The sequence below is a fragment of the Larimichthys crocea genome, chromosome III (genome assembly GCF_000972845.2).
Source record: "Larimichthys crocea isolate SSNF chromosome III, L_crocea_2.0, whole genome shotgun sequence".
NCBI lineage: Eukaryota > Metazoa > Chordata > Actinopteri > Sciaenidae > Larimichthys > Larimichthys crocea.
Genome location: NC_040013.1, coordinates 50,145,346 through 50,217,434, shown reverse-complemented (window position 1 = coordinate 50,217,434; position 72,089 = coordinate 50,145,346). Strand labels below are relative to the sequence as shown.

The following is a 72,089-nucleotide window of genomic DNA, read 5'->3' as shown; positions in this document are numbered from 1 at the left end:
TGCATGTTGCATAGTGCCAAATGGTACACAGCAGCACTTTGTCTGTGAAGGTTTTGAGCATACTTATTTTATTTATAGTCAGTAATTGGAACAGCAGAGTTTAAGTCTTGAAGTAGACTGAGGAGTGCAGTCCAGTGATTGAAAAAGTACTTAATAAAAAGATGAAATAATAGATGTAAAGAGAATTCCAGTGGAGGGGAATTGTTATTTAATTTTTTTTCATTGTCTTTCTGGAAATACACACAAACTTTACAAATCACTATAAATGTTGGAAAAGGTGTAACGTGTCCTACCCAACAAAACCACTGCAAGCAAGACTTTACATGCCCACATGTTCCTGAGAATGAGGCTGGTTAGACATGTTATGTGTGCACCATGGCTGTATAGAATCTAAAACGAACCTTAACTTGTGTGAACATGAAGCTTATTGGCAGCTAACTGGACAACCTGAATTGACGCTAACAAGTGATGGAGAGAAAAAAAGTTGTTCATTTGAAACACAACCAGTCTGCATGCTTGTATGTTAGTTGTTTCAAATAAGTCTGGAGAATTGTTTTGCCCATATTTTTCTAGATACTAACTGCTAAATGTCAAAAAGAAGTGTCCTTCACACACATCCACATGACCTGCACCATGATACGCTTTTAGTCATTATGTAGTCTGTTCAGTCATATTTGGGGTCATATTCTGAATACTTCTGTTTTCTGAAGGCCCCACTCTACTTCTGACCAGTGACAGCATCAAACAGCGCCTCGGCTCTGCTGCTCTGGACAGGTAGGCGTCTGATCAAGTGATTAAACTGTAAATGTAGAGGTCAAAGTCTTACGAGGCATTGCTGGTGATGTGTGGTTCTTCCAGAAAACAAGACATTCATTTTCAAAGTAATACAACTGTTCCTTAATTTTTACAAAGTTATTTACAGGCATGATTTGTTTAGTCATTTTCTGTGGACAGTTATTAACATACTGTAACAGGTGATATGTTGCAAAATGGTTAATATCTGTACCTCATCTTTCAAAGTGTCCATGAGTACCGTCTGTCCAGCTGGCTCGGGCAGCAGGAGGACATCCATCGCATCGTCCTCTATCAGTCTGACTCTGGGCTCACACCATGGACCCAGCGCTGCATCCGCCAAGCTGACTGCATCATCATTGTGGGACTTGGTGAGCAGGAGCCCACTGTGGGTGAGGTCAGTGTAAATACACTCGCACCTGTTCGACTGCTGTATCTTTTCTTTAAAGCACACAGGCTGTAGCTTTATGACTCAAAGCTGCGCTGCTCACACACCTCAGCCCAAATTCAGTAGACAGGACTGGAGTAGGAACGAGTATCCCACACTGCAACAATGCAACATTCAAATCAATCTCTCTAATCAAAACTTTAAAATCCTAAAGGTTCTTTGAAGGTCTGAAGAGTGAACAAACCAGAAAATGTATTACATGAAAGAGACTTCATAAAAATGATGAGCTGAGCGGAAGCCTGTGTTTCCTCTGTAGCTGGAGCGGATGTTGGAAGGCAGTGCAGTTCGTGCTCAGAAGCAGCTGGTGTTGCTGCACAGAGAGGATGGCCCACCACCCAAAGGGACGGCCGAGTGGCTGAACATGCGGAGTTGGATCTCCAGACACCATCACCTCTCTTGCCCCCGCAGAGTGTTCTCTAAGAGGAGTTTACCAAAGCTGGTACTAATCACCAAATTACAAGTCTTTTTCTGGTCACAATTCTGGTCCAGTGAATACCAGCAAATACTTCATTTCCATTTGTGTGTGTGTGTGTTTGGTTTTCAGAGAGAGTTGTACCAGCGTGTGTTTGAAAAGTGTCCAGATCGTCATTCCGACTTCTCCCGTCTAGCCAGGATCCTGACAGGAAACAGCATTGCCCTTGTGTTGGGTGGAGGTGGTGCCAGGTACTGTGGCTTTATATACAAATACATATATGTCCACAACTGAGCTATATTTATGTCCAGTTAACTGATGGAGATCTTATAATGTGACATCAGCAGTCACTTTAATTTCAATTCATTATTTCCTTTGGAAAATAAAACCACTCTATGGTAACAGATTTTTTTAACATTAACGTTTTTTCTGTACATGATAACAGCATACAGACAGGTCAAATTAAAGGAAAAAACAAAAAGTGCATTGACTCGTATAGTCTCTGAACTCTTCTGGAGGGATGAACACAGTTCATCCAAAAGATATTCCCTCATTTGGTCTCAGATGATGGTGGTGAACGCTGTTCAGTGACTCCCTCACAGCATAACAGAGACACTGTAGACCCTCTGTAGGGGTCCAACATTCAGGCCTGTACTGTTCTCCTGGTGTGGACTGTTGGTGCACTGTTCTTACTGACAGTCTGATCACGTCCTTCAGTGAATATCTCAGTCACCTGGGGAAGAGTCGCTCTTCTGTTTTTCCTCACATGTCGTACAAATGCATGAGCATCGCAGCCATGAAATGTTTACTGTTGACCACAGATCTAAATGCAGATTTAGTGACTTCAGTCACTGTTCCTCCTGAAGCTCGAGTCAGTCGAGCTGTTTGTTTGTGACTGAAACAACTGTCGTCCATCCATGAACTCTCCTTCAAACTAAATTAGATCTTTCTTTCATCTTTAAGTTTGACAAAGCCGAGAAATGGTTTTGATATTTCTCGTGGATCATAAAATGTATTACTGATCTGATCTGTTTCTTTCTCTCACTGCTCTGGCTTGTCCTGAAGCTCTGACAAGGTAGACACTGTGTTCCTCTCAGCTATGACCCGAAACACCTGTAAGACTTATACCTGCAGCAGTTTTATTGTTTTATATATGCCAGTTTATCAATTTTAACAAGCCACTTTACACAGCTGAAACCTTTGCACAAACGTTCATACTGTTCATATTATATCTCAAAGTAAATCACAAAAAAATCAAATCGTCTAATTGGAAATAATTTCACTACAGACACAATTTACAGTATCCTTAAAAAATCTGTAGTGATGAGACTGTAAAATTCAGATAGTTGATAGTGTTTAAACAAAATGTGATATTATATACAGTATATGTGTGTCTCTATATATGATATATTGTATGTTATGTTATTTGATAGAGGACTGTCTCTTTTCAGGGGTTGCTCTCAGGTTGGCATCCTGCGGTCGTTGAATGAGGCAGGGATTCCTATTGACATGGTGGGCGGCACCTCCATTGGCTCCTTAATGGGAGCGCTGTACGCCGAGGAGAAAAGCAACAGTCGCATGAGGGTCCGGGCTCGTGAGTGGGCCATGGTGTGTTAACGTGCTCTGTTTTTTTGTTTTTTTTGTTTTTTTCAATTTGAAAAAATGTTGTCTTATTATTGTGACATCTACTCTCAAATTCATCAACTCCTCTGACGATACACACTTTGTTCACTTCCCTCTGTGACTTCCATTCACAGGATATGACCTCTTACTTTAAGAAGATCTTGGATCTGACATACCCTGTTACCTCCATGTTTTCTGGAGCTTCCTTTAACTCCAGCATCAGCTCCGTCTTCAAGGGCAGACAAATAGAGGTATTGTTAGAGGTTACTTTCTTCAAATAGACAAAGTACAGAGCTGAGCAGCGAGGCAGAAGGAATTATTAGACATTGCATAACATAACTGGCATCAAATATAGATGACAACACGTGTGACATTGTGTCTTTCAGTTATAATGGTCTGATACTTATATGTTCATTCATCCTCTGCTTGGCTAGGACCTGTGGCTGCCGTACTTCAACATTACAACAGATATCACAGCGTCCTCTATGAGAGTTCACACTTATGGTCTGTGCCGTTTGTTTGTTTGTTCTTTTTTCTTCTTTCTGTTCTTTCTAAAATTATCCTCTTTTTTTAAAGATTTAAGAATATGAATAAATGTATATTTTATAAATTTTCTATTCTATCTGTCATCCTGTTAACCACAGACTTATCTCTCCTCTTCAGGTTCGTTGTGGCGTTATGTCCGGGCCAGCATGTCACTGTCTGGTTACTTGCCACCTCTCTGTGATCCCAAAGATGGACATTTACTCATGGATGGAGGGTACATCAACAACCTGCCTGGTGAGAAAATCTGGTAGTGGGGGTGGTAGAGGACTTAACTGTCTGTACATCAAATGAGTGGTAATCATGTAGTATATTTGAAACATAATTATTGGATCATCTATATCTGTCCTAGAGAAACAAATATACACTGTAAGAAGTGACAACAATGTCCTTACCACTTAATCATTTACCAAAGATTACAGTAAACAAACATGACCATGTGATAAATGACATTCTACCTGGTCCATGTGTCCTCCATCCAAAGCTGTGTTTAACTCATATAATAAACACATATACAATCAGTTTTTCCTGTGAATTAAAATAATCCATGTGCCTTTCTGTTCATGTCCTCAATGCTGCAATTGGAATAGAAGTTAAACCACAAACACATAAACACACACTATTATCTACCCCTGCTGTACAAAAACATTGACATAGGCTATGCTTGCTACAGCCTGGATGCATGGAGTGTTGCTGGTAAAAGAGACAATAGCAGGTTACACCAAAGCATTCATAATGGACAAAACAAAAGGAACCAGAGACATTTTTTATTCCATACACTAAAACTCTGGTGCCTACAGTACATGTTGCTAGTAGTGTAGTATAGTGATTATAACCTGATCAGGGTGCCTTCAGTAACTGTCTTCCTGCTTTCTGACATTGTGTCAGACTTCATCACTCACACTAAGGAGCTGATGGAGAAAATCAGAGCCTTTAAGAGCTTCATTTACTGTTTTTTATTTACATTTACTGTGTTTTTTTTTTGTTATCTAGCCGATGTGGCTCGCTCCATGGGGGCCAAAGTTGTAATTGCGATTGATGTTGGAAGTCGGGATGAAACCAACCTGACCAACTATGGTGACTCTCTGAATGGCTGGTGGCTGCTATGGAAACGCTTCAACCCTCTGTCTGAGAAAGTCAAGGTAAACCGAGGAGAAATAATGTATAAATGTATGGTTAAGATCTTAGCTTAACTTATTTTAGAGGAAGGGTATGGGAAATCAATATGAGAATAGTCAAATCTGGGGATACTGAATATCAGCAATGGCCTTCACAGCATGTTAAACTCATTTCACATTCCAGGTCCTGAACATGGCAGAGATCCAAACCCGGCTTGCATACGTCTGCTGTGTGCGGCAGTTGGAACTGGTCAAAGACAGTGAATACTGTGAATACATCCGGCCACCCATTGACCACTACGGCACGCTTGAGTTCGGCAAGTTTGATGAGATCGCTGTGAGTTTCCCCTCTGTTTCTCTACCATGTTTCTTCCATCTGCTGGCTTTGAATGTCACTCAGACCCTCCTTCACTGTGACTCTAGGAGGTGGGATACCAGCATGGAAAGACATTGTTCGATGTGTGGCAGCGCAGTGGTGTGGTGGACAGCATGCTTAAGGACAGACATCAGGAGGAGTTCCACAAGACCAAAACTGGCCATGTGAGTGCAAACTACAGACTGACCTGGGTTTAAACTTTAAAGCCATGATCATGTTTTATTTTGCCTCAGGCCAGTATGAGTTTTAAATAACATGACAAGCCACCATGAAACAAACAAATAGGTGAAGGCTTTGTCAGCACAAAGTCACAGACATGAAAATAGAGTTATTAGATGAATTCTTGGTATTGTTTTAATGATGTCTGCATTAAATGTACAATCAAAGAGAGTGAGAATAAAGTGAAATTGAAACTGATTTAAAGTCTTCATGAGAGTGATGCAGTTTGTGTCTTTCAGGTGGTCACCTGTCCCAACGCCTCCTTCACTGACCTGGCAGAGATAGTGTCAAGGATCGAACCTGTGAAGAATGCCGTAGTCAATGGTTAGTCTTCATTAAATTCTTGAAATTATGAATTTATGTTCATCCTGAAATGTTACCAGAAGTTTTAAGTTTTACAGTCTGTGTAAAGGCAATTATGTTGGAAAATCGCTGAAAGTCGCTGAAAACACATGAAAAGACTTTGAACAAATATATTAGTGAAATGTGGAGTTAGGGGTTCAAACTGTTTTTCCCCAGTTTTCAGTCCGGGATTTTGTGGGCGGTCCTTAAAGGGTGGCTCGATGACACACTGAGGCCACCCTGAGCAGAGAGATAGAGATGAATTCATCTCACTCAGAGTGTTTTAAAGTTAGTCATGTCAGTTTCTGAACTCATCTGACACGTTTCATTCACTTCACAATGGCTTCTCGACTGCTCCCACGAGTGGGCGTGGCTTCAGCACATTCAGAGGACACGCTCCCACAGTCCTGGAGCTGAGAATTCATTTTTACCGGATTTTAACACCTAATTTCATAAATATGTTTATACTTTTAATCATTCAAATTTGGCTGAGTGAATAACACCTTCTTCGGTCTGACTAACTCAGAACATATATTTATTCTTACTTTATACAGACTTTGAAGTGTTTTGTTTTTTTGTTTTTTTTGGTCAAAAAGGGCTACAATTATCTGCTATCCTTGTGGAAAGCTACATGATTAATGCAGTTTTATGATTTTAAATTAGAAAAATAATTGGAAAACATTTTTCAAGCATTTAAAGTAAAAAAGATCAAAATAAAGTGGTGCTTATGTTGTGGCCCCATTGGACCACTTTCAGAGGAACTGTCTGATGAATACCAGACTGACTATGATGAGGAGGCGGTGGAAAGCGCCCTATCTGACTTTGAGGCGTTCACCCCAGGCAGTGAATACACTGAGGGAGAGGAGACGGCAGACACTGCTGAAACAGTACGTAAAAAAATTTAATAATTTTAAATCAATGTATTCATCATGCTCTCTGATCATCCCAAAATAGAGTGATGACCGTAATTACTTTTCTCTCTCTTTGTCACAGGATGAGGAAATTCAAATCCGGGTTCGCCGTCGAACAACAAATGCTACACAAAGTCCTCTGCCATGATATTCATCAAATCCATGGCTGTTTATTGGAACTGTTGACTACGGTCTACAACACACATACTACACTACAATACAGTATTTCTGGTAACCTCTGAGATATTAACTGAGTTTGCAATACAAACGTGCATATAATACTCTTATCCAATGTGCAGTTAAACAACAACAACCTGGGCATTGTATACCTGGGAGATGTGTATTCTATAAATTCTGCCTTTTTTTTAGCTAATTTGACAGCTTCATGGAACGCATGGAACTGTATCACCTGAGCGCCTTGAAGCATCTTCATTCAAGCACATCACACACAACGTAAAAATGCACTACAATCTTTCAACATAATATTCTGGGACAGTTCTACGCATGGCTGCTTCCTTTCATAATAACCTCACATCCATAAAGCACTATAGTGCGTTTCATAATGTTTATATATTTCAGAGTAGGGGTATCTGTGTAATGTGAACAGATAAGCTTTGTCATACATACTGTACATCACTCACTTCAGATGTACTATATCATGAATGTATTTAATACCTTTAAGCCTGTTTTTTTTTTTTTTTTCAAATAGTCTCCAAGCAGCAGTGCAATATTATGGCATTTTCTTGACAGCTTAGGCTGTGACTGTCCCACTGAGATGTTCAGACTAAGCATAGCAGTACAGGAGAAAGATAATGCATAGAAGAACTGATGGTAGATGTCTTTGTTCTAAGACATTTTAGTTGTCTTTCAATTTTATATTGGATTTCAAACTACATACTAACCTCATTTTGAGTCTGTATACTCAAAAAAGCGTCCCACAATGCAATGCAGAAAGGAAATGAAGGAGCTGCTCTCTGAAAGAAATGAAAATGATAGTGGGTGGCAGCAAATCAGCTCAAGAAGCACCTCAGAAAACAAAAACAAGTGAGAAATCTCTGAGAAATGTGCTGTCTTTGGGGGATTTGAAGTTAAATCGACAGCAGCGTTCTAAAGTCCTCAATAATTTAACATGATAACATTGGTTGATTTTGTTGTATACTAAGAGAAACAGTTTAGGTAGTCCAGGAACTAGTCATTGTTTTGTTAACTTTGTTAAACTTTTAGTGTCTTCACAAACCAAGACACATCATACATGCAGTATTATCGTATTACAAGTCTCCATTTTGTGAGTCTTTTTGTGATAATTAATATGAGTAATGCCACTGAATGAATCTTTTTGCACTATCTGTGCCTGAACCAAAGCTACTGTGTTTGGATACACCCTCACTGCCTTTGCAAACATGGCCGACCACTTAATGCTGGTCTTTGCAACTGTGCCATTAAAATAGAGTATGCAGGTGCCACAGTAGCTTTACCAGCAGAGTGCGTACTCTGTATCAAGACTGAATCCTTACAGCAATAAATAAGAAACAATCTCTAAAAGAATTATATACATGTGAACAAGGCTTCTTTCAGTTTTCCTCTTATTGTTCCAGTTATAATTATTCGACCAACTTTTTAACTTTTTAAGCTAAGGTAAATATTACAGAGTTAGTTAGCTGACACTGTCCTTGTTCCTATTACCTAGGAACAGAGTGTTGGGACTCATGTGATATTAATGAAACCACTCATTTCTTCATGCATCGTCATGTGACTAGTACCGGATAACAGTGGGAGAAACAGACAACCTAACAACGTCCTGTCATTCAGTGTTGAATGTTAAGCTGGACAATAAATTGAGATGAAAGAACATGATCTCTATTATACACTCAACAAAACTAACTAAACAAAAGTGTTGCATTTCTTTTTATGTCGATGATGGGATCATGATTTAGACCCAGAGCTGCCTGACATTGGTGCTATACTAATACTAGTACCTGCCACTCAATGCAATGAACACTATGCTATTCATGGTTGCCATTTGTCCTTTTAATCTCTGTAACAGAGCTCATGTGTTATTGACTTGTAGTGATTGATTGTTTTATGTTTTATCAATGGAAGGGAAAAAAGATCAGGTGCTACGAGCACAGTGGTTTTCATAAAAATACCGTGTTTTTAGTGTTGGATGCTGCTGATGTTAGTGATTTAGTGTTAGGAAGTGGTGACCACTATGTTAGAATATTTTTTGTTAGACGTTGCCTTTGAAAAATGAAGAACTTTCTGTTTGCTGTGATTTAACATTAGTTCTTAAATAGACTATGTAATGTAGAATCAGTTTGAAAACTGAATTATGAAAGTTTAGTGAATAGTAACGTGCACTACTTGATAGAATTTTTTTTTCTTTAAACCGTGCTGTTGAGATGACATTGTATTCTGAAGAATCTGAAATGACTGTTTGCTGTCATGGTCAAATAAAATAATTTCTGACTTTCTGTTAAGCTGTTGTAGATTGAACTGTTACAAGCAATGTTTTTAAGTGGTCTCACGTGACAAGGTGATCAATGCTCAATAGATGCACAATAATAATGGCAGTTTTATAGTATAATATTTTACACTGTGCAATACTGTGTATTCTTTTTCCCTACATCCTGAAACCAGTTAATGTATTATAATATCTTACCCCTTGTGCCCTCCTTAAATGTACTATCCTCTGGACACCTCCATTGGTGATTGATTCTTACTTTCAGGTGATTATACACTCATGAAAACAGAGTTATTAATATTATATTCCATCTCTGCCAATGGATCCTCCTTAATGATACAGACTATATTTTCAATGAAAGAAAGTTTGAATGTAGTTTCATATGTATGTATCTCACATGGCAGATAGTTTAATGTGTGTGGAGAAGTGATGATGAGAGTGATGATTATTTGAAAGCATCTCTGTGCTGGCAGCCCTGATAAGCTGCTGGTGGCTGTATTGAGGATTTATCAGTCTGGCCCAGCAAGGAGGTCTTCTTGTGTGGTGATTGGGCCTGATTGATGTCTCCGCTGATTTCTCCTGAGATGTTTTCATAATCCTGTCTCCTGTTACTTCAGGCCATTCTCAGTGTGTTGTTACACACTGACATATTCAATAACTGATCAGCTGGTTGCATCACTTAATCTTTTTAAACAGCTGGGACAGGGACAGTTTGTACTGACAGACAGACTGTGAGACGCCTTGAAATGGGGCCATTTAAAGTTCATATCATCATATGCTGCACAGTGAGACATTTTACTGCCGTGTTTTACTTTTATTAAGCAAGGAGACAGGCCGTCTCAGAAATAATCTCCATCTGTTTATTTTAAGGTTTGACAAGCTGAAGGAACAAATGCAGACAAGGGTGAAACAGGACTTTTACTCATGTCAGTAAAGGACAGAGTCAGTCTTGTTCGTCTATTGGGAAAACCTGTAACAAGTCCATCCATCCATGATTTCCTCATCAGGGTCACAGTGGGGCTGGAGCCTATCCCAGCGGACTCTGGGCGAGAGGTGGGGTGTTCCAAATCTACAACTCACTTCAATAACTATGATGGTAATAACTTAATGTATACAGTCAATGCCCCTGTATGTATATATGTCTATGCTGTAATCAAAGCACAAGGACAATGTTGGGTGTGAACTTAGAAGCTCAAAACTGCAGAGCTTCTATTGAACCACTAGACGGGAGCATTGTGCAAGTAATTTCAACAGACCTGCATGGGGCTTTGTAGAAGAAGAAGTTATGACAAGGATGTGGAACATTTCATTATTAATTACATTAATTATTAAATTACAGTATTTTATGATTGATTGGTGAGACTAATTCCCATCAGAATATTAGAATACTTCAAGATTATCGAAATAGCACAAAGAAAGAAATGTCAAATGTATGCAGAAGTTAGTATTTGAAATCATGTAAATGTAATAATTACTGGTTAACTGGTTACTCAACACTGAGTTCACTCAAAACTTACACACTCACACCCACAGCAGTGAATTCATGGTTAGACATGACTTGATAAGATAAGACTTAATACAGTCATGGACGGAGTATATTGGCACCCCTGGAATATTTCCAGAAAATGCACAGTTCCTCCCAGAAAAGTGTTGGAATTACAAAATAGCAGAAGAAAAGTTAAATTTGACATCATTTTACAGAAAACTCAAAAATTGGGTCGGAAAAGATTGTTGGCACCCTCAACTTAATAATTGGTTGCACACCCTTTGGAGAACATCAAAAAGCTTCCTGCACCTCTCAACTGGAATTTTGGACCACTGTTCTTTTGTAAACTGCTCCAGGTCTCTTAGATTTGAAGGGTGCCTTCTCGCAACAGCAATTTTGAGATCTCTCCATAGGTGTTCTATGGGATTTAGATCCAGGACTCATTGCTAGCCACTTCAGAATTCTCCAAAGCTTTGTCTCCAATCATTTCTGTGTGCTTTTTGAGGTATGTTTTGGGTCATTGTCCTGCTGGAACACCCAAGACCTCTGACGCAGACCCAGCTTTCTGACACTAGGCCCTGTACAGGCCAAAATCTTTTGATAGTCTCCAGATTTCATGATTCCTTGCAAACAGTCAATGCACCCAGTGTCAGAGGCAGCAAAACAACCCCAAAACATCTTTGAACCTCCCCCATGTTTGACTGTAGGTACCGTGTTTTTTTTCTTTGTAGGGCTCATTCCGTTTTCTGTAAACAGTAGAATGACGTGCTTTCCTAAAAATCTCTACCTTAGTCTCATCTGTCCACAAAACATTCTCCCAGAAGGATTGAGGCTTACTCAGGTACATTTTAGCAAACTGCAGTCTGGCTTTTTTATGTCTCTGTGTCAGAAGTGGGGTTCTCCTCGGGTCTCCGGCCATAGCACTTCATCTCATTCAGATGATGACGTATGGTTCGAGCTGACACCATTGCACCCTGAGTCTGCAGGACAGCCTGAATTTATGTGGAAGTTAACTGAGGTTGTTTATCCACCATTCAAACTATCTTGCGTTGCATTCTTGCATCAATTTTTCTCTTCTCCATGCATGGTGTGGCACACACAGGCACACAACACAAAGGTTAAGTCAACTTTTATACACTCTAAGTGGCTTCAGATTTGATTTCTATATTGCCAGCACCTGTTACTTGCCACAGGTGAGTTTAAACAAAAATCACATGCTTGAAATTAAATTATTTAGCCACAGTTTTAATAGGGTGCAAATGATTTTGTCCAGTTTACAGTCCAAAATCCCAGTTGAGATGTGTAGGAAGCTTGTTGATGGTTATAGGAAGTGATTGGTTTCAGTTATTTTCTCCAAAGGGTGTGCAACCAGATATTAAGTTGAGGGTGCCAACAATTTTGTCTGACCCAATTTTTGACTTTTGACTTTTGACTTTTTTGTGTTGTTCCAATGCACTTAAAGGAAATAAGCATGTAAAAATAAATAAAACTGGAAAAGGTTAACAGTCTGTAACAGATAACTATTACTACTGCGGTGTAGCATATTGTCCATAAATAGAAAAATGTCCCACTTGAGATGTAAACATACTGGTTTGAATGTCTGAGGTAAGAAAGATGAGGCATTCCACTACATTTCATTCAAGAGGCACCTTTCTGGACTCCAGACATAAATCAGTATTTTAAAATACAAATATCATCTTTAAAATCACATTTTAAGGCTGATAACAGATTGGATAACCCTTTTTGTAGTGTACACCTTGGTCACCAGTGTGGATCTAGGGCATGATCCAACTCAATGACATGACTTATTGTCTGCAGAGACTGCAAAAGAAACGCAGAATCAAAATGTTTTATTTTACACTGAAATAACACTAAAATAGTCCATTGACAACAATAGTTCTTTAGTTAGTTTATATCCCATTCATGAACAAAAATATAGTTGAATTAGACCTAACACCGTTATCTGACGATGAACATAATATAAACCTGAATTATGCATATTGTACACCTAATGCCAAATACACTGCTGATGTGCTGATCACAATTATAACCATGCAGACACACCTGAATACTTGTTACATACTTGTTAAAGTAACTTCATCATTGTTGGTCAAAAGTGTCTTCAGTATTTTCACCTTCTTCATCGACCCTAATCAGCCGCATTGCACTGCCTTTTTGAATCACGAGTCCTGAGCCTAGCCTGATTTTGCTGCAAAGTAAACTCACTTATCTGTACCTGTTTATTTTGGCTAGCTAGAAGTAGTTCACCTGTCAGTAGTCTTACTTTTTTAAAGCAGCATGTTCGGCAAAGAATACATGCCCTTCTGGCACCCTGGTGGTTCACCTGGTGGAGTGTGTGCCCCATGTATAAAGTCCTCAGTCCTCAGTCCTTGCCACAGTGGCCCAGGGTTTGATTCCAACCTGTGGCTATTTGCTGCATGTTGTCCCCTCTCCCTGTCTTCTGAATTTCCTGTCATTATTAAGCTGTCAGTACACAATAAAGATTCAAACAGGTTCTGAATAAAAGTTCTGAACAAAAAAAGAACACTGACATGTGACAAGTCTTGCATACTGTCACTTATTGTTGGCCACATAAAGTGTGTGTGTGTGTGTGTGTGTGTGTGTGTGTGTGTGTGTGTGTGTGTGTGTGTGTGTGTGTGTGTGTGTTTGATCTGGGTGATACAGAGATTGACATATTTTACTTGGATGATACTCATGCTTGTAAAAAGTACAATGTCTGTACTGATACTCAACCTTATACACCACACTGCACATCGTGACTAAATTTGACTAAATCTTATGAAATGAAAATAATTGGTTGGTTTACAGCCAGTGTTTGACTCTTTTACTCCAAATGAAAAAAGATGAAGTATTGCAGCCATTCCTCCATACGCCATCTCCCTTGGGGGAAATTGATTTGATCTGTGTTAGTAGCCTTCCTCCTTCCATTTGCAAATGACTGTTTTTTCATATCCATGAGCACCCCTCCTTCTCTCAGGGCTTCTGTGTCATCCATTTTTAACATAAGAACAAAGCAGGTCACACAGGTAAGTAGGTCATTGCACAGCTGAAGTTTGCAAGTCCATCTGGCTTCTGCACACGGTTATGTACGTCTCGTGTTTTCACTCTGCCAATTGCTTCCCTCAGACATCAGACATGTGCAGACAAGGCACGTTTCCCTGCAGGAAACAATTAGTGTGCCAACTTACATGTTTGTTCTCCAACACCGCCACATCCTGCTTTCACTGAATCATCCCTAGAAAAAATGATTATGGGGGAATCCTGGTAGCCCTGCGAATAAACCAACCAGCAGAAAACACTTTCCAGACTGAACACTAAAATTTACATATTTACAAGAAATATGGAGAAACTACTCCTATTTATAATGCTGTGCAAATCACCTTATTATGACAATGGCTAATATAAAGAAGTAAAAGAATCAGTAGGATAAAATACCCATGTGCATCCATCACTTTCAGTGCTCTGCATACATATTAAGAAAGCAGAAAGATAATATACTCCACGGCAGCAGAGGAATTTTAAGGACTGTTGTTGGAACAGGTTCCAGCACTGATGAGAATGTATGGCAATTTGGCAGGATTTACATAGTAATAGGCCAGCTCAGTCTGTAGACCAAGGTACAGTTTAGCCAAGTTATAACTTTACTGGCAGATGGACATGGATGCTTAATTAGCTGATTTTACATATCTAATATTTCTGCTAATTACAAATAGATTCTAGATCATCAAAGTTCATTCATTTGTCATTTTATAAAACAGGATTGCACAATAAAAACCAAATAGTGGTCCCTTTATGCTACCCCAGAAAAAGCTCTTTCATTGTGCAGTGTTGAGGATGGGTTGAGGAGTACAGCAGATGATGTTCAGTACAGTTTTTTTCATAAATGTTTTTATTCATTTGACAGGCAAAAAATAAATATAATGAGAAATAAGAACTTTTTCCTTTTCCAAAAACATCAACCACCACTTATCTCCCTCCCCCATAAACAACTAAATAAGTACACAGAAGATAACAACATGCAGAGAGGTAGAGAGATGAAATATGGTGATAAGTTCATTATCAGAGGCGAGCATTTTATTTGTCCTGTAGTGTCTTTAATTTAGCTATGTAATTAATCATACAGCCCCAAACAGAATCAAAATTTCCAGGTGCCCCCCTCAGATTATACTTAATTTGCTCAGTACAGTTTTAACCACCTGCTGTACTGGGCCATACACAAACATGCCAATTTGTTGGCTGTGAGCATAAAGGCATTCTCTGTGAGCTGCTCTGCAAGATTGTTATTTTCCTTCTCATATGCATTCTCATCATTCTTTGTAATCGGGCAACGATGATGATGATGTCATGTGCAAAGTTCAATGGGTGTACAGTGTGAACAGGAAGGGGTTGAACACAGCCCTGAGGGACTCCGATGGTCAACATGAAAGTGGAGGAGGTGTGCCAGGCCTAAATAGCTGGGGTCTGTTTCTGATTCTAATTAATGTCAGAGTAAATCAGCATGGCTCTGCAGATTTGCAATGCGCTTAAGGGTTCCATTTCTGCACCATTTATAGTTTATAGTTTTTATAATCAGGGCGATGTTAGATTCATCTTAAAAATGACATACTTAGAGAGAGAGAGAGAAACCCCTCAGGTAAATCTTCAGGACTTCAGCCACTATATACAGGTGTATACAGTATAAAGTCTGTGTAGGTGCGTATGCATATTCAAAAGCCTGTGAGGAACAACATTATGTAGTCACTGGTTTTAATATTTCAGGGAACATGTCCACAAGAAGCCCGAACTTAATCGATCTTTATTTTTGTCACAGAACTTTTATGGAATTTTCTATCCTTAGGTTACACAAGGTCACATGTGGGCCTTGAGGTCCTCAGCAGTGTTAGTTGTTTGGGTTTGGCTGAGTAGGTGCCAGTCTATCTCAGCACTGTGGTAGCCAAGGTTGAAGACCTATTGCTGCCTTCTTAAACATAATAGATAGCTTGCCATTGACGTTCCGATCTGCATAAACAGACATCTCTGTCTCCAAACTAGAATATGTTGACAATAAAACCTGCATGGGTAAAAACATGCTCTTTGGCTAATTCTGGGCGTATAGTAGGTATATAGGTTTAAAGTCTATCCACCAGGATGAGTTGGGCAGAATGTGAGACCGACTCAGGCACTTCTGATGAACTTTGAGAGTGTCTCTAATTCTCCTTGGCTAAGCGTCAATAAATAATACAGCATAAGACCTCAGAGGCTCCTGAACACTTTCTGAACTCCTGAGCTCACCTTTGACCTTTGAATTCAGCAATTTCTCCACAACAAGAACAACTTCACACTGGTTCTTTGCAGGTTAATCAATGGTACTCTCAGAAATGCAGGAGCCAGCTCAAGGATACACCATCAAAAGCATAAATTGTAACACTTTATCACTAAGTAATTCCTGGCATGCATTCAAAATCATGGATTGATGATATATGCATGCATTAGCAATAAGAGAATCCACGGCTGGAATTTCTCTTTTAAATCAATGAAGGGCACACAGATTTTAGTAGATAAATCATGATAGTTAACATTATCCAATGTCAAAAAATACTAGGTAACACTGGTTATTCAGTCTCCAACAGAATTCCCTGGTGACACACAGAAAGGCTCTGCACTTATTCACTGTTCAGCATGACCAGGAAATGTGCAAAACAATGAAACTAGAAAAAATGGAATAAGAAATCTGCATCTGCTGTGCGTGACCTTCCCCTCAAGACATCCTGACACTCCCCTCAGTGTGGTGCATTCTATTCTGCATGCTTGAATGGTGCTTTCAATTGATGTCTGTAATGAAATGAAAATCAATTATTGTGAAAATAATAATTAAATAATAACTAAAATGTTGTTTCATCTGTATCTTTTACCCAACTTGTTCTTGTGGATATTTCATGATGTCTTTATAGTTTTATTTATTTAACACTGAAGACTTTGGCCAAACTCAAGTAACAGTATTGTGACGGGGTGATGGTTTTATTTATTCTACTTATATTTGTGCATGATTGTGTGAGACTGGTGTGTGAGTGAGGTTAACATGGAAGAAAATATGGTAAATGTTGCAGAGCTGTTGCTGTGCCTAAACTGATGTGGACTTTGTAAAGACTCAAATATATATATACCCGATTTATCGGTCACTACCCACATTCAGCCTGTGGCATAAGAGACAGAGTGAGTGGAGCTTTGTATATGAGAAATGTGAAACTGTGTGTGTGTGAGAGTGTGTGGGCATGGAAGACAGAGTAAAGAGGGGCAAGGAAAAGACAATGGGAGAAAGAGACAGTGAGAGAAAATGTGTGCTTGAAAAAGAGAGGGAAAGAAAAGATGAGTGAGAGTGATACTAAAAACTAATGGGCAGGAGAGGGAGAGTTATTGGTGGATTTGATTGGTGCATTGACATTGATGCTTCATTGACTTCAAATGCTGCCAGAAGGCTTATACAATTATCCAGACTATACACTACATGACCCACTGGTATGGTAGCATCCTGCATTTCAATTTTATTAGTCTGTACACGTGTCTTTCTTCCACACTCATGATTCCTCTCCTATCACCTCCTCCCCGCCCGGCCCCCCAATCTCACCATTCCTATCCTCCAATCCCATCGCTCGCTGTGGCTGTTAAATAACAACAAACTATCTGTTGGAAGCATCAGGAAAGTCAGTGGGGCCCAATCCATCACTAGGAGCTGTTGGCTTGACTGGAAGAAGAGGAGAGGTGTTGGAGGAGGAGGGGCTTGCTGTGGAAGGGGACGGGGCTGCTCATAATGTTCTCCTCCAAGCAGCTGACTTATGGAGATTGGATTGGACATTGTATCCTTGAGCTAGGTCAGAATCGTAATGAGCCCGGATATGAAAGTGCCTTTAATGTGCAGATCCAAGACAGCGGGGGGTTAACTTGGATCCCTCAGCATGACATGGAGACATTCTCTTCCCTCTCTTTGTACAACATAAAAGTAAAGTAAATAAAAATACAGCGGTGGGATCTAATGGGTAGAAATGCAACCACTGGATAGAAAAATATGGTACAAGATAATTCACACTGTTAGCAATCTAGTTTGCATCTTAGGGAGCGTGTAGAGAGTCTCTTAAATGATTAGAAAATATTTCTGACATTGACATTAAAGAGTTGAATGTGGCCATTAAAGAGTTTTTGAGTGCGGATAGAGAGGAAAACTTGTTGCCCGCTAACACTATCTCACTATCAGACTAAACCCTCACAACAGATTAGTTTATTAGCTTTATGCCACTAATCCTAGCTTTTATTAGCATGCAGACCTGCTTGCTAAAGTCAAGCCTCCACAGGCTGAAATGAGAAACATTCTACCTTTAAGTGTTTGTCATATTAGAAACTTGTAAAATGATCCTCAGTCATTCACAATGTGATGCAAACTGTTGTAAGAAGTGTCTATCTAACTATCTAATTTTCCATCATTCAGTGTTCATTTCAGCGTTGAGCGATCTGCCAAAGATGATGCTCATTCACACATAGTGAGCAACAGGATGGTGATTGCAGTTCACCTGTTGCCCAAAGCAAGGGTTTTCTGAATATTACAGGGAGAACCTTTAAGATATATAAAGTCAATATAACATTTTAGGGGATGAAAACATGTTCTGTAAAGGTTTCTAATAAACCCTAATAATTTTGTGGGGGTTGCAAAATGACATTTACAGCAACATAAGTATTGTCAGTGTGATTTTTTTTGTAATCAACTTTTTATTGATTTTAAACAGAAACATTAACACACAAGAATCAAACACACGTAGAACACATAGGACAAAAATCTTTAACCTGGAGTCATCGTTTAAGAGAAGAATAGCCGGTTCCAGCGGGAGTTTTCTATCAGAACAGACACCTTATCCACTACTTTAACCCAGAACCTTTGCACATCTTGACACTCCCACAGGACATGCAACACTGTACCCATAACGACTGTACATTCTGATTACAGAATGTACAGTCAGGATTGGTAAAACACACATCATATATCTTTTACGTGGTGTTAAGTAGGTCCATGTGACAAATTTTGTAGTGGATTTATTGGTGATTTGGGTTTTTAGATTACCGGAAGACATTTTCCCACACAGTATCCCAATCAATGGACTCTGTTCCTGGATATATATCTGCCTCCCGAGATCTGCATTCAGGGGATTCTACAGGAGTGTGACAGGAGATTGTTATAAATATAAGAGACTGTTTTCTTTCGGGGAGCCCTTATAATTGTGAAATGAATGGTTCGCCACCTGTCAATACATTGGCGTTATACCAAATCGGGGAGAGTTTGTGCCATTTTGATTTAAAACCCATATATTTCTCTACATTCACCATAGTTTGTATTATATATAAAACTATTGGACCAAATTAAGAATAACATTTCTTATGTTTGAATCCAGTCTTAAATGATGAACCAGCCCCTGTTCTAGTGTCTTCCAGGGTGAAGCCTCAAACCATTGTTTCAAGGAACACAGCACGAACGCCCAGTGATATAACTTAAAGTTTGGGCAAGCCCATCCACCCTGGGGATTGTCTCGTTATAATGTTGACCATTTAATGCAAGGCTTCTTTCCATTCCAAATGAACATTCTAAGCTCTGAGTTAAGTTTCTGCCAAAACCCAGCAGGGGTTGGCAAAGGGAGCACAGAGCTTATAAAATGTATGCGCGGGAGCACATTCATTTTTATTGTGGTTACCCGGGCTGGCATTGATGAAGGGAGTGCTGCCCATTTCTCAAGGTGATCCTCAACTTTTTTTCAAAATGGACGAGTAATTATTTTTCGCTATTGCCTGGACACAGGGACTGATTTCCATACCTAAATATACTGCCTTTTGTGCTACCAGTATGCAGGATTGGATTTAATTTATACAATTCTGGGCATCCTTGCCAGGCTTAAGAAGCACTGAAATAAGCACTGTTTTAAGATCTTTATGAAAATAGCCCTTACTTATAGCGGAATTAATAGTGTCTAACCAAATCGGATCTATAATATTTCATAGTTCTAAATATAGTTTGTCAGGGATCCCATCAATTCCAGGGAAGCACCCCCTATTGGTTAATTTAACTGCTGTGTGTAGTTCATCTAAAGTTATCGGGGCATCCAGTTCCTTAGATCCGTTGTCAGATAGCGTGGGTAAATTCAGCTTGTCAAAGAATAAGTTGAATAATTCCAGTGAAAATCTGTCCTCTGGAAAGTACAGAGTCTCAAAAAATGACTTAAATGTATTTTTAATATGATATGCTATCTATTTACTGCTATATGTAATATCTGTGTTTGGTGGTGTGCATCAAAAATTCAACCCACTGCCTAAGTATATCATCTAGTTCTGCTTTCACTGACTTCAGCTTTGTTTCCACCTCATTACTATAGTTGTCCTTAAGTTCACTCTCTAAGTTACTGCAAGTCTGTTCTAGTTGGGAAATCTTTTTAAATCTACATTTTTGAAGATACGATGAAAAACCAATCGCAGTAGCATAGAAAGCTTTTGATCGCTGACCATACCATTGCATTATCTGAGACTGAATCTTTGTTAATATTACTAAATTCTACTAATGTGGTTTTAACTTGTGAGAAGGGTTGTGTTGAATATCCACCTGGACAAAGTACCTTGTAAGAAATCCAGATTAAACTAGGTTATTATTGCATTATGATCAGAAATAATACGAGGTAGAAATACAACCTAGTCTACAAATGGGATCAGTATTCTCAGTGTGGTTTAAGTTATTTTATCTTCTACAGGTTGGCAGTGAAGAATTGCTCTAACCCGATTTGAAATGCTATGGGGAGAACAGCCAGAGAGAACAGGATCCCACAGAGTCTTCCACCATTGTTAATGTGTACAGTGAGTATGGTAAATAAGCTGAGCAGACTTGTAATGGAGAGGCTTATCAGGTGTACACACACATCACTGCTCTGGAAATCCCCACTACATGGGGCTTGTAAGGGAGGGCTTGAGGATAAATATGATGTATTTTTATTTGAAAAATAAAAAAAAGTTATAATGCTATTAAAAAAGCAGTTCCTAATTGGTCAGTTCAAAGCTTTAAAGCTGCTATATGTAATGTGATTGCAGAGCAAGCATCTTGGCTTTATGACTGCTACATTGCTCTTTTGAGATCTGTGGTTTCAGCCCATGTGTGGCACTTCACCCATTATTTATCATCCTCCAGGACTAGAACAGTCTGAAGTATGTCTAGTGTATGCAATGCTGCCAATCAATAAAAAGATGTCAACAAAAGAGACAAAGAGAGCCTGCAGGAATTTACTGTTGTGTCTCGTCAATTATGTTAATGTTAGTCATGTTCATGTTTAGTGTTTCACTGTTTTATTTTGTACTCTGTACTCTGTTTTACTTTTCCCTCTCATTTTAGACCCTTACTTTAAAGGTAGTACCTTTAATAAACATGCGCAAGACTACTACTAAACAGGCTAACAACTCTAAATAAATAATATATAATTGTATTGTAATGTCTTAAACCAGCTCAATGGCCAGTGAAGTATATGCGAAGTATGAATTTTTTGTAAATTTGAATTTGTAATGCATATTTATATTCATCATATTATGGCTCTACAGTGTGTGAGTGATTTCAAAAGAAGGCATAAATTTATTTTGGTGTGAGCAACTTCACAAGTTCACAGAGGGGTAGATGCTACGTGAAGACACTGATGGAGCCTCAGGCTATGCTGTTTGGAACAGGGACTTTTTTGCCCCATGAACTGAGCCCACCTGGCAGGACCTCCTCCAGGCTGTTGACTACCCACAGCAACCTTTCCACTCTATGTTGCAGAGTGTGTATGGTTTGAATGAGAGTCTGCCAATCAAGGCTAAATGTATGCAACCTTCCTGGGGGAGTTCAGCCTCGGGCAATGATGTGCTTGCGGCACTGTTTTCCTGTCTCCATCCCTAGATATCTTTGTTACACTCTACATAAGGTGTCTCCTGAGCCCGTTTGTCTTCTTCAGATCACTCTCCTCATTACTTTGCCTGCACGTGGGTGGTATGGACTACAACATACATCTGTCACTGCTGATCAGCAGTATTACACTATCATTAAATCAACCTTTGAAAACTGCACTCCACAGCTAAATCATGATTGCAACTCATTAGCATCCTCACAGATGGAACATCATCCCGCTATGATTGAGGCTTCTTCTTTTGCATGCCATGGACATGTGTTGTGTAATCACATGCCTTAGGTTAAATTGAATTAGATTTAAATGGTACTTGTTTCTGCAGTGTGTAGATTTCAGCTGCAGCTACCTGAGCTAAATCATTCAGTCTCGAGGCACACTCCTGCTGTACGTGTACATAATAGATTCCTTGTGTGTGTTTGTAAGCATGCATACAAATGCTTGTGTGTTGGTATGTGATTATTTGCGCTTGGGTAGAGAAGAACTGTCACTGTGGATGGATGCGGGAGCCACACACAAGCAGGCAAAAACAGATTGCTGCTTAAAAATTCATATAGTCAATTTGTTAACATGCTCACTGTTGCCCAATTGGTGTCATGCTGGAGAAGAGGTGGCGCGAGAGGGAAGAGTGAAGAGGAGAAAGAAGGTGAGATGGAGGAGATTGAGGGTTGTGGTCGCTCGCATGAATGTTTCCAGGAGGAGTTGAGATGAGCTTGCTTCGTGAAGGTCAGGTTGGCTACTTCCACTCGGCTAATTCCTCCGTCTGGACTGGTTCTGTGTGCTACTCTGGGTTCATTAAAACATCCAAGCCAGCACAAGGAACACCATGCATCTTTGAAAATGCTGAGTGTTCATCAGTGAGCATTATTATCATTATTTATAGGGGTAGAAGACCTCTATCCCAAACTGACTTTGCTAAAATCTGATGAAGAAAACTCAAATCTACGGCACTGCACTTTAGTGATTTATTACTTAAATATGGCAAACATGGCAAATAGGTTTGTATGCAGACATTATTCAAGGCTTTGACAAAAAATATAAATATTATATAAATAAATATTTTCAATGGTTTCACATATGTAAAGCCTTAATTTTTTACTTATTTGTTGTAGTCCTGACTTTTATAAAAACAACTTAAGGTTACAATGATTTACCATGGACCCTGTGTCTCAACAGCAGTCACCAACTGCAGTTTGGAAATGGAGTGAAAGAAACAGAATACGATAAGATTATACAGTATGTAGTGTAAACCCTCTGACTGAACTCTTCCTCACTATTCACCTCCCCTCTCCTGTGTGTCTGGCATAATGAAGCCTCTAAAGTCTAATCCAGTGAGACAGATATAGCATAGTACCCTCCCCAGTTTTATTACCATACTGTCACTGGACCTCGCTGCTGGTAAAATCAGTAGAGGTTGTGAGCGTTGGTGAATGTATTGGAATGTATAGGAAGTGAGTGTAGGTCTACTTGTAGATAAAATATACGGGTCAGCTGGCAGGCGCAGCACTGAGAAGAAGAGAGAAATGTGTTTTTTTTACTGTGCAATAGAAATGTCCTGTAGCCCAAGTGAAGAGGCTACGGAAAAAAGAACGGCACAGATAAAAAAAAAGTAACCTGATGTTTCCATAATGTAGGCTAGTTGTCAACAATTGATGAGGGTAGATGCTTTACCTTGCCACTTTCATTTTTGTTGTTGTTATCGTTGTTGCAATGTGATTTTTACACTGTTTTGATCTATCAATAAAGCTATATTTCACTCACTCACCTCAGTTTCAATGATTTTATCAAGATTAGAAAATAAATGCAGAACAGAATGTAGAAAATTTAACATCATATTAGATAGCAATCATATAACATATAATGAGAAATCAGTAAGTGCAATCAGAGGTGGGTAATAACGAGTTACATTTACTTCATTACATTTACTTAAGTAACTTTTTGGATAACTTGTAACTGTAACTGTAACGGATTGCCTTCACATTCTGCATAACATTCCCTGTGTTTGCCAGATGCATGCACAGTGAATTTGGTCAATATCGCTCCTTGCGATAAAGAGTTATAGGGTGCAGTCACCCTGTAACTGTGGATTGAAAGGGGTTACATTCTTATATAGTTTTTTTAGCATGAATAGTAGAGGAAACCAGGTGCATGTACAGTGAATTTGGTTAATATCACTCCTTGTAATCAGGGTGCAGTCACTTTCAATTTCACTTCCATTTCACTTTCATTCCATTTTCACTCTGCTGGCATATTGTGACCTCTGTTACTTATGTGTAAAGTTATTTGTAACTAGTGAGAGTCAGAAGTTATATTCTGATGGTTACATTCAGCAAATATAGACACAGCCCCAGCAGCCCACCTCAGCCCCCCTCACTCCCCACTACCACAGTGCCTGATCCAGTCTGAATCAATGGTTAACAGTTGTATTTGATTTAGATTTGACTAATGAAACATCCTACTAGTTTTTAAAACTAATTCATATTTGCTGGTATGCTTAAAGTCAATGTCATTCTGATGGTATAATGTTTTTTTCTAATTAAGCTATCCATTTTGGTGCTTTATTACATAATGCACCAAGTTATTACACGTTCTTGATGTGCAACACTCGCATTTTGTAGTTACTGATGCAATATGCAACAACTTAATACAAAATGCGGCACAGTTTATTACATATTGCGTTCAAGAATTTTATTGCAAAATGTGGCAGATTATTAAATAATGCGGTGTTATTACATAATGAAGTGAAAATTTACATCATTATTATATAATGGGGCGCTACAATCCTTAAGTCCTGTTCACTTTTGTGAGGTGAGGTTTGTGATCACACCCCACTCCAGTTTTCAGATCCCATTTGTGCATTTGTTTCTTTTTTGTTTTTTGTTCTTTTGTTTTTCAGAAGAAGTGCCAGTCTCTTGTGTTATGCTGACTTGACTGACCCTGTCATTATGTGCTGAATTGGTGCATGTTCAAGCAGAAAAATCTAATATGAGAGAGAATTTTTCACACTGCGAGTCTTCTCCAAGTGCACTGTTCCCACGCACCAGATTAGCAGTGTGACTCTGGGGTTTTTCTTCATATTAAAGTAAGGATTCACAGCCTCAGTCTTGGATGATTAGAATAGGCCAGATGTCAGACTGGAGCTGCTCAGGGTCACTGAAGTGCTGCTTACTTGTTAATGCGGTAGAGAGGTAGACAGAAATCTGATATGTGATAAGCATAGTGTATATCATGTATTCCGTACTATGTATATTACTCACGCTTTCATAATGTTATATTAATTATAGTTATAGTTTGGCTAAAAGGAAAAGTTGTTTTGTCTTTTTCCTTTAATTAAATATTGATATGAATGAACCACACGGTTAGCGAAATCTTTAGCAATGCTGATGATATGACATATTAAAACCTTGTGATTGTCTGATTTTTCTGATGATAAAGTTGTTTTTAACATTTCATGGAACATGAGTTACACTTTGTTACTCTCATGTTCCATGAAATGGATTCATGGAACATTGACATCTCAATCAATATGAACCATGTTAATACAAAGATGGGGCAGATTTCTTTCTCACATGAACAGAATAATAATAATAATCGTAATTGATGATTACTTGTTTAACTTAAACTGGAGTATTGTAACAAAAATGATTTCCCCCTGGGATTATTAAAGTATTTCTGATTCTCATTCTGAATAGAATAAATACTTTATTGATCCCTCGAGTGGAAATCCTTTTTTTCACTCATGTTTTTTTACATGCATTTTTACCTGAAATACAACCACACATACACAAAGGGCTTATAGACATGCAAATGTGGAAAGAGATGGTGGAGTGATGGTCAGCCACACACAACAACTTTGGTCTATACTGGACTAGCCACCCTCTGGTTCCCAAGCCAAGTCTCTACAGACTGCTCAGTGTTACCAACCACTACTCAAAATCATGCATGGCATTTGTAATAATATACATTATTAAAAAATATCAACTTGGAACAGTGGTGTAAAGTAACTAGGCACAACTGTCTTTACTATATTTCATGGAGAAAATTGTTACTTTGCAAATTAAGGCCTCAGTACACCCACACAGATATTTATACCCCGGCTGATTAGACCAGCTATTAGTCAGGTGTAAGTTGCAGAGCTGTGCTGAGAATTATGCGATTTCACAAAATGTCAATCAAGAACAGCACTAATTAGCAATATAAGTGAAGACACCTGCATGTGTGGACCACAGATGTGCAGCAAAATGTATGATTTTACATTGCAATGCATTGATGATGACTATGATTAACCTTCCAAACAGTATACAAGTTCCAAAACTTTTCTGCCATAAAATAGCAGACTCACGATAGATTTTGTGTTACAGGTATGATTATCCATGAGAAGTAAGTAACATATTTTATCATCATATTCATATTTTATGTAGACATTTTCTCTGGTTTTCCCTCTGATGTCCTCCAGCTGCTCTGTCTCTGTCACCTTTTGTGATTTACTGCTGCAAACTATAGCTACTGTTAGCTAATGTTAGCTCAGTTTGTTAACCTGTACCACAGGCGTTTGAACTTCTGGGAAGAGGAGGTTGATGCAGATGCAGGGAGCAACACTGGAATGGACTCTAGAGTCCAGAGCTGGGTGTAGCTGGGCTCGACAGAGACAGAGCATACCACAGGCGAAGATACTTAAGTGAATCATTTGAATACTTCTTCTGCCACTGCTTTGAAACCTAACCTACCAGAATGTGTGGTTGACTTCATTTATACAGGCAGGAGTACCATGTTAAATAAACAATATAAAAATATAACATTCAATATTCAGATGTCGACGTCTGTTATAACAGCAGGCCAAAGGACAGAATAGTTCAGTTTTCAGACAGCTGAGTTTTCAGCTGTCAATTAAAAAAAAAAAATACAAGAGAATACAGGCTGAGAGGTTATCAGGGATATGTTACCTGCCCATTTATTTATTAGACCCACAGTGTCAAAAACACTGATTTGTCTTATAACTGATATCAAGCTGTAAGATTACTTATAGACTCATGTCTACACCTCCACATGTCTAATATACACCCAGATAATGAACCTGGCATTTATCCTGTTCATAAGAAAGCTGAGAGCAGACAGGCTCTTTTTTTTTATCATCTTAAGGTTTCGAGTACGAGTTCATTGTCTTATCTGAAGATAACAGCATTTATTCGATCATAATAAAGAGCAAAATCCTTCAGATAATTATATTAATATTAACTGTAGAAATATGAAGAACTGCCAAATGAAGATCTGGTTCATTTGATCAAACCTGATTTCACCACCGTCAGGCAGTATATATATATATATAGATATATATATATATAATATTTACAACCATATTTTCATTAGTGTATAATCATCTGAATAATAATTGTTGTGTTGCTTTGAGCACAGAATAATGCTTTTATCGTTACATCTTGTATATGCACAGGGGCTGCCATGTTTCTACAGCAGAACGGACAAACCAAACCAGACTCTGCCACCATAGTTTGTCCTCCACTCTTGGAAGGGGATCAGTATTCAGTTGGCTGCAATCTGCAGCATTACCACTAGATGCCACTAAATACTACACACTAGACCTTTAAATCATTTCATAAAGTTGTCAAGACGCCATCTGCTAAACATTAAAAGTAGGCTAGTGAATTGTTTTCTGCATAAAGAGTTGGGTATCTCATGGTAACAAAGGGTGTTGATGAACTTGGGGATAGGAGCTTAAAATAAATAAATAACTGAGTGAAAGCATGACCGTTCTCATGACCTCTCCTGTTATTGCCCACCCTGCACCTGTGTAGATTGTGCATGATGCAGGCGGGCTGGTCTTCCTTTTATGGTCTCAGCTTCCTTCCTGGAAGCTTCACTTGGATGAGGAGGAGAGCAGAGGAGAGGAGAGCGCAGCGCATCTCACCCCGGTCCTCCTCAAGCAGCTTCAGGCTTCTGCGCTCCACGCTCAGCCTGATTTATTTTTTCTGGAGCATTCACTTTTATCCAAAGAAACGACCATGATAAATATGAAATAATAATATTCGTCACTTGTTGGATACGGATGGTTTTTATTTCCCGGCGTGGCGTTTTTCTCTTTTGTTTGTTTCCCTCGTCGATCAGTGTGTGGAATGGTCTGCGTTTTCTCTCCTGGGTCGTTTCCACTTCAGCATGGGAACTGCGGTGTCCAAAAGGAAGAATCTGAGGAGTGATGCCATATCGTCCGTGGCCGCTAAAGTTCGGTGAGTGTGTCCCGGGGTTGTGGTCGCAGGGGGTCGGAGGAGCCTTCTGAAGCCGCACTGAGGGAATCTGCGGAGGGCAGAGGAGATGAGTGTGCTGCTTCCAAACTATGGAAGTACTGTACAACAGAAGGTTTCTATAAGCTCACACACTAATAATGATCAAAACTGATCAAAGTAATACATGTACATTGTATACACTTGCATGGAGAGCAAAGTGCTCCAGCGGTGCTTTCACACTGTTCGTGACTCTCTCATTACTTTATCTCGAAGCTTCTTTTTCACTTCTGCTTTTCTAGATGCTTCACTTGTTTTGTGTCAAGTAAAATATGAATAAACCAAACATCTCATCAGTTTTTCTGACATCTCATCTGTGTCAAAGCAAAACGGAGAACTTTTCCCGTGAACTCCGCATCTCTTCTTTCTGATGAATACGCATCTCAGTGAGGGATAATATCTGCTGTAGGGATATTTTATCAGTGTTCTCGTGTCCCTTAATATTTTGCATTTTAATAGTAAATGAATAGACCTTCTATATAGAAAATATGTTATAATTACATAAAAGTGGTCAAGTTTTATATTTGGGATCATAAAGCCTATATATTTCTCTGCATTATGACATCATAATCATAACTGAATAATTATACTTTATAAGTATTTTCCACAGGAACATCTGTAAGCATGATTTCAGGAACAACAGTTCTTCTCTCTGCAAACTGAATATGAAATACATGTCTTTGAAGATATCACATTGGACTATCACTATCACAGAAATTTCGAACTATTTTTTAGACCAAGCAGTTCATTCATTTATTTAAATCATTATTATCTGCAGCTGAAGTGATAGTGAAATTAATCACTAGTTACAGCCTTTGCAAAAAATAACTTATAATTAAGTAAAACTGGTTTCCAGCTGTTTGATGTGCCAATAATTTTAGACTACACACCATTAAATAAAACAAGTGTCAGTTAAAATGATCATTCTATAATATTTGGGTTATTTCAACAGTAAACAATAGTTTTTTTTATATATATATCTCCACATAATCACCTGAACATGATTCATTTTACATCATATATTTGAAATGCTCTGATTTGTTACCATATATAATCATAACATGAGGAAAAGGTTAATATGCAGACAGAACGTACAGTATATTTCCTGCTTTAGTGACACGGTCATCCACAAATCCATCTGGACACACTGAACTTGTGGCTGATTCTCACGACATTTAACTCTTGACGTATGAGTCATGCCATGAAAAGTATTTGTGGCATGGGTGTCATATCAGTTCTTGGTCCTTAGGCTGCGTGATGACTAATATTCTGCAGTAGGAGATGAGGTCTGTGTCGCCCACTTACTGACCTCAATAGTAGAAGCATTGTTAGGATCTTTTTTTAGGGTTTAGCCCAGTGCAGTTATCTTTGGATTCTCACCTTGATGATTGCTCAATTTTCAAGTTTATTTCATGAGTTATTCTCACCTGATGATTGCTCAATTTTCAAGTTTATTTCAAAGAAAAATGAAGATAAGGTGTGAGACACTGAGCTTCATCAGAAGGCCAGCGTGCAGGCTGGCTTTAACAACATGAAATCAAGATGAACAAAATGAGTGCAATCTGAGTTTCAGATTCAGCTCTGTTGTTATTGAGATTTTCAGCAGCAGCAGGAGTAAAACCCAAAGAGACACAGTCACATGTTGGATTGTATGTTACCAAAGCTTTGTTCATTTCTGAAAAGTGACCAGCGCTGCTCTCATAGCTTCTGCATCTATTGTGTGACAAGGAGTCCTTTTGAACTGTGACAAACTGTGTTAACTCGATGTCTTATCTGTCTATCTGATACTCTCTTCTTCTTCACCTCTCTCTTTTGGTGTCTCATCTGTCTGTTGCACTCATCCTCTCCTCTCCTCCTCTTCTCCTGTTATCAACATATGACGACCAAAATCTAACCAAATCTCTTGTTTATGATGGCATTCATTAGATTAGATCATAAGCTATCTTTCTTACTTGACCAATTATTTAAACACACCAAGCAATATCAGATTACACAAAATGAACCATTAATTAGTTGCTCATTATTTCATATGAAAGCAGCACTGTGCCAGCTACTGGCCAGTATTCAATGCAGCAACAGATGTACATTAATCAGCACTGAGCTAGACTAAGTAGCTAGCTAAAGAACATTCTTCTTCATAAACCTGAGCTTGTAGATGAGGCAGTGGCACTCCCTCATCCTCACTCATCTGTTGCTACAACAACAGGAGATAACTCTTCCTCCACCTCCTCTGGCATCGCATCGCCGCTTCGTTGCCTTTTTCATTTTGAAAAAGCTTCTTACATCCACAGCCTTCAAGTCTTCCCTTAGTGTATGGCTAGTTATCTACCACCAGATGCTATCAATTACAAGCCCTATAACCAGTGCACACACACACACACAGAAAATGCTGTACATCAAGTAGCGCAACGTAGATCTGCTGCTTTAGGGATCTAAAACATATTCACGTTTTTGATCACTGATGGCTTTAATGCATGATTGTAATGATAGATGAATAGGTCTGGGGCTATGATTCTTATTTTTGTAAAAGATATATCGATATCTTCATAAAACACTTTGGGCTGTAGCCTCGGACACCCAGGCCTAACAAAACATCACTGCTCAGGTCACCTCTGCTGTCTGTCATATGCATACAGACACTTTGTTACTTACATATATGATCCTGTGCAAATACATTCTGCAGTAAAACAAACACACATATGCTAAAGCACACAATGTGTGACCTCCATCTACTTACACAGTCACCACCACACTGCCTTATGCACACATTCGCAAAACTCCATTTGTCTCTGTCTTCCTCTTGCTGTTTATCTGTTTATCGCCTCCCTTTCCGCCTCACTCGCTTTTTCACACCTCACGCTTAACTCTCAATAAATCATGCCGATCACAGCCAGCATCCCAGACATGCATGTGGACTGCAGCCAAGGCGACTGTGCTCGTACGTACTTCCCGCCTTTATCAGCGATCGTGGGCCGCAGTCCAGTTGACAAGGAATTTAATGGCTTTCAGCGAACAATAGCACTTTCCCTGAATCCCAGGTGTTCTGAACCGATCCGGGATTAGTGGTGTCTCGATCCTATCGGATGATCTGAGTTTATCTGTTGTGTGGTGAATGACCAGAGGCACAGCTTTTTCACCTCTAAATCACTAATCCAATCCCATGTCTTTGTCTTTGGATGAGTAGCAATGCAGAGGGCGGATTATGCTGTAAGTGACTGTGTTTAATAAGATCCTCTTCTCCTAGCACTCTCATTTTGACCCATTTTGTCACCTTATTCACTATTTTATCTAAGCACTTGGCCATACAGTATACTGTAGCTCCAGGTTAGGTAGAGATGGATTGGTCAGGTTTGGAAACTCTGTCTTCAGCAAACTTTAGATTTGTGTCTAAAAAGTATGGTGGAAATGACAGTAAAAAATATGCTGTGTTGTGCTGTTCCAGCACCAAACCTTGTAGCCATTATTTAATATTTCATCAGTCACAAGTCACATTCCATAATACTGTATGTTTACAGTGTTCTACCACAGAGGAAGTGGAGGAGGATAGAGAAATGCTGCATATGACCACATTGTTGCATTAGAGACAGCAGTAAAGTTTCGTCATTTTACTGCAAGAAAACTAGCATTAGCCCTGCTCCTGTCAGGACTGTCTGCAACCCCATATGAACCCACTACTATATATATTGTATAAAAAAAACACAAAAAATACTTAATATCTTACATGTTTGTAGAGGATTCATAGGTAGCCTTGTGGTCACTGGTAGAGTTTTCTAAGCAGGAGAAGTCACAAGTGCAATTTAATTTAAGGTGAACAGCAGTCCAGAGAAAGCTGAGTGAAAGCCATATTCAATTGTTTTCCTCTCTCATCCCTTTGCTGTTCTTTGGTAGATTGAATCACACGGCAGCCTGGTGGGCAAACACGAGAATGCTGTGAAGAGTTTACTGAGAACACCTTGCAGGATTTCAGGGTATTCATCAAGATATTCAGGTTTGGAATTTTCAAATGAATCCCTCTGTGGTGTTGGTATTTAGAAAAAGGCCCGTATAGTTAAGAATCAGGTATTTCTCAGACCAGACATGTGGACAACCTGAATGTAGTAACCTACTTAGTAACATGGAATTAATTTTTGGCAGTACAGTCAGAGTCGGGCCATCCAACTATTTGCCATTCTTTATGAAATATGTTTTGGCTGCATGACTGGCATCTGTTTGGCAGAGCGGGGGTTGATTAGGGGAATGGAGGGGCATGTCTCATTGGATAGAAAAGGAGGCAGGACGACGAAAATAAAAATAAAAAAATCTGCATTTAAGTGAGTGCAGTGACGCTAGTTCTTTTTTAATACACAAAAGGATTGTGCAGAGAAAGAAGGAAAAGGTTAAAGATGTTGATGAATGTCTCATAAGCTTGCAGGGAGCTTTATTCTTATTTGAATCAAGGGCCTAAGAACAGACGGGTCGTATGTTGTACAGATTGTAAAGCCTGTGATTCAAGACTCTATAAATAAAACTGACTTCTGTGCATTTAATTGTGTGTTTAATGTCTCTGTTTTTAATGGAAGTTGGGGGTATATGTTCTCTTATGCACTGCACCTGAAGCACTCAGTGATGGCCCAAACATCCTCCCTGTCCCATTTCTGACAAATCTTTGTAGAACAGCACACCAAAACCAGGCTGTCTGCTTTGATCAGCCACCCGATAGAAAAAAAGATTACAAGCACTTTAGAGCGAACACCGCCTTTAATATTTCAAGAATGCTTGAGTCACGTCTGAAAGGAACTGCACAGCACAACATTTTTCGGGCAGTAATAGTTTCCACTTTGGTGAAAATGTGATTTCATGGTCTCTTTCCCTCCAGGACTGTTTGACCAGCAGCGTCACTGCACAGATTAGCTGCAGCCACGGTCCAGTTTGGCTTTTAGCTATAAAACATCTGGGTCCCCTGTCTAAAACATAAACCTGTCAGAATCACTGGTGGAAAACTGTAGGTGAGGCTATGAAGTCTAAAGAGGTTAAAACTTCAGCAACACTGTAGTATATAAAACTACTTTATTAGAGACCAACAATAAAGTTGTTCTAAATACTGCAAGTGTACTGGAGTTTTGACCTTTTCAGACTTATCCATGCAAGTACGTGAAGTTGTGCCAGAAACCTCTAGAGAGGCTTTAAAGTCCAAACAGATACATGTAGACAGTGTTTAATATCTGTAATTATGTTAGGGAATGTTGGCTTTATTGCAGCATGTCTCCATTCTGTACTGTGAGAGAGGCAATACACAAATCTTAGTTCAGGTTGGGCCTCATTAAAACCACTTTGAATATGTTTTTAGGGTCAGGATTCCGTTAGAAGACCCAAATGTCACATCTCTTCACTGTTTCACTGCCATGCACAGATATTGTAGATTAAAGAATTTAAAAATGAAGGCAAGGATATTCAAAAACATTTTCACTGAAAGAAATATGAGGTTTTGCAGAATGATCCAGCATCAACTTTCCTTTCTTGCAGTGGGGTTAGGTCAGATTTGATATTCAATTGTCCTAAAGATTTATGTTTTTATCAAGGTACATCTGCCTCTCGAATTACTGAAGATGTAGACCATTGTAGCATATTAAAACTCCCCCCGAAACACATTTAACATATTATATCATATAACATATTATATATATATTATATATAATATATATATATATATATATTTTAGCAGCTGCTTCAGTGTCAGGACAGTTGGAGCACACATGAATGAATTTGCTTTTCAATCATCTGACAATGAATAATGCTCATCGATACAGATTTCTTCAATGTCTTCAACATTAAGAATTTCAAAACATCTGTGTGTGTGTGTGTGTGTGTGTGTGTGTTTGTGTGTCTGTGTCTATCAGTATGTGTATATATGTGTTCTGTTTTAATGTTTTTGGAGCATCTTTAGCATCTCTAGCTGGTGATAAGTTTGTGGACAACCTGTCCACTCTCCAGAGAAATGCTGTATATTATGGTTAGTAGTGGTAGTGATAACTGACAATACACATCTTATCCAGTGCCATGCTTAATAAAAGCCAATACAAGTGAAATATGTCGGCAGGAGCATTAGAAAGTATCTTCTTGTCCTCTTCTTGACCTCTTGTCCCCCCCCAGCACCTATTGATGAACTCATTTACAGCCTTTTGGGAGATATGGGGATTTGCCTGACGTGGCCTTTGTTATCAGTGGAGTGTAGCAGTCCAAGTGTCTCTTAATGAAGTCATCAGCCAACCTTCTCAGTGTGTGTAGTGCAGAGAGAACACAGTCATAGAGTGAATGGTGGACACAGGCCAACTGGCGCTGTATAAATCTTATGTCAGAAACAGAATTGGTGCTGTCTTTTAATTTATCCAGTGTGTCAGAATTAGGGAGCTATGTTTTCATTAGGGTTAGACATCTGAAATTAAGAATCAGTATTTTTTACCATAGAATGAGGCTTTTATAACTACAGATGTGACCATATTTGGAAGAGAGCTTAGAGCTGGTGGGTGATGTACTGTGACCTGCCTGCTCCATGCGCATGAGGGAGAGTGCACAATAAAGTAACCCCAGATAACAATAACTCTGACAAAACACTCAATTCAGAGTGAGTTATAGAAAAAGCAGACACATTCAGTGGATAGAAACCAACAGCTAATAGCTGATTCCTCACAGAACTTAACAAAAACAGGCTTTGTTCAGTTCAGTTCAGAATCAGTTCAGTACAAAGTCTCACATATTGCCATATCCACAAAGAGTGGATGTGTTTCTCCTGGACAGCTGTTTTTTTTCTGTTTTGCAACCTACAACACAATATAAAGTAGAACGCTAATAACACACCCATCGCCTTTAGGTGTAATGTGACTGACAGTTGCTATTCAGGGGAGGGGTTTAGCGAAAAGGTCAATTGTCAGTTAAAGTTATAATGTAAGTTAACATAACCGCTGACAGCAGAGATGAATGCAGCAATAGATGCAGAAGATCAGCCAGTGAGTTTGATTTAATAACTATTCATGCTAGAACGAGTTGCTGTTAACAATAGAAATCAGACAGATGAGCAGAAGATGGCCGGCAGTCCGCTCACTGATCGGGCTAATTATGGTCTGTATCACTGATCACCATCGAGCCAGCGGATGGAACATGGAGGGCACAGCAGGGTCAAAACTTTAACAAACCTCCTCAGTCAGCTGCAGCTGCTTATGGAGGCTGCACTCATTTCACAGCCTGTCACAGTGAAACATGGAGTCACAGACCGATGATGACACAGCCTCAGTTTTAAGAAAAATGGCTGTTGCACCTGTGTTTACAATGTATTGTTTAGTTGTTTGTTTATGTTTTAGTTTATGCTTGAATGCAGTTACAAAAAACACAATAAACATCAAATCAAATGTAGTTTTCATAGGCTCTGCTTCTAATGTATGTGTGTGAACCACAGTACAGCACACATGAGAAGGTTGAAGGTAGGGTATGCACTTATGGAGAAATCCAATACCATGATATAGAGTGAACCGCGATCACAGTAAGAGGTTTCCCAGAGCCAACACACCAGCTCCAAACAGCAACACTCACAGGTGCTCCTGTTACTACAGCTGATATCACAACTGTTGTGGAGACATTGCTGAAGTCAAAGGTCATTGGTGAGCTCAGGAGTTCAGAAAGTGTTCAGGAGCCTCTGATGTCTTATGCTGTATTATTTATTGACGCTTGGCCAAGGAGAATTAGAGACACTCTCAAAGTTCATCAGAAGTGCCTGAGTCGGTCTCACATTCTGCCCAACTCATCCTGGTGGATCGACTTTAAACCCCAAGATAACACCACAAATACTACACGCCCAGAATTAGTCAAAGAGAATGTCTTACCCATGCAGGTGTTATTGTCAACATATTCTAGTCTGGAGACACAGATGTCTGTTTACGCAGATTGGAACATTAACAGCAAGCTATCTATTATGTCTAAGAAGGCAGCAATAGGTCTCTTCGACCCTGGCCACCACAGTGTTGAGATAGACTGGCACCCACTAACACTGCTGAGGACCTCAAGGCCCACACGTGACATTGCGTGACCTAACTAGAAAGAAAATTTCATAACAACAACCACATCCTGACAAACTTACAAATATGCTTAATGTCTGTGGGCAAGTCATTTAATGTTACTCAACACACAGATCATGCCTGGAATGGCTGGAATAGTTTTTTTTTTTCCAGAACAGACTGTGAGGAGATATTTGTTGAATTTGACAAAAGAACATATATTATATTCCACTGGGCATGATCTCCGTGTGTGAACTCTTATTAGGGCTGGTCATTTTTCCTTGGTTTATGTGCCTCTACCGAGTAAGTAGGCTACATAGTTAAACTGTCTGTTTTTTATTTTTTATTATCAGAAGTCTGCACAGGTTGTTTTATTTTGAAAAACTGGCCTGATTCTCTATGTCCTTTTCTGTGTCGACTTCCTACCGGCTCGATCTGTTCTGTGCCGTTTGGTGTGGTTGGCAGTGGCATCCATCAAAAACAGACCGGCTGCGTATTCTCCGCGGTGCAGAGCGGAGAGATGTTCTGGGGCACATCTGAAACACGATTCTGGTGGAATCACTAGCATGGAGTTTTTTTCCACCACTGCAAAAATATCACACGTAAAGATGATAAATCATCCCATTACTTCCAGCACGCCAGCTCCAAAATATATTTAGGAGACCTGTTTTAGTCTATTTAAGTAGACTTCAGTCTCCTAACTGCTAACTGGCTAGGTTACCCAGAAGGCCACTTTTCTTAATGGGAAAGGATTGGCTGGTAACACACAGGTGCAGTTAGACTCTTACACTCTGTTCTAACCAGTATGTATGAAGTATGTAAGAATTGTAGCAAAATTTACTTTAAATAGTCATTATGTCGTATAAATTGAAGTACACAGATAGCAGCAAAAATACGCATGTGCTTTAGGTAACCATGTATTCACAGAATACTTGGCCTTTACTGTCTGCACAAAATGCTTTACAGAATACACACTTCAGTACTCATGGACAAAAGCAAAACCACTCAGTCAAACTAGTAGAGGACAGGCTCCTCTAGCTCTGTTGCTTTCTTCACTGTGCCATTAGATTTAAATGTGTCCCCAGGCATCTATATGTTGCTATGTACCTCATATATACATCCTCTCAGTCCTCCACATGTGGAGAGAAAGAAGAAGTCCGGCGTGTGTTCATAAAAGCAAAATATAATCTAGTATCTGGATCACATGTCTTCTCTCCTCCACTCCACCCCCCACTCCTTACACTCTCCTTACTATTATGCCTCCCTTCTCCATCCCACTCCCCACTCCCTCCTTACTTTCTATTTTGGTCCTATAAACACATCTCTTTCTTGTCACCGTGTTTCTTCCACTCCCTCCTCCCCCTCCTGATGTCACATGGCTGAAAACATGCAGTAGGATAAAACTCCTAAAGCACAGAGCAAAGTGGTTGGCACAGTAGCTGCGTGGGGCCAAGGCAAGATGAGGCACAGCCGGATGGAGTCCAACTGTGTATAATTAATGTGCTAAAACTCTCCAAAGACACGTTATGTTTTAAAACACAAAGCGTATAACACATCTAGGCGCGTGTTCTGGGGTAAAAAAAAAAAAAAAGCATTTGAGTTGATTGCCATGATAAAGCTTATCAAAAAAAAAAAGCATTTGAGTTGATTGCCATGATAAAGCTTATCAAAAGGCCACTTAGGGTACATGTCGAGCGTTCTCTGTGGCTGCAGAATGAGTATGTGTATGAGTATGTGTGTACAGTGTGTAAGCGTACGGGTTTGTATGTGTAACTTGAATGAATGTCATCAAGTTCTCTCCAATTCGGTTCGGTTAAAATTAGGAATTAATTTAAGATGAGTAAAAGTGTAAAAGTTAATACTAAAATTAGTTCATGGTGAAAAAATTTAATTAAAGCACAAATTCTTTGCAATGAGCTGCTCCACTTAAATAGAACCGGCCTTAAATATTAAACCATAAAGTGTCCACCTGTGCTTTTTCTGTTGAGTCAAAATGTCTGCTGTAGTTACAGCAACCCTAATTCCCTAAATATGATTTGGGACAATTAGGGTCTTTTAGTTTATTAGTGCTATTGATATTATAACAAAATTAAGCATTTTTAAGGTCACTATGTGAATAGTAATGCAAGTGTGAATTTGCATTAATATTCTTTTAGGGAAGAAACACAACAACCATAACCATCCCATAACCATATTCAGCAAACAGTTGGCTATTTATACAGATAAGAGACACTGAGCAACACGGCCATACATTTGGATGAAAGCTTCTGTTCACCTAGCAAAAATTTTTGGTCTCTTCTTCACTCCAGACAGCTGCCTACAAGAGCAGTGACAGTGAAGCAGAGCATTAAAGTTTCAGGCCATCAAAACTAAATAAATAGATGCCAAAATGCTGCACAGAGCTGAGGGACCCTGCAGAGTTGGTAAATAATTTCTTAAGGTTTTATCACCAAAAATTGTTCATGTTCAAATTTGACTCTGAATAATTAACATCATTCAGCCACATGTGCATTCTTTATTCCAGTGCAATCACAGCAATTAGTAGATTCACTCATGGGGACAATTGTAACATCAATAACCTCTGAGGGAGTGTAGAGCCACGGAGTCCAAAATTAAAGAAGGTATCGTACCTTATTGGCTGAGAGCCACCATTCACTTACAGTGAACCTGTAGTGAGGATTAGTTTACACACCATTTAGAGCAACATGTCAATGCTACAATGTCTTTTAAATAAACTGCCTGAACATATAGTCGTCTTGATGAGCAGGCAAAGATAACATGCTAAGAGATCTTTATTTCTCTTTTCAAGTTTTCTTGGACAGTCGTGTACAACAGTGGGCAGAAGGGCAGATTAGGACTAGTGCAAAAATATTCTAGACCTGGCCAGCGTGCTCTTTAACTACAGCTGTTCATTGGCAAACAATATGAAATATCCTAAGACATGGGACGGGCCATTACATGCAGTACTTTATATTAGGTCTGGGCAGTAAATCAGTAGTACCAATTATACCATTTAGAATGATTTAACTTCTTTAGCTTTTGTCAAAATGAAGTTTGAAGTTGAATTCTAAGCACATGGAGAATTTGGTCTCATGTATGTGATTATGGAGCACTGCAGCTTTGCATTGAAATTGCACTGCTGATAAGATTTCCCATTATGCTCTACATAAGTTCACTGTGTGTTTGTTTGGGATGCACTGCAGTGTTTTGTCCTCTCCAAACCACAGTATATTCTGACATCCCTTTACTCTCATGCCCATGGAATTTTTATTTTTTTATTGGAAGGAGGCACTGAGTCAAGCAGATAGAGCAGAGATGATTGCAATTGCTTCCTTGTGGCCTCGCTCCTCCTGCTCTCCCGTCATCCAAGCTAGGAGGGGAATTTTCACAGGGAGCACCACTGCTGCACGTGCCGCCTCATATTTAATTACTTAGAGTGTCGTAGCACAGAAGCATATAGGCTACAGCAACAACACAGCAATTCCATTTCACTGCAGCCCCCCCCCCCCCCCCCCCCCCCCCCCCCCCCCCCCCCCCCCCCCCCCCCCCCCCCCCCCCCCCCCCCCCCCCCCCCCCCCCCCCCCCCCCCCCCCCCCCCCCCCCCCCCCCCCCCCCCCCTCCCCCCCCCCCCCCCCCCCCCCCCCCCCCCCCTTGAGGATTTATGCCTGTGTGCATGTAGAAAGCATATTGTGTGTGTGTGTGTGTGTGTGTGTGTGTGTCTATAGTCTCTTTATTTTTTATGCTGCTTCACATGCACACTCTGATGATGTGTGTGTGTGTGTGCAGATGGCAGGAATGCCAGGTTGGAGTCAGTGGGAGGAGAGTGATTACAGTCTTTACACCTTCTCTATAGATCTGTGGCCTATATCTTTTATGATGTGTATTGTAATGTATGTGTGTGTGGCCTATATCTTTTATGATGTATACTGTAATGTGTGTGTGGCCTATATATTTTATGATGTAGGTGTGTGGGTGTTTCAGTAGGAGAAATCTGTATCTGACTATAAAACAAGATATCACACACCAGTACAACACTGTAGTACAAATGAGGATTATACTTATATTGTTCCAGTTTCAGAATATTTAATTCAAAGATAAAATGAAATTGAACTGAAATTTAAATTCTCAGTTTTTACCAGATACTGCCAAATCTTACAAACTGTTTTTCTACTGTGAGGAAATATAATGATACTAGAGCTGTGTTGGTGTTTGAAACACATCAAAGCCTCATGTAGTCTACAAGACTGTTGAGGAGGACCTAATCCCTCTGTAGATAAAAAAGGATAATTCTAAGGTAACAAAAATTCTTAATTGATGTAATGTAATATCATCAATATACATGTGCATCCATGAATGTAATTTATAATCTTTACATCAAATCAAATCAATTTTATTTGTATAGCCCAAAGTCACAAAGCTTTACAATCTGTACAGGGAGTGACACCCTCTGTCCTTAGACCCTCGGTTCGAGTGAGGAAAAACTTGCCCACAAAAAACCTTTAACAGGGAAAAAAGGTGGAAGAAACCTCAGGAAGAGACACAGAGGAGGGATCCCTCTCCCAGGACGGACAGACGTGCAATGGATGTCACGTGTACAGAACAAATCAACACAAACATATTGTACAATTACAATGACTGACAAAATGACAATGAATCACAATGAATGATAAAATGACAGTATCACAGTAGCAGATATGGTAGTAATAATGAGTAATATGCGTAGTGGACGTCGTGCAGCCATAGACATATAGATATATAATAAGTGTCAACAGTCATGATCCACACACTGGAGTAAACATATACAGAGACCATTTCTATAGTCAAGTTAATTAATAAAAGAAAAGAATAAAAACAAAGGAGGAGTTCCCTAGACGGTTTAGATCAGTGATTGGTCAAAAGGGACACAGACACTCCTTGACATTTCTGTCTGGCTGCCGACTGGTGGACAGAATGTGCTGCTGCTCTGTCTTACACAGTGAACACAGTTTAGAGAGTCACATGAGAGCACATTCACTGAGAAACTCTTCTAAAGTCTCACTGAGACTGTCTTTAAGAGAGAAGAAAGCAGTTTCTTAAAACATTGCTAGATTTGTTGACAGATGTTTATTTTTTGGAAAACGTCAGGAAATGGTTGATGTAGAAAGAAAGTGGATAAATTGGCAATGCTTGTTGGAAGTGAAGTGACTGCCCACCCACGCACACAGATATTGTACCAGTCAGAAACACCAGTACTGACCTGGAATTACAGAAATTGATTTGCCTGGGAAAATTCTGGTTTCACATGAGCACTTTTTATTTGTTTGTTTTTATTTATTTGTTTGTTTTTATTTATTTATTTTTTAATAAGGAGAGAACAACTCTTATGCAGGTATTATGCCCTTCATCGAATTACATAAGCAATTAAAATTTACTATTACAATTAGAATTCACACTTTGGGCAGCATCCATATACATATACAGAGGTTGCAATGTTGATTAGCCTGATTATACATGGAAATACTATATGCAAAAATATTAATTTTATTTATTTAACCTTCCATAGCTGCTATATTGAACCAGTGTTGCCTTTACTTTATGCCACACAGATGTGGTCCCGCAGTGCAGAGTACACGACATGGCATTTTATGTCCACCATTTCTCAAAATGGATGCACTTATTAGTTGTGTAAGGTGCTTTAGACTAAAAACAGTCCATCACATGTTTGTGTTTTAGTCCACAGTGGGTCACTTCAATGTTTGAAAAATCCAGTGATACACAGCTAAAGGCTGAGACCAGCAGTGTTGTTAGAATTATGTATAAGAGAGAACATTATGTTTTATGTACCTGAGACAGCCTGCCACATTCTGCCAGTATGTGTGCTTTAATAGCATGTATACGTGCCTACATTCATTTCCTGGCTTTTATTGCTGGCACATACAATGTCACGATGCCCTATGGGGCCTATCAGCTGTGCAGGGGAGGCAAGCTGGAGCTTCCAAGCTGTTTCTAAGTCCTCCAGTCACTATATAAGAACACGCTGTTACCCTGGCAAGAGACAGAGTATGTTACAGAGTATGGATTCAGGACACTAACAATAAAAACACTTCTTACAGCCTTCTGTGGGGGAGTAATCTACTTGAGTGGCAGCATGTAATGACAGTAGTCACCAATGAAGATAAAAGACAGATAAAAAAGCTCAGAGAATGAGTTTATGTAGAGAGTATCCGGTGAAACCCAGATACTTTGTGTCTGTGTGCTGTTGGCCTAAAGGTTAACCACTTCTCTTGTTGTGTTTCTACAGAGCAGCCAGAGCATTTGGAGAATACCTGTCCAACACCAATCCAGAGAACCGCAACGGTGCAGGTAGGTGACACACTGTGGAAATAAAATCATTATTTAGCAACCAACACTGAACATCAGCAAGAAACACCAACATCATGAGTCGAACAGTCTTACACCAGCCAGTACACCCACATTCTAGTCACAAATGTCTGTCTATTTCTGATGCATGGGTACATACTGTATTATCCAAATAATCAGGAACAGAATACATACAGCATGACCTCACAGCTGGAAGAAAAACAAAACATCCTCATCATGCAGTGGCACAGATGCAGTAAAAATGCATTTAACTGGTTGTTGGTATCAATTTTACACACTGCTGAAGGCACGTGCCTCGAAACCAGCAAATACCAGGGACTTTGTCAGCATTAAGGCCTCCAGATGAGGGAGCTTTTGTTTCTGCCAAAGCCCCTCATGCACTGTACAAGCTAATCATTTTCTAAATAGTTCATCATTGCTCTTTTTCACCACTCTGCCAACTCTCTGCTCTCCCTCCTCGTCCTCTTGAAGGTTTTGTTGGCTCACAAGTTGGTACTGCTCTGCTGCCAAAGCTACAAATCCCAAAATGCAAGAAACAATGTTTGTCTCTGTGTTCATTCACATTTATATCTTAGTTATTTATGTGGTTCTTTATAAAAAGCTCAATACATTACAGACAACATGATTTATCTGTCACTGTGATCGCTTTATTGTTACTTATTTTCATCTTCTCTTTTTTCCATCCCTCTTCTCCAGATCATCTGTTGTCTGACAGCTTCCCAGGCCAGAACTGTGACTCTCCAGACGTCAGCCGCTTGCATAACAACAATCTGCCACCACAGAGCCGCTGTTTGTCTATAGCTAAACCCAACCAGTCCACCCCCTCCAATCCTAGTGCTCATCCACAGCCTCAGGTCAGCACCCTCCAGGCTCAAGCACCTTTGGGCCCCTCCAAACGTCGACTCTCTGTTGAGCGCAGCCTTTCCGCAGAGGAGCCACCGGGTGCCAGAGGCCCAGAGGGGAGCGTGGTGGTGAAGCCGGCCAAGGTGTACACAATCACCAAGGAAGGAGGGATGACCCTGGGAGGCCGTGGCAGCGAGGAGAGCCTCGAGCTGGAGGTGCTGAAGGGTTCAAGAGAGCAGTCTCTTTCCCAGGGCTCTGTCAACCAGAACCCGTCCTGCACCAGCCAGCCATTTGCCACAGCCGCCTGCAGTAGCAATCACCGTAGTAGCCATCACCGCAGCAATCATCACCATGTCCACCAGCATCACGGAGGCCCGCCATCCTCATCGCAACCACTGCAGAGCTCAGGGAGTGCCAGCAACATCCGTGACTGGGGGATGAGGAGAGGGGGGTCGCGGGACGACTACACCCCAGACTGCGTGGCCTGTATTCGGGCTCCGTGCCAAAGTCAGCGCTCTCTGGACCTGGACACATCACCACGAGATGGAGGGAAGCACCGCAAGAAACTGGAGAGGATGTACAGCGAAGACAAAGCATCTACTGATGACAGGGGTAAACAAATAGAATATTTGTCATGTCAGCAGCTCTGTGGTTCATGTGTCACCTAGAAATTGTGTAGTAACAAGTGTGAGAAGTGACTATACCCTAAATTAAATCAAACTAAAACAAGGTGTGTTTCACTCCATTCACCCTCAGATGTTTCACTTCACACTTGCATTATGCATTCACTCACCTCCTCTGCTAATTGTAAGGCCCATGTTTGAATGTTCTGCTGGCTGATATCACGCCTTCCTTTTGTTTCCTGTGTTCGCAGAGGACAATCCTAATAGCTGGTTCCCCAAAGAGAATATGTTCAGCTTTCAGACAGCCACCACCACCATGCAGGCGTGAGTATGGCATGGAAATCCAATTTCACTCCCACTCTGTACACCACACAGTCGTACTGCACTGCCCTCGTGTTGGCAGAATATGGTTCAGCCTTTTCCTTCCAAGACTTCCAAGACAGCTCAAATATTACTACAAAATCTTAATGAGCATTCACACATTTCACATGAAGCCAGTTCAACTTGTTATCATTATGTATTGACCAATCTTAGTTCTCTTCTCTGGAAGTCACTGGCTGTCAATTTTGAAATCTGATTTTAGTATAATTACTATAGTAGTGAATTATTATATGACTGGAATAAATGTTCATTTTCATCTTTAAAAATGCATAAAATTAAAGTGAAAACTCTTTTGACAAATATTGTCCACTGTTTCATAAAAAAGCTAACATTAAAACAACTTTTCAATTTTGAAGAAAACATAAACTTCAAATCAAAACTGCAAAATGAACATTCAATTTGAATGATATCCTGATTTTAGCACATTGATGAAAAACATTTTCATGATTAGTAACATAATCGTTGAAAGACTCAAATTCATCTTTTCAAGCTTAATGTTCTGATGATATTTGTCTTTTAATGTAATGTATGAATAGAGTTATTTTACCTTTGTCTAACATCATGTTGAAAAATAAGATTTGAATGAATTGATTTGATATCTTTATAATATTGACATTCACAGACTTCCAAACTAATCATTTTGGTAAACTTAAAAATAAGTAGCAGAACATCAAAATGTCAGTGTGTGTGAATAAAACCTCTCCCCCACAGATATCACGTTAGACTTGTCAGTGAATGTCCTTCATTAATATCCTGTCTTATACCAACAGGATATTGAAACACTTGTTAATTAATGTGCAGCACCATTATACACACACGTATAAAAGACAGTTATTCAGTTCTTTTTTTCTATGGAAGGTTTTCAGTGTTCCATGACAATGCTATCTCAGTCACACCACCTCGCACAGTGAAATTCATCTCCACGTCTGAGCAAAATATTTGTTTCTAGAAGGTGACATAGTGAATGCTCGCATGGCTAGTTAGTGAACTACTGTGGCTAACACTTTGCTTGTGCTAACAGCTCACAGAGCTTCTTTTGAATTTCTCTCTACCAAACCATCTACTCCCCCTGGCATTTTGTTGTCAGCATTGTCAGGACAAACTGCATGGATTTACTTCAGCCCAATGAGCATGCTGGTGTGACCCAATCTATCCCTGCATTTAAATATATAAACTACATCAACTTCTGTCAAGAATCTTAATCAGAGTTAGAAAATATACTTTCTAAATCTGGTCAATTGTCTCTACAGAGAATGTGTGTTGGTCTAGACAGTTCACACACACACACACGAACAAGTGCCTTCTCTTCTTCATGCCCACTTAATTATCACCTATCACCCAGATCTTATAATTATGACCCTCAAACAGACAAAGCTCACCCACCATGATCTTTCCCCTCGTCTCTCCCACGCTCCCTCTTCTCTGTCCATGTGTCACCGTCTTTCCTCCCGTTTTCCATCTGTTTTTTTTCTCTCTGGCCATGAGGTTCCGACTGATACACAGTCTGACACTGGCCTTTGGCTAAAATTACTGGCCAATTAGTGTATTTCTTCTCGAACATGAGTGGTTGAATGCAGTATGTCTGCTGTATGTCAGTCCTTAATCTGATTTGAATCAGATCAGGTGTATGTGCATCTGTCCTGTACTGTCACGTCTCACTTCTTATCACCATTGACATCAGTGTGTAGTCTAAATTGACAAACATTCTGTTCTTGCTCACTGATATTTTGAGTTCATAGTCAGGACTTTTCCACTCAAGGTGAGTATTTTTCTGCCCACCGTATCCTCTGTTAAAGTAAGAACTGCAACATAAAGCAGTCTCTGATGTGTGTGTGAGTATTTGGCTGGCCCTGTTGCTAACTTCTCTTTCATTTTGTCTCTTCCTTCTCTCCTCTCTATGTGGCTGCTTTCCAAACCACGACTGTAGAATATCGTGAGTAACTCTTTCAACCACCCCCACTGTTCTTCTTCATTGCTCTCCTGTCTTATCACTCTGTCAGTTAGGTAACATGTCTTCAACCCTTTTCCTCATGTGGCTTTTCTGCTATTCAGTCTGCTGTGTCCTTAACCCTCCGAGCCTCAGTGTCTTCTGGACTGGGTGTTTGAAGTTATAGATTCACTCAGTAGTCAACTATGGTGCAGGACGTACTGTATGAAATGAGGACCAGCCACACTGATCACACAGGAATGTTCTACATTCATGAGTTGCATAAATAGACTATCATGTTCAAGTACTGAAGCATTGGTGTACCTGAATAATGACAACTGCTTAATAGAAGTGTTCTCCCATGTAATACACAGCAACACAGTGCAACAGTGATGACACACACTTAATGTCTGTCTGAAGCCATTAGCTTATGACAGACTGACCACATTTCATTGTGGTCACAGATCACAGTGATGGATATGTAATAACATGTATTCATCTATCTAGCATCAGTGCTGCATTTAACATAATAAAAGACAGGGGGGCTATTTACATAAAAAGACACTATATAGAGCTGAACATTAAGTTTGAATAAGCCACGGCTTTCTTAACCTTTCAAAATGCTTTTAGTTGTGATAGAAAATTAATTATTATTGTCCTTAAGCTGTGAAAAGTGGCAACTCTTTGCTGTTATCTGGTTAATAAGTTCTCTTTATGCTGATGTGTGTACTCAATAACTCTCAGACAAAAGTGGGAAAAAAAAAGAGAATCATTTATCATTTAATAACTCGGAAAGGTTGACAGTTGATTTTGTAAATCAAAAAGAACAAACACAATGGTCAGTCTCTTCCTCAGATCGAGCACTTCGTTTTCAGGTTAGCAGGAGCTTAATCTGTCAGTATGTAAATTAACATTAGCTCAAGCAGCTATATGACAAAGCAGTATCATTAGTTAGGGATTGTTAGTCATGAATCAAAAGGTTTACATTGTGAGACAATACTAACAGCAGTTTGCAGTCATAACCTTAATTGGACTACTAACTGTGAAGTGATATTAATACAGGGAGTAATTGTATATTATACAATATACTGTATAAGATAAATGTCACAATTGTGAAAATGGCCAAAAAATTCTAATTTTTACAATTTACAGTTGTTTTACAATTGTTCAGCCCTAGCACTAAGCTAATACACAGTATACGGTTGCTGTTGTCAGGCTCTCTGATGTTGGTGATTTTCATGATTTATTTAAAGTTATGACATAGATCTGTATAGAAAAGGATATAGGCTATGGGTGATGGAAATATTTTTAAATAATGTTAAAATCCCAAAGAACATATGCAAAGGCATTCTATGTGTACATTTGTTTCTGGTTGAATTTGGCGGGAAATCTGCTGTGTTGCTTTGTGGCACAAGAGAGAAAGACGTTTTGGTGTTAAAGCTCTTTTTCGGCACTGTGGTGATGGCAGATGGTGCAAGGTGTGACAGGCTGTAGTCACTTCTAACATGTTTTTCAGTGAGAGGGAACAGAAATTGAAGGAGGAGAGAACGTGATGTAATAGCAGTGCAGAGCTATGAAGGCTTTTGGATGATATGCACTGAGACTCTGGGTGACTTCAGCCTATTGTTTGTCGTCCCAGAGCTCATCAGCTGTCTGTCTGTCAGTCAAATCCAGACTGCAGGACATGACTTCATTTCTGACATACGTTGTCACAGATGATTCTCATTATGTCTGACATCCTGTCAGAGCCATTACTCTCCCCTTTAGGAAAGGCACACCTACACTGACAAACACACTGGTATAATGAGAAATAATGGAAATCCAGAGAGACACACACAAATTAATGGTTTGAAATGTAGTCTTAAGTCTTAAAGATGACAGTCATTAGTACTAGGATGGCTTATGCTGAAACTTAATTGGGATAGGCAGGGTTTCCTGGCTCTTCCTCAGTGTCTCTATTGTAGACCCCTATCTTGCATTGTGGTCCTAGTGTGTGCGCGTGTGTGTGTGTGTGTGTGTGTGTGTGTGTGTGTGTGTTACTACTTGGGAATATCCACAATGTCTTCCTGCCCCTGGTGGATAAAACTTGTGCTTCTTACTCTAACCACTCCTAAAATCTGACCAAATCCCTCACTAACCCGTATGGACTTTTTATACACCTCACCTTAAAACCTTTATTGTTGCCCTATCCCACCCTGACTAGAACTTTATATTTATGCCCGAACCCAACTAGACCTAAAGGGCTTCATCTGGTCAATTCCACTTGTTTTTGTAGCATTTTAGTCAGGCCTAGATAAAATACATATGTAGCTGAAAACTAAAACGATTAAGACTAGTAAAATGATTTCTGAGTTAAATGTCATATTTACCCATTGGGTCAGTTTGGGTTCAGACAAAAAGTCTTTGGTGTTTAGGTCAGGCGTTCAAATACCTTACCCACAAAACCACTTAATGCTTTGACGTCCTGGCAGGGCTTTCCGAGGCATTGCTGAGAGAAAGAGGCGGAAAAGAGAGCAGGAAGCTGCCACCATGATGGAGAGGTACCGTGTCCTGGCTGTCCTGTCCTGTCCTGTGTGGTGCTAAACCCCCCCTGTTACATTTACCCTATTATCTTGCAAAGAAATACCCTTCATGACTAGTCACATCATCGGTCCCAGATCAGATCATAAAATCTCTTTTTCTTAGTTGACCTTTTAACCGTATCTCTGTATACTCTCTGTATACTGCACATTTAAAGTGACTGGGGCCCTGATGTACCTCAAATACAGAGAGAACTAGGCCTTACTTTTTTTTTTAAATGTGTTCTCTGTTAAGCCACTGTCAATAGGTTTATATGTTTCACACTAAAAGCAGCTCATAATTCAGCCTGTTGCTGGCAGACTTTTAATTTGAAATGTGAGCATTTATGTAGCATATATTACATACAACCTCACTGTACCATTGTCAGAGGAAACTCTTATTTCTGACTGGTTGACAGGTGGAATTAAGATGGTGAACAGCAATAGGCAGGTCAATACAATACACAGAGACAAAGTTGTGAATTTTGGTGAATCATAGATTGTATATAAATAATGATGATGCATCTCCACTTCCTCCCACGGTACAAAAATAAGGTGAAAATATCCTGGATACAGACATTGCCATCTTGTGCTGGAGAAGTTATTTGGAGCACGATACACCTGGCCAAATTAATCATGGCTTAGCCGTCAATCATGACACATAACCCTCTTTTTATAGCATCAAATCATGAAAAACTAAGCTTATCAGAAAAATAAATCCTCGAACAACAACAGCATGAGAAGAACTGGCTAAAATAACAGAAACTACCTATGGGAAAAATCCACATTGACGTTTATATTTTTAAAGTTTGGCAGGGTTTATGACCTATACTGCAGCCAGCCCCCAGGGAGGCGAGTAAGATGTTATGGCTTCACTTTCGTCGTCCATCTTTATATACCGCAAGAAATACAAGTGCAAAAGGTTGGGTTATGCATTCACACTAACTTCCACTAAAAATACCACAGAATGACACATTATGACACGTTCAACAATGCTAGTGGTAATGTTAAAGGCATATTTTAACATCTTCTGTCGTCTCTATCCATTCTGTCTGAAAACATAATGATGGAGAAGAAAGTACTTATTAATTCCTCATTGTTACAAGTCTGTCATTTATCACACACACATGTAGACATACACAAGAGGTGCCTGAGTGATGGACTTGAACCAGCCACCTACTTGTTCTCTAGCCAAGTGCATACACACTGAGCTACTGCTGCCCCCAGCTCACTAATCTAGATCCTCTCACTCATTTTATGTGAAAAGGTCGATACTCTGACTCTTGAAACAAGCAGTCACACACACATAATTGCAATGTCCTCAACTGCTGTTCACCACAAACCTCATATGAGTATCCTGTGGTGTGTGTGTACCGTGAATCCCAGAGGCTGTGGGCTGCAGGTTTAATTAGTGTTTCTCCCTGAAGTCTGAAGTGTAAGAGCAGTGTCTATCCATTCGGAGCTAAAGCTCACTACTTAGTCGCTGGGACTCAAAGTCAACAAATCTATCAGTATTTGGCAATAGATCTCACATCCACTAAAGCTGAGACATGCCTTTCATTGTTTGAGTGTGTCTGTGTGTATGAGAGAGAGAGAGATAGAGAGAGAGTATACGGGCTGTGTCACATGCAGAATGCAATGCTTTTATTAGAAAGGTGCATCTCAGTTAGGTTCACAAATCGAATTATGCCTGTTTGAATAAGTAAGACTTTTTTTTTTTTTGTCGTGGACTTGGAAAGGTCACAGTCCAACTGAGAGGATCGGGGGAGACAGTCGCAGATACGCTCCGTGAATTTGACTTGGTGGTTTCGAAGCGTGGGTGTTAGTGATTTTAAAAGCCCTGTCACTCAGAATGAAAATACAACACTGGCTGACTGATGGATCCCCCTCTCCTCTGAGTCATCCCTCTATTTTAGGCTCTGCCCTCACGACTCCTGCAATCAACAGTGACACATCAACATTTCCAGAATTGCCTTGAAACTTTACTGTGAATACAAAGCAGCTTGAGATGTATTCTTTTAATGCACATAGGAGGATGTGTGTTCTGTATTTCACTGTGACATTTTGATGAACCTTGCTTCTGTTTGGTTAAGGTCCACTAATCTGTAAGGTTGATATTAGCTTTTTATTGGGTGATGTCATTTGGTGTTGGAGTGGCTGCAAATAAGATACCAGTAGTGGGATACAGATGGACCAGGTTGTGGACCAGCCATATCAGTTGTCACAAACCTTTTCACAGTTTCACTTGGCTCTATTTCACATCACTACATATTTAGTTCACTAAAGTACTCCATAAGACTGTCAGCTCAAGAACTAATGTTTAATTGGGGCCAATATAATCGTCATAATGAGGAAGAATGTCTTCTACGACACTGGAATGGCATTTCAAATGTTCACAAATCAAGAGCGCAGAGTCTTGTGACTGTCAGATAGCCACCTGGAGTCAGAACAGTCACATTAACTGTTACTGATTAGCACATAGTATGTGAGTATTCACATTCCAATCTACATGACTGTTGTGACTCAAGACTTAATATCTACAGATCCTCTTCCATGGAGTCTGCCATGTTGGACACCAAACACGTTCAAACGCCATGCTCCTAGTTTGTGACACAGGCTTTCCATTAAAAACATGTAGACTCCAAGCTCAAGCTGAGATAACCCTATGATGACATCACTGGGGTTATTTTCTCTGACATTTGAAGATCCTTAAAGACTAACAAAGGCCACCCTACCACTATATTCACTGACTAATTGGTGCTCCCAATTAATCAACTGTTCCTTTTAGCACCATTGTAATAATGCAGTAAAGTGCCACTTTACTCTTCAAAAGAAGCTCTTGGTTTCAGCCTCACATAAATAGTGACACATTTCGGGATAAGTGACACAAATGTAAGTGATTGCAAGCTACTTGCACTACACTGAACCACAATCAGACAGTCAGACAAGCCTTCATGAAGACTCACTCAGCACTGTTTCTCTATTCTGTTTCCTCTCCTGATTTCCTTTTCTTGGTATCTCTCAGCCCCACACTCTTTTCTCCATGAGTCACACAATGCCTTTTATAGAAGAAATGTTCTGGGGAAAGAAAAAGAAGAAACTGTGATTTACTGGTGATGGAACATGCATTTGATAGAAAGATTGGATCCTACTTTTTAAGATTTCTTCTCTTGCAGGGGTTTATATAAAAAAGTGTAATATGACATGTCTGAGTAACTTCAAACACTAAAGCACTTCACTGGTCTCTTAGGAGTTTAGCCCAATGTATAATTAAAGGATTGGTACCAAATCAGTTTCACTGTCATCTCATCATCAAACATATTTGTACACAGTATGCACTGTATAGTAATTTAGCAGGCATTAGAGTCTACTTAAAGTATATATTTAGAGATCAAGTCAGACTAATCAGCCCTACAACCTGCACCACATTATGCAGTCTACCAGAACACAACAGGACTTTAGGACTTTAGTTTCACTGAGTCTGTGGTGGATTTCATTTGTAAAACAACAGAAGCAATGGCCAAAAATACAGTTCACATAAATGGTGACAAAATAGTGCTTGCTTACTTTACTAGCCTATAAATGGAAGATGCCAATGCACACATCCACCACACAATCCTGTCCCACCTGGACAAGAAAAGGAGCTATTTGAGATTGCTGTTCATCAACTACAGTTCAGCATTTAACATTATACTTCCTTCCAGACTGTTCTCAAAGCTCAAAGATCCTTTATGGGAAGTAAAGGATCACACACAACTGTGTAGCTACTTTTGACTCCAACAACATTATTGCTGATGGCACAGCTGTCACCAAAAACAATGAATAGGACAATCTGAAGTACGCAGACAACCTGACCTGCTGATGTCAAGACAACAACCTCTCCTGAATGTCAGCAAGGCCAGTTCTCATTGGAGCGAGTGGACAGCTTCAAGTACCTTAGTGTCCACATCTCTGAGGGCTGGTCTGGAAGCTGCCTCCTGACTAGAGGCTGGTGAGGATGGCGAGGCAGATACTGTTTCCCCCTTCAGACGCCTGAGGGAAGTATAGGTATTACCTCAGACACTGAAGAATTTTTACTAGTGCATCATCAGGGGTGTCCTGAGGGGGAACACCGCCGGCTTGTATGGTGTCTGGTACCAAACAAGACCACAGTGCCCTACAAAGAGCAATTAATTTGGCTGAACATACACAAGACACTTCAGATCTCAACACCTGAAATCATGGCCTGTTTCTCCTGCTATGATTTGGAAGAATATACCAGATACACCAGGCGAGCCCTCGAGACTCAGGAAGAGCTTCTACCTGCAGGCCACTCGGATCGGACCTCACCGATTAGGAACCCGTCAATCATACTCATATATTTCTTACTATTCCTCAGTGCAGCAATGCTTGTGGTGACACTCTAGTCCTGAGGTAGCACAGAGTGAGTTAAAATCTTTTACAAAGCAAAATGATTGCAGAAGGGTCTTGCAGGACAAAAGCTGAACTTTGAGACATTCGTTTGCATAATGTATGCTAACATAAACATTAGTATGTGCACAAGAAGGAGCTGATTTTGGTACCGATCAGTCACAGCTCTGGGTATGAGAATAGCCTTTTGTTTGTTTTATATTCATCTGTGCTTGTAAGTTGGATTCATTCTGTTCCTCTGTTCTGTTCCTCATTCTCAATGTCTGTCTCCTTCTTCTTTTCCTTAAAATGGTAGAAATTTCCGCAAACACCTTAGGATGGTGGGCAGCCGCAGGATGAAGGTCCAGAGTAAGTCTTCCAGTCTATCTCTATGCATGTATGTGTGCTGATGCCAATATGTTTTCATGCATTCATGCTCTACATCATAACATCAGAACTAAGGTTCATCTAATATTGTTTGTGCTTTATGTAGTAAATGTAGTGATGAGAAATTCTCATTATTATTCCACCATTTCTTCTCTTGACAGTTAACTAGTTACAGTAATGGAACTATTTCATGGAAATCCCCATGGAAACTAGTACATACTGTAGCTGTCACATATTCTGCAGGTCTAATCAGAAGCATGTTCTGTTGCACTTGCAACCACATGCAACAGTAATGTCACGATGCACTGACACATACGGAGTACACTATAAAACACTAAAGCCACAAATATTGGGTCAACAAGAACCTTTCTGGTGTTGATGATCATTTGTAGAGTGGTTATGCGTGTGTGAGTGACTCTTTTCCCCCCCCTAACTCCATCAGCCTTTGCCGATCGCCGAGCCAAGAGTTTCAGCCGCTCGTGGAGTGACCCCACCCCCGTCAAGCCTGATTCACTGCATGACTCCAGAGACAGTGAGTCGACGTTCTCTCAAACACTCACACACACGAACAAAAACACACACGTATTCTACAAAGTACGCACTTTTATATAGACACTTATAAACTCATCAAAACATCAGCACATGACTGGAGAGAGTTTTAGTTATGCACACAACTCATGCTGAAATATTTACATAGAAACACATGAATATCATTTTGTTGTGGGAGAATATACATTAACATGATCTATACACACACTTGCAAGCACACACACACACATGAAATATTAGTGCACTCGCACACAGAAGCTCACAACAACAAACTCTTATTTTAGTTTTTGATGTCATTGTGTGTCTGCAGTTTATCTGTTCATTGCCTCTCTCATCTCCACTCCCACTCTGTGTATCAGTGTTGTTGCCATCCATCCAGACAGCCATCCTCATCATTTGGACTGTTGTCCGTCTGCCTGTTGCTTTGTTTTGTAGCTGTCTGCTGAGTGTTATTGTGTCGTTTTGTGTCGTCTTCTGTCTGAGTTAAACTCCTTCCCCTGTGCTGGAAAAACAGAATAACAGGTGCACCGCTTTTAAATGGAACACTCTCCTTTCTAATCGTGTTTGTGTTTTCCTTTCATCTCGCCTTTTGTTCCTGTGTGTGTGTGTGTGTGCCAGGTGGCGAGATTCAGACCTCCTCAGGGACACTAGATGAAGGGCTGGATGAGGATGGCGACTGGGAGGAGGAGAGGGAGATAGAAAGAGTGGCCTGTGAAGGAGACGACTTCATCCCGCCTAAAATCATGGTGAGGATCTAAGCAATTGACTTTCAAATTGACTGTGAAGTTAAACTAAATACAGCAATCAAGATGCACATACTGATGACCCGATAGTGCTGAGGTTACTCTGCATGTTATTTGTTTTCCACAGCTAATATCCTCCAAGGTCCCAAAGGCTGAATATGTTCCCAACATCATTCGTAGGGACGACCCCTCCATCATCCCCATTCTTTATGTGAGTAGCATCCACTGACAGCTTAACACCGTATTCAGGTTTATTTAAAAAAAAAACATTTTTAGATGATTGAAAATTTAAGATACTACTTTGCTTATCTCATCCTTACCATGAGGCCATTTTAGGACACAGACACACACACTGAAGGGTTATTGACACGCAGATGTGGAGTGATGGTGAACTTATAAACAGCCACATAGCAGCACCTTAGGAGTAGTTAGGGGTAGTCTTCAGTGACATCATATGAGGACTCCACACAGCGCCATACAACGTCCTTCACATGTACTCCTGTAAACAGATTCTGACCTAACTTGTGTATACAGATTATAGAGGTTTAGTCTTGGTGAGACCGCGAGGAAAGTGCCATTTCTTACGCTGATACTTATCCAACTCAAAGTTATGTTTCCACTGTCTTTGTCCATGTAATTGAAATAAATCCACTCCACAACGTCTTGAAATGAAAACGGAAGTTTAGTGTTCTTCTTAATACAGTTACAAAACGTACATGAACTAACAAAACGTCTCTAATGAAAATAAAAAGATTTAAAGTCTCTCGGGTAGTTGAAGAGCAACAGGTAAGAAGACTGTTAGCTTCCACGGTTCCTTGCGATCTGCAATGAAAAGCGCGAGAGGCTACGGAAGCCGGCTCGTGAGCCTTAAAGCGACAGTACACATTTTTAATCCAAAACAACAAGTTATCTTATAAACATGAATTCTTATTCTTTTAACCTTCCTATAAAATATTCATCATTTCAATCATGAAATTAACTTATCTATGAAATTACAAATTCAAATGAAATTATTTATTATCTATTTATGCATTTTAAAGCAATTTCTATTTATTTACCTTAAAGACCACTTTGGCCGCTACACAGATGATGGGGATGATGTGCGCTGACACACTCTTATTTTCTAGCATTCACACACATGAACTCTCCAGAGCAGCTATAACATGTTTCTGTCTACATACCTGTATTTTATTTAGACTGTCTCACACTGAAAAGCTACAGCCATCAGCTGACATGCATCAAGTGATGCAATAATGTACAACCAAGCCAATGTGTGGTGGTGTGTTTTTTTTTTTTTTTTTTTTTCCTTTTGCGTAGGTAGTTGTTAAGCTAGCACCTGCAAATAATTTATAGATGTGTATGTACCTCCTGATGATTGCTTATACTGACAAATCAGACCAATGCCTGACATTGTCAGATGGGTGCATGCAGGGAAGATTTGTTTTGTCAGTCAGATGAATCTATTGGCAGAAATTGAGTAGCTCTTGTATTGAACACACCATGACATAACAAGCGTGCCTTTTCACAATAAATAATTCAGAAACTGTATGAAAGCAAAATTAGCAAGAATAATATCTAAATGAAATCTGATTCCATTAGTGGTTGTAAATAAAACAAGATTATGTGCAGAAAGCCAGCAGGTCATTCACTTTGATTTCATTTCTGGTCAGTAGCTTTAATTAAATAATAATTCTGTTTTAATCTTCCATTTAAAGGACCATGAACACGCCACGTTTGATGACATCCTTGGTAAGTATCGCATGTGTGTTGTTGTTGTCTTTTTTTTTTTTCAAGCATTAGTTCTCAAGTGAAAATGACTCTCCCAGTGTACATGTGGAAAAGATGATGAGGAGGATGAGAATAGGTTTCAGCTTGCCGGAGTGCAGAGATGACTCATTGTTTTCGTACACGTGTGTCTGTGTCTGCGTGTGCACGTATCCCGAGGGACAGCCAATTTATGTGTCTCACCATTACAGCTGAGTGGGAAAAGTGACACCTCTCTCTCTCTCCTACTGTCTGTCATCCAGAGGAAATCGAGAAGAAGCTGACTGCCTACAGAAAAGGCTGCAAAATCTGGAACATGCTCATTTTCTGCCAGGTGAGTGACAGGAGACATGAGCAATAATGTGACATTGTTGTTTTATTTTGTTTTAATTAGTGTTGGGTTGCCATAATTCAGATAAGTAATGAAAGATAAACTGATATCAGTTGATCTCCTTGCCTTGTTATGTTTTGTCTCACACAAATTGACATACTTCAGGTTTTATAATATTTTGTGATAAATATTGTCTGCTGGCAGCTTAAATTAAAAAACAACAATCCTTTCTTTCTAGTCTATAGTCCTCTAGTTTCACAGTGATGGTGTAAAAGAGCAATAACTCCATGGTGATTTGCTGGCACATTTATGACAGTGCTGTGTTGTCACATGCCCTCACATTTCAGCCAATCTCATGCCCCCTACCTAATCCACAGGAGCAGGACATTTTTCCAATCATGTCAGCAGTGGAAATACAGGGCTTGTAAAACAGGAAAGATATTTTTCTGAGGTGCAAAAAAACGCCTCGAAAATGAAAATGTATTATCAGGATGTGACCATAATGATTATATCATTTATACCATGAATGTGTGCAGGGAGCTAACAGGAAGTCAGGTCACACGGACTGCCAAAGTCTAGCCAATATGCATTTACTGGAAATGGCTCAACTTTTCATTCTATAAAATTATTTATATCTTGTTCAGCTCCCTGTGAAGTTGCTGTTGCAGGGCCTGAAATTTCATACGTGTTGATATTGTTCCTCCCTCATGCTGCTCTTATTTGCAGTCCTGTTGAATAATGTAACACTCCCACATCTCCTGCTGCCTTATTGAAATATATTAGGTATAATCAATATCAAATATGTTATGCTGCACAAAACCAAAACAACATTTTAGCTACACTGATATAGATGTATGCCATTATCAGATCTTCAGACCAGATTTCAGTTCACTCGCCATCTGAAGAAATTAGGTGACTTTTATACTTCCCAGAATAGTAACACAAACTTTCTTTTCCCCAGGGAGGTCCAGGACATCTGTACTTGCTGAAAAATAAAGTCGCCACCTTCGCAAAGGTGGAAAAGGAGGAAGACATGATCCAGTAAGACTCATATACAGATGGCTGACTCGTCTCTATTTCCTCGCAGTGTACAAAAATAAAGTCAAACATCGTTACACATGCATACAGGCGGTGCCATCTTGTCTGAAAACCCTACACACAGCCACCTCAGTTTCAAGCAGGGCTCAGCTGTTGATCATGAAGTGAAAACCTCTTTATACAACACGACATAACAAATACAATGATAGAAAGAAAGAATACTTAGAGTTTTTAGTTTGGCCCATGTCTCATCCCCTAACTCGGAGGTGGTGATAGTGATGTTTTGGCTTTACTTTTGAGGTACTGTCATGTTGTCCATCATTATAACCCTAACCCACCAACAGGTTATACAAAATAAAATGGCGTTTTTTGCAACTCAATATTATATTTCTGCCTCTGTCTCTGAACTGTGCTTAGAACTGTGACTATCATGTGATTACTCATACCTCTCGTCAAACCATCATTCAGTTTTGACCTTAACCTTCTTCCCAACCACCCCCTCACCACTTTTCTCATTTCCTATACCACTCTTGCCTATTTGTTGGTGATTTTCTCTCCTGTGTGTCCAGATTCTGGCGGCGGCTCAGCAGGTTGATGAGTAAGCTGAACCCCGAGCCTAACCTTATCCACATCATGGGCTGCTATGTGCTGGGGAGCGCTAATGGAGAAAAGGTAGCCGTCTTTGTATTATGAGTCATGCTAAGCCTCAAGAACAAATAAAACTCCCACACTCCACTAGTTAGTGCAAATGTTTAGTTAAAATGTCATGTTGCATTGGGAAGAATAGGATAACACACACATAGCACTGTGGAATGACACCCTCTCAGTGAAGCTGCACACTCACACACATTTACTCACACAGTCGTACCTCCTCCGGTACCCCTGGCATGACCCTTCCACCCCCACAGAGACTGATACACACTTTGCTATATGCAGACACACTCACATCCAGCCTGTGCACGTGAACATGCCTACACACTAAAATATTCATGCTTTCTCGTGCAGCCCATCTAGAAATGCTGTCCTACTGCTTGTTATTATTGCTTACTGCAATACCAGTCTTTGTTCTGCTAAAAAGCCATGTAGAGCTTCTCCTGACCACTTCACTCGCACACGTCTCTCTGCCTTTACAAGACGGTGAAAGGCCATTTAATGCAGAGTGTGTGCTTTGGTTACATCTTGACCTTAATGCTCAGAACTAAAGTGGTTCATGCAGCGGTAATGGTAGACACATACACACACAAACACACACACACACACACACACACACACACACACATATGTATACAGGTATATAAAATATAAAATTGAAAACACTGCAGCCATGAAAAAATCTGCTAGGTTCAAAGCAACTTAACAGCTGTGACAATACATATGCCTAAAACGCAAGCGACACCTCTGATTTTAAAATATCAGATACATATTCATTCAACATCTGCTGCTCATCTCATTTTCAGGTTGGGTACAAGTTGTGAACATTAATCAGAATGCCACTCAAAACTGAATTTCTTCCTCTCACACCATCAGAAGCTGATACAGATATAAATAAAAATCTATATAAAAATGTCAGGCTTCAGGAGCTGTATCTGATAATGTTGCACTTAATGTCAGCAGAATGTGGAAAATGAAGGAAAGCCTCATATTCTGACTGATATATCAAATAGTAACAGATTGGGCTTCTTTTCTATAGAAATACTTTCATAATAATTGTTTTGGGGTTTTTTTTTCCTTCCTGAGATGAAAATAAATATTTGGGGTATTTTTGTCAGTCCAGTCTGGTAGCACTGAATGTGTTACATTTTGTAGTTGTCAATTAACAAGTGAAACCAGATGAAGACAAACATGTATGTCTTTTAATTCACTGAATCAGTTGTATTTGTGTAAATATGGGATATTAATTAGATTTAACTGTCAGGGAAGGGGATGGAGGCTTTGCAGCCATTCAAACATTTGCAGGTAATGTCACTGAAATTCTTGATATATCTAACTCAGAAGTCAAACTAGGAGGCTGATGTAAAAGGCTTTGCCACTTGGCTACTGTCTGTACAATATGACGTCGATGTGGCTCAAGAGAAAGTAATGAGGTTTGTGGGAAAAGTCATTTTAATGAGCATGTCACAAGCATGAGCAATTCTTTGAACTGGCCTGCAATTAATCTCCACTATGATTTCATTGGTTTACAGTGACGAGAAGCAGGAATCAGTTTGACAGTAATATGTTAATGTTTGTAATACATTTACAACAGTTATTGTTTGCTTGTGCCATGGGTGGGTACCTTCTAGGTATAAATAAATCCTAGACGTGCACTGTGACAGTCACCGTGACATTTGGCATCTTCACCACAGAGATTCAGTACAAATCACACGAGAAGCGGGATGAACAGGGAATGGCTCATTCACTGCATTTAACAATTTTCTCCCTGCTGCTGCTTCTGTGCGCTTCTGTGAGCTCAGCTGGAGAGCCACTATTAATAGACTTGTGACGGAGCTACCTTCAGATGATGCTCTGCTCCACTCCGCTCCACCCGGCATAACTCCTTAGACCACTGCTCTCACAGTGGTAACGTCATGCATCTGAAAATAAAGTGTTTTCTTTAAGAGACAACATTTGCCACTGAACTTTGCTGTCTTTATTGTATTCATCAATAAACTAAAGATATCATGTTAAAATTAACTCCACTACCAAAAATAAAAACATTTATTAGCTGGTAAATTAAAGTGTTATGGATGTTTTTGCATAATAACTATATAATAAAATACTTTCACCAGTTAAGTACATGACAGCAATATTTTGCAAGTACTGACATCAGAAAAACACACTGCAAAAAAACAAAACAAAAAAAAACACAACAGTCCAATAAGAATCCAGTAACTAGAGACACAATTTAATATTAACATCTCAGACATAAAAATGTGTCTGATGGAATAGATGCACTATATTGTACAGCACAATATAAGTGAAAAACACAACTCAAAGTAAATAGATAGATAGATACTTTATTGATCCCAAAGGAAATTCAAGGGAATGTGTGACATTTCTGTAAACACCATTCAGCCTGCTTCCCTCAGACACCAACTGTAAAGCTGGTTTTACTATTTAGTTTAACAATAACTAATCACAGCACATCTTCACTGCTCTCGTACAACATTGTCACCACATTTTCCTTGCATTAGCCTTTATGGTGCTCACCCCAACCTTGTAAAGCCACGCTCTACTGATGGCCTGCTGCTTTAAAGCCTCGGGGAAATGTCGAGGTTAAGCACCCGAGCAGGTAGCATGGGCAGCACACAAAGTCTCTGGCACGTTGTGTAACTTTTCTCTGATCACTAACCCCTTTGCGTTCAATACTGGACTTATTATCAGCTGAATGTGATATTATCAACAAAAAGGAAACTGGCTCCAACAAGAGTTCATTCAGAATGTGACAGATCCTTGTCTCTCTGAAATGACTTGCCACTTGTTTATTTATGACCAGAACATATTTCATCCTCCATATGTCAAGACCAAATTAAAAGAGACAGGCAGGCGCTGGTTGCCTGGTAACTTCACGATTATGACAAGACTCCTAAAAGTGCCTGTACCAGACAAAGATATAGTCTGGGAGAACAAGCCCCTGCAGAACCACAACATGTTGTCTTTACACTCCTGCTCTTCCTGTTAATCAGTGAGCTTTAAAGGTTCTGGCAGGTGTGTTTTGTTTCCCCCTGTCTTCTTTAGTCTTTGCTGATCTAAGCTTCTGGCTGTAGTTTAATATTTAGTGTACAGATATGAGCTAGTATGTGGTATTAACCTTGTACTTAGATGATCACATGAATAGAACAAAACCTTGAAAGAAAAACAACAACTGATGTGGTCACGGCTGATATGAAAAGAGAAGTTACCCAAAAAGTGAATTTCTCTAATGGTAAAATGGTCATAATTGATCAAGGCAATAACTTAAGTTTAACAAAAGACATTTCTTTGTGAAATAACATCAAACGATATCTGACATTTTCTGTTGTGTAGAAAAAGATTCAGCATGACACAGACTAAAACTAACTCAGTATTAAAACACTGATTTATTGAAAGCATGAACTGCTTTACAAAAAAACAAACAAAAAAAGTTATTCGTTGTGCTGAAACATTTCCTCATTTGCTTTCACATCTGAGGTCATACAGCACATCATCTCTTGAGATCTTACTGGGGAGAAAAAACATTTAATTTTGTTATATGTGAATAAAATGTCTGCATGATTGTGTATCTTCATCTAAAGCCATGTATTGAACCTTTCCCCTCTCTTTAACTGCCCACGATATAAATCTTTTTTAACTTGCTTCACGGAGCCAAACTAAAAAAACATCAGAAAAGCAGTCCTCTTTGAACTGATGGAAGCACAGCATAGATTTTTTGGAGATGAAATCTGCAAATGCCATTTGGCTGCTATGCTCTATGTGTGATGGCACACCAGCTGGCACTGTACCAGGCCCCAGGGAGTGAGAGGAGGAACAGGGACGACGTGCTGGAACAAGAGGGGGAAGGAGGTGGCATAAAAGTGTGGAGGGGGCCAAAAGCAGGAGTGTCATCTGGTCTGACAGGCTTCCAGATGCATTAATAAACGTGTGTTGTTGTGTGTCGTATGCTATGGGTGATCGAAGGATATAGATGACGTGTTTATCTTGTGTTTTTCCAACTTATGTCAAATCAAAGTGCAAAGTCCATTTGGGAGTGCATTAATCAAATCCACATTTAATTTACTGGTTTATTTCAGAGCAAAGGTTCACATGAAACATTGCTGTAAATACATCTGCAGCCTGTGGACAGATGTTACCCTCAGTGTGTAGGGTTTTGTGTGGCAGCAGAGTCAGCCACAGATTGCAAGTGCCTCCACTCGTTGTCCTGTTGCAAACATGAGGGAATGTGAAGAGCCAGTGTTTGGTTTGTCCATTTTATAGAGTCATGGTGGTTGAACATGGGGGTATATGGGGGACATAAAAAACTCATTTTCAGGTCACAAAAACTAAAAACGATTCTTATTTTTAGGTCATCATACACTAATGAAAACATAGTTATGAATATTATATTAAACTTCTGCAACATTCTGTAAATAGAGCCCCCTAAATCTGACATGCTGGACATTTATGCTGTTGGGGAGATTTTTCTCATGTCATGTATGTGAACAAAAAGATGCAAAACTTCCACAATCACAGCAATAATCAGACCAACACTCCCTCCCTCAATGTTTGCAGTTATTAAAATACAGAAAATCACACACAGCAGCAATTCAAATCAAATTAAATGCATTTATAAAGTTAATTTTATTTAATTTAATCAATCACTTACATAAACGCAGTATGACAGAACTGAGAACACCTCCCTTCCTGCTTCCTGTGACATCGTTCCCTGTGGCGCCAGACGCCACAATGCTGACACAAGATTTCATTATTTCATGTTTAAATAAACCATGACAGAACAACAGTCACCTTTGTCTGCACCATCACTGCTTTGTTTGTTTGTTTCAAAATGCCTCATGGCGTGTGGAATGAAGTCTTGACTCTTCTATAACTCTTCTCTCTCCCTCTTTCCCTGCAGCTGATTCAGACGCTGAAGAGGCTCATGAGACCCTCCTCAGTTGAATTCAAGTCCCCGCTAGAGCTGTCTGCACAGGGTGAGACAAACAAACTCACACATACTTTATTATTATTGTATTTTATACCTATAACACATGTGCCACAAGAGTTGCATGCACACACACACAGAAACACAGTATGTATTTATATTGCATTATTGGCCTCACCTGTACATTCGCTGAGCATTAATAGAGGACATTAATCAATGCCAGTAAGCCGCTCAGCAATGAAGGAAGCACATTAGAGAGTGTGAGCAAATATACAGGTGTGAACTCTGCTGAACTCTCAACACATCCCTCATCAATCATTTTGCTGACATCTGTTGATGCTAAACTAATTATTTCTAAAATGTCATTATTGCCTGTGTGTGTTTTCTTATCCTCTGCTGATCAACACACTCTGCTTCATCTCCAACTTTCTTTATTTTTTTTTACTTCACAACCTGTAGTGCTGTGAAGAAGCATTCAGCACTCTATTCATATGACTGGGCGAGGGTAAACATGATAAACAATACAAAAATAAATACTTTTAACACAACATGTCAGAGATCAGCCTTAAACCTCAGGGTCTGATGAAAGCTAGAAGCTGAGATCTTTGTTCACTAGCTTTCTGCATTGAGCTTTTTTCATTGCAATTTGCATAGGTCATCTTTTGCAGTGCAAATTGCTTTTAGTTGAAACAGCCAAACATCAACAAGGTCAACAACACAAGACAGAGCAGCCAGCTAATATTACTGACTAGTCCAACAGCAGTCAGCCCAGCTCGGCATCTGTCTTTCAGCGTTTTATTTCATCAAGCTCTCACCAACCACTAAAAGCCTCTGAGCTTACACCCTGGGCAGCCTGGCTAACAAACTGAAATAATATTAGCTAACAGCAGCTACAGTTTACTTCACTGTCCATCAGGAAACTCTGTAAATCACAGAGAGTTGAGGTGGAGCAGTTGGAGGACATCATAGGAAAAACATTTTTTCCATTCTCGTGTATGACTTAGAGCTATAAAGCGTTACGTACTTCTCATGGGCGAGTGGGATTGACAGAAACCCAGTCCCAGTCTTTGAAAATGAAACAAAAATGCTTAGTCACATTTAAGAAATGTGTATCCTTCATGGTTTTAGTCAACTTTTTGCCAATATGTGGATTTTGTTTTTCTTGCTGATAAATTATGAATCTAGTGTGTCTATAGATCTATCTGCTCATCACTGAAGTGCTCTACAAGGGTCTGATCCTGCTCCTGGGAGCAGCCTGAATGTGTTCAGAGAACTCTTTTCTCTTCTCCACCGCCCACTGTACTGCAGTCGTGGGAAGATCTTGGCTACAATAACAGACAAATTGTTCCAAATGTTCTCTTTACTGTTGAATATCAGTAAGATAAATACCCCTTCATTAAAGACATGAGCTCTCTCCTGGACATACATGCACACAAACAACAATTCATTTGAACCGAGTAGTCATCCACATATGGGGATTTTATAATATTTTCTAGTAAGTTATCCCGAACTTGTCCCACCCGGATGCTCAAACAAGCCACCTGTAATTTCATGCACCTGTCAATCAAAGCAGCCATGCTGTTAATAATTCATAATTTTATGATTAATTAAAGTAAATAAAGACATGCTATCACTTGAGCAGGTGAGTTCTATAAAAAATCACCCTCAGTACAGTTGTCATAAATGGGGAAATTAGCTATAGAGACCAAAACAGTTTTTTGTACCAGGCTGTAAACATGTTTATTTCTGCTGTGAAGTTGGACATTTGAACATGGAGACTTATAGAGACTGACTCACTTCTGGACCAGCCTCGAGTGGCTGTTTGAGGAACTGCAGTTTTTGGCACTTGCTGTGTTTGCTTCATTTGCTAATGCTTTACAGCACTGAGTGGAACAACACCAACTTTCTTGAAACTGGATCAGATTTTAAGGAGAATTTAATTTGGGGGCTTTCCCTCTGATGTCTGATGGAAGTAAACTGTGAAGCTGCTGTTAGTTAAGTAGTCTAATCGATGTTGGAATATTTCACTGGACAAGTGCTTTCTGGTGACATTAGAGGAAAAGTCAGCAGGCTTCATTCCCAGGGAACAATGAAAATCTGTTCAAATTTACATGGCAATCCATCAAATACAAAAATTTAAAAGTATTAGTACTTGTATTAGTACTTGTATTCCATGAACATCTGGTGAGAACATTACATGTTGGAGAAAGGACAACCTCCAAAAATCAATCAAGTTTGTCCTTTATTTTGAAAATACCAAGGCAAATGCACCCAGGAACCGAAGATGCCATGACAGAAAATCATTGACTACAGCTCCATGACCCAGATCCTGCTCCTGCCACAATCACAGTATTGTCAGCAAATGTCGATTTCCATCAATACTCTGAAAGTTATTAAGTACCTTTACAGTGACTGATGTGATGCACATAATGTTATAATCGAAAAAGAGATCCGCAAAGGCATGTTGCTGTTGCCATGCACATGTAATAAACTGATAATGCACAGTCCATAATAGTAAAAATAGTAAGCAGTGTATGATGATATGTTGTTTTGAGGGTGATGATATAGAGCTGTGTAATTTTGTAATTTTAATTTGTTTTTTTTTGTGTTTTCTTCCGGCTGCAGGCAAAGAGATGATCGAGATGTACTTTGACTTCCGTCTGTTCCGCCTGTGGAAAAGCCGTCAGCACTCGAAGTTGCTGGACTATGATGATCTCTTGTGATTTCGCCCGCCTTCTGTTGGCTTGTTGGTCGATTATCGCAAGTCTGAGCCTACTGTACGGTGACAGAGCATTTGGTTGAAGGGCTCCTGAAATGCTCCTCGACCGGCTCTGCGGCTGGCACTGGAGAAGCAGCGCATTTGGGTCGTTTTTTTCCCCCTTCTGACGAGACAGGGTGGCCCTGTAGATTCAGCCAGCAGTGTACTTTTTCTCCCTTGTCCATTTTCACTTTCTGCCTATCTCTCTGAAAAGAGACGGAAAAGAGAGGGACAAGAAAAAGGAGGAGAAGCGAGGGACTCATCATCCTAGCCTAAATATGTCAGAAGACGCTAACTAGAGTTAGATTCCTGAGTTCAGTGAGGATGTTAGATAAAAGAGTGACAGCAAGGAACAGAAATAACTCTTCCTTATCTAAGGTGACAGATTTTATTTTACTTTTGCCTTTAGCCAACCAATCTGCTCTTTTAAGATGGAGGCTTATAAGGATGGAAATATTTTCTTTGTGTAGTGTGGAAATTATTCAGGATTAGAGCTCATATGTAAAGTGTTTACTGGAACATTAGATAATAGATTTCCAGCATCTTTCTCCATGCTATCATGTGAAAATCTAGATATTTAATTAGTCTAAAAATTATAGTTGTCTATTTAACATAGTTTTTTTAAACTTCAAATAAGTGTGTTAGTATTTCGTACGGACTGTTGTATTAACTCAGGTTAAATCCCTTGTTTGATACTAAGATATGTGTTTAAACTCCGTCGGCAACATACTGTAGATCAGAATCCAAGGCCTTCATACTCCACACAGTCTCCTTCTGGGGAACGTTATGACCGTCAGGGATGTCATATCTTAATGTGTGTGTGAAGAGCGGAGGTTTTCTACATTCTCATTGTCTTTCAAGTCAACTGACAGATGTATCCATGCATGTTTCATAACATCAACAGCATTACAACACTAGCTATTTCTAGAGCGGTTGGTTCGCAGGTGCTGATCCTTTTTAGTGTTTGTACTGCATGTGTGTGTCCATAGCTTACTTGCATTTTGTCACTCTGTGAAGTGGTTGTAGGTGGAAACACCAGACTTTTTACACCATGGCAGTGATTTTATATGGAGTAGACAAAACTACATACTGAGAACATACATGTTGTATATTTCATTTACTTCAACACTTCATTTACTCACATTGTTTTGGAGCAAATTAGATTTTCCTATTTAAGACTTAACTTGAATCACTCAAAGTAGCAATGGAGTGGTAGAGATGATACTTTGCTTTTGAGTTTTTTGTTTTAATCACCTCACCACCAATTTATTGTTTCTGTGTTGATACACTCTAAGTAACAGTGCACAATATCAAGGTCTGTGTCTCAAAACATCGTCTCTAAGTAAATTAATATTCATTTGAAAACATCTTAGTCTATAAGATGTTGCCAGAAGCATTGAAATGAGTGATGAATTATGTATGTTTTGTGTTAAAATTAGGAACTTAAAGCAATTCAGTATTGCACTTCCATCATGTTGGGGGACTTATAGGAGACAGATCAGAAAAAGAATTGTCAACATTTGTGGATCAAGATATCCTGCCTCTTAATCTCTACTATAAACTCCAAAACACTGGATCTTACATTTACCATAATGCAATTGGATAATGTATTTTTATGATTAGCCTCCATGGCTGGTAAATGTCTCTTAAACTTCAAATCCCAACTTTTGTAACGCAGACTTTGTGTTAGCTTGTGTTGTCTTAGCTCAGAAACCTTGATGACATCATCAGGGGTATTTTCTCAATCTCTGAAGTGAACTGATCTATGTGTACTAAAAAATTGAAAGCTTCCCCAGGCAGGTGTCATTAAAGGTTTTACATACTGTCCTCCATTATATCACACATTTTACAACAGATGCCAGTATTAGTGTACTCTGCTGCATTTTTATTATTGACTGGTATTCATTATGAAGTTATTCTATTTTTTTAAAGAAAGGGCTTACCCCATTGTACCGTATTACTACAAGTATACTTATACTAATACTAAATAACCACTGCATAAAGTTACTTTAAACTAACAGTAAAAGGTTTTGGGGAGAGTCTTGTATGGAAACTCAAATTTGTGTTGTGTCAGATAGGGCAGATGACATTTACATTGCTCCATCTCAAGCTTGTGGTGAGGTGGCCATGTCTTCTATTATATATCTTGCTGCTAATATGCAGCATCATCATTTAATAAAACTTATTTGTATGTGTGTGTTCTTACAGACTATCTATACAGACCAATTGTCCTCATAAATATGGAAAAGGATGAGGAAATTCACCAGAAGTGAAGACTTTTTTTCTCCTCATTTCTTCAATAACGTGGTTGTAGAATTTATATTAAAGTAAAGGAATGATTCAGGGGAAGAATTTAAAGTATACTAACGCAATACGTGTCATTCATAGAGAGAGACTTCTAACTTTATATCCATGTAAATGTGTGTCATGACCGTGGCTGACTTAGCTGTTTCACTGCTTATGTGTACTTGGGTGTTTGAGTAGCTCTTAGCTTGCAGGATCAGGACGGGGATTTGGATGCTAACAATATTTTTTTTTGTTTCATTCTATAAGGAGAACTTTGGTTCAAACCGGGACATTTGAAGGATAAATGAGCTCATTTTAATTTTCCTCAGCAACACTGATACTGTCCTTTGCATTATCTGGTTTCTGCTGTAAGTGTGAGTAATGCTTTTTTTTGTATTTAATTTATTTGTGTATAACTGTAAATGATGATTTATCTTTGTTATGTCACAAAGTAGCATGTATCACTAAATCACTGTCAAATTTATTTTGATAATTTAGTATAATTACTGTAAACAAGTCAGAACATACTGGAATTCAATGTCAGACAAGACAGAAATCCTGTTGATGTTGCTGCCATTTGTTAACAATAATAGATCCCAATAGCAGCACAGTTTTAGTGGCTTAACAACATTAACATCACGTTGGTGTGATAAAGTGAATCAACATATAAGGAGAAATTGGGGCTTTGCTGTATTCATATTTTAGTGAAGACTTTTTTTTCTCATATTAACAGAGATACTTTTCTATTTACTTATTTCCAGTGAATTACTTCAGTGAAAGTTCCTGTACCTTGGAAATGCTTAAATGTATCATAGATTCGTATAGGTAATTCTATTCACCAAGCCTTTGTTGGCTATGGAGGGGGGGGGGCGGTTGAGCTTTATTGTATAGAGACAGCTGAAGAGTGACAGGAAATGGGGGCAGAGAGATGGGGAATGAAATGCGGCAAAGAGTCACAGGTCGGATTCGAACTCTGGGCTGCCACGACAGGACTGAGCCTTTGTACATGGGGCGGCTGCTCTACCAACTGAGATAAACAACACCCCAGACTCAGCCATTATTTGAATACTGGATTTATGTAAATACAAAAAGTACAATGATTCATATTGACTTCACATAGCCAGTAGGTGCAGCCACTCTTGCTGTCTTTCCATTCATGTTAAAATCATATAACTTGTTTTAGGTTTCCGTGTATTGTAGCCCAGAGGCTTCCATTTCTCAGACTTTCTATCCTGACTGCTTTGGATTTGTTATGTCAGAGTAAACTCATGGCCTTTGATGCCTTGTGTACTCAGTAATCTCTTTGCTTAAAGGTAGGATCTGACCTTTGTAATTGTAATTTGCTTTATGAACAACATCACCTACTCTCCAAACCTTTCTTCTGTAGCAATATACTGTGTGTGAATATTTCTGTGTGGTTATTTAAATTTGTATAACCCTAGCCCTTAAATAGGGAACATTGTTCAAGGTATTAGTCTGTAACATCTATGAATTGTAATGACCATTGATTTACAGTAGTGTGGATGATGGACAGAAACAAACCTAAGAAATATGTGGAAGATAGATAGCAGTTTGCTCACTGCTTGGCTCCTTTATATTTGACTGGAATACAGTCTCGAACTAATCCTGCTTCCTCCTGTGCTGTGATTTTGCGAAGGCCAACCCCAGAGCTTACATGCCTTCTCAGTTGTTTTAACTGAATCTCAAGTCAATATATTCAATCCTGCCGCTGTGTCAGGGTTAATTGCAAGTTTACTTACAATCAAAACTGACACCGCCTTGATGGATTACGAATGACTTTTCCGTTCTCAAAGACAATGGAGACTTTGCTTTACAGTACTACAAATCCATTATCTACTGCAGAGCTCAGCAGATTACCCTGGGGATGTGATGAGCTCAAACATGACCTCTCACCCACTAACACAAAGCGTCACTAGTAATGTAAAATGTTTGACACCAACTCTCAAGCTGTAAATTTAGCTAGCTAACCTGAAGCAGTAAAGCAGATAGCATGATGCAAATGAAGAAGACAAAACTGCGAGACCTCCTGCGAGAAAGAATACAACCTCTATCACCTCAGCTAGTAACAGTTATGTCTATCATGGATCTATGGATCAATTACTCCAACAAACCTAAGATACATCTTTGAAAAAGTTATGTCTACATTTGATTTCTTTTTTTAATGCAGTACCTAAATGCATTCTTAGTTATTCACGTTATATAGTGTACGTTTCAATTCTTCTCCCTCATTTTTCCATATATGGGATTACTTTGACTCCAGCTGGCTGGATACCATTTCTTTACATAATTGTTAAATTTGGATTGAGATCACATGGCATTCATACTTGAATGTGTCCACTCCAGCAGTGGTTTAGTTGATATTTCTTTCAGTCTGATGAACCAGATAGCCAACTAGGCAGCAAACTAGCTTAGGACTCATTTATATCTTTACATACTATCACCTCCTTGGTTATGGCTAATGTGTTAGTGAAAACATTTAATACATCCAGCACACAACTTGGCCAATAGAAGTCCAACATACACATTGTTTTTAGCTCTGTTTTGGTCTTCACCAACTCCTGAGGAAAAACACAGCTGGTTGTTGTAGCTGGAAACTGTTGAACAGAATGGAATTTGCAGGCCTGAACACAAAAAACTATGAGCTAAAAGAGGCTAAAAATCCTCCATATAGTTAAAACAAAACACATATTTGGGTGATAATTCTTTGTGGGTTTGTCCCAACAGCCAACTTCACAATACACATTTAAACCAATGTGATTATTAAAAAATATTGAGTACTGCAGTTTTAACCTCAAAACTGATCACTCAAGGATAAGCATTGGAGAAAGCAGGACACCTCGCTGAATGATAACTTCAAAGGAGCTGAGCAGGGATAACTTGAGAGTTGTACGAGGACAGTCTTGGCAATCTTTTTGGGTGCTGGCAAATTTGAGACAGCAGACAAACAAAGAGACAAAGACTCAAATCTCAAATGTGAAGAGACTCTTTAACGAGAACTTGTTCTCATATTTGCATAAATCCTTCACCCTGGAGTTTCACACAGTTTGACATTTGCAAACTCACTGAAATAACCATCTCCATTTCCTGAGAACATAATTACACAAATCAAGAGATTGATATTTGAACGTCTCCTTTCTCCTGTTATTTTGCAAATGAGTGGTAAAGTGTCACCACTGAGAAGAGAAGACATTTTATAGTTCAAATGATTAAAAGTATTGTTGTGTTGTTGTCACTGCTCTTGCTGGTTTCCACGAAGATTGTCGAGGCTCAGTTGGGAGCATGATTGAGTTTGATGAGGGTGATAGATTGATGCTGCTTTGATTGCCCCGACACCTCCAGTTGGGCTGTGATTGTGTTGGAAAATATTGTGTTTATGTAACGTCTGTTTCACTTTACATGAACTTCTAAGTCATTGAAGCATTACATTTTGAAATAGCCGTCACCCTAACTTGCCTAACACGCAGTAGAGATTGTAGGAGTGATAGTTTTTACAATTAAGCTCGAAACAGGTATCTTGAAGAAAATCTTGTTTATTATG

The 72,089-nt window shown here is 39.4% G+C and overlaps 2 protein-coding genes and 1 long non-coding RNA gene across 7 annotated transcripts in view; 2 read left to right on the top strand and 1 right to left on the bottom strand.

Annotated features, from left to right (window-relative positions):
* The window catches only part of pnpla7b (patatin-like phospholipase domain containing 7b), an 18,250-nt gene extending 8,989 nt beyond the window's left edge, over positions 1-9,261 (top strand). For all 4 annotated transcript variants that reach the window (XM_010749877.3, XM_010749878.3, XM_010749879.3 and 1 more), the window contains exons 22-35: positions 711-774; positions 1,021-1,189; positions 1,497-1,679; positions 1,785-1,903; positions 3,104-3,260; positions 3,410-3,526; positions 3,710-3,779; positions 3,939-4,055; positions 4,812-4,960; positions 5,121-5,273; positions 5,360-5,476; positions 5,771-5,855; positions 6,630-6,760; positions 6,867-9,261. In XM_010749877.3, coding sequence (XP_010748179.2) covers positions 711-774; positions 1,021-1,189; positions 1,497-1,679; positions 1,785-1,903; positions 3,104-3,260; positions 3,410-3,526; positions 3,710-3,779; positions 3,939-4,055; positions 4,812-4,960; positions 5,121-5,273; positions 5,360-5,476; positions 5,771-5,855; positions 6,630-6,760; positions 6,867-6,932 — 1,697 coding nt within the window. In that variant the 3' untranslated portion in view covers positions 6,933-9,261. The remainder of the gene's footprint in view (positions 1-710; positions 775-1,020; positions 1,190-1,496; positions 1,680-1,784; positions 1,904-3,103; positions 3,261-3,409; positions 3,527-3,709; positions 3,780-3,938; positions 4,056-4,811; positions 4,961-5,120; positions 5,274-5,359; positions 5,477-5,770; positions 5,856-6,629; positions 6,761-6,866) is intronic.
* An 18,312-nt stretch (positions 9,262-27,573) lies between these two features.
* On the top strand, positions 27,574-68,152 carry nsmfb (NMDA receptor synaptonuclear signaling and neuronal migration factor b). Of its 2 annotated transcripts, XM_027278534.1 has the most exons (16): positions 27,574-27,919; positions 42,278-42,339; positions 43,054-43,812; positions 44,075-44,147; positions 46,132-46,137; positions 48,603-48,671; positions 53,395-53,447; positions 53,908-53,997; positions 54,633-54,760; positions 54,885-54,968; positions 56,473-56,506; positions 56,785-56,855; positions 57,814-57,893; positions 58,460-58,562; positions 63,460-63,535; positions 66,112-68,152. In XM_027278534.1, the coding sequence occupies exons 1-16, from the start codon at positions 27,849-27,851 to the stop codon at positions 66,207-66,209; spliced, it is 1,857 nt and encodes a 618-aa protein (XP_027134335.1). In that variant the 5' UTR covers positions 27,574-27,848; the 3' UTR covers positions 66,210-68,152. The 2 variants fall into 2 exon arrangements, with proteins under 2 accessions (XP_027134335.1, XP_027134337.1); XM_027278536.1 differs by lacking the exon at positions 48,603-48,671.
* LOC113745718 (uncharacterized) lies at positions 54,057-55,560 on the bottom strand. The gene is made up of 2 exons (XR_003462342.1): positions 55,078-55,560; positions 54,057-54,516 (listed from the first exon to the last, which is right to left on the bottom strand). It is a non-coding gene; the product is annotated as an uncharacterized LOC113745718 (long non-coding RNA).
* Positions 68,153-72,089: the final 3,937 nt, after the last annotated feature.

What these genes read in the sequence shown, in the direction of transcription:
- nsmfb (XM_027278534.1), top strand. Translation starts at nt 27,849, where the DNA reads ATGGGAACTGCGGTGTCCAAAAGGAAGAATCTGAGGAGTGATGCCATA. An exon ending in ACATGCTCATTTTCTGCCAG is followed by an intron (nt 56,856 to 57,813) that starts GTGAGTGACAGG and finishes TCTTTTCCCCAG; the next exon opens with GGAGGTCCAGGACATCTGTA. An exon ending in GGAGCGCTAATGGAGAAAAG is followed by an intron (nt 58,563 to 63,459) that starts GTAGCCGTCTTT and finishes CTTTCCCTGCAG; the next exon opens with CTGATTCAGACGCTGAAGAG.